Source organism: Sciurus carolinensis, chromosome 7, assembly GCF_902686445.1.
Source record: "Sciurus carolinensis chromosome 7, mSciCar1.2, whole genome shotgun sequence".
Lineage (NCBI taxonomy): Eukaryota > Metazoa > Chordata > Mammalia > Rodentia > Sciuridae > Sciurus > Sciurus carolinensis.
Genome location: NC_062219.1, coordinates 14,139,881 through 14,208,397, shown reverse-complemented (window position 1 = coordinate 14,208,397; position 68,517 = coordinate 14,139,881). Strand labels below are relative to the sequence as shown.

General features: G+C 36.0%; 2 protein-coding genes across 2 annotated transcripts in view; both read left to right on the top strand.

Moving 5' to 3' along the window:
* The first annotated feature begins 8,952 nt into the window (after positions 1 to 8,952).
* Positions 8,953 to 39,146, top strand: Myct1 (MYC target 1). The gene is given in 3 exon segments (XM_047558513.1): positions 8,953 to 9,052; positions 9,055 to 9,132; positions 36,608 to 39,146. Coding segments are annotated over 3 exon segments (690 nt in total). The 3' UTR covers positions 37,120 to 39,146.
* Positions 39,147 to 65,293: 26,147 nt separating this feature from the next.
* Positions 65,294 to 68,517, top strand: part of Vip (vasoactive intestinal peptide) — a 6,322-nt gene continuing 3,098 nt past the window's right edge. The window contains exons 1-3 of the mRNA XM_047559491.1: positions 65,294 to 65,400; positions 67,234 to 67,356; positions 68,440 to 68,517. The exon at positions 68,440 to 68,517 is cut by the window's right edge and continues 27 nt beyond it. Coding sequence (XP_047415447.1) covers positions 65,294 to 65,400; positions 67,234 to 67,356; positions 68,440 to 68,517 — 308 coding nt within the window. The remainder of the gene's footprint in view (positions 65,401 to 67,233; positions 67,357 to 68,439) is intronic.

Genomic DNA, 68,517 nt, shown 5'->3' with positions numbered 1-68,517 from the left:
TGAAGCAGAGGTCTTATAGTACACCTCAGACAGAGGGTCAGAGACTTTCCTTAGGCTAACCCCAGAAGAAGGCGAGAGTAATATTTGCAGGGTTTAAGGTTTGCTTTGGGGAAGGGGTTTCTAGCTTCCATGGCCTGCCTTGGAAAAGAGGAGTTTGCATTTCTGTGGCTTGTGCAGGAGGGCAGGGGAAGAGCACAGGAGGAAAATGTTCTTCTGAAGCCTTTGGCTTGGGATATCCGGAGTTTTATTTTCTGATCCTCAACTATATCCATCTCCCTCCACATACTTAACCACTGTCGACACTTTGATGCTTTCTTCTGTGCACTTTCATGTAGACCATCTAAACATTTATGTGTGCACACACTTTCAACCGTCTTTTTAAGCCAAGTTTAAATATTGCCACTTTGGTTTCATACAGTCTAATTTTTTCACCCAGGATATTATCCTATTTCATTTTGTATGGATTTATCTATCTTATAAGTAGTGTAGAATTTGACAGTATGTTTGTGCCTTCAGGATTTAACTGGTCCTTATTGGTGGATATTTAGATTAACTGGTCCTTATTGGTGGATATTTAGACTGCTTCCAAATTCCTGTTATTCAAAAAATTTATTTCACAAAATTTTGAATTTTGTGATTCCAACTTATGCTGCAGGAAACTAGATATAGTTCTGTAGAATAGACCCCTACAGAACAGTGTGTCAAGTACCTAGTCAGCCATAATAAAGAAGGAAATGCTGTCATTTAAGACAACGGGGATGAACTAAGTGAAATAAATCAGACCTGAAAGACAAATGGCTCATGATGTCACATTTCCATGGCATCTAAAATAGCCAGGCTCACAAAGTAAAGAGCAAAGTGATGGTTTCCAGAAGCAGGAGAGAGGGAGAAATGGCAGATGTTGGCCAAAGGATGCTTACTCTCTGTTATGCAACATGAATAGGTTCTGGATTGCTAATGGACAGCAATGTAACTATAGTTAACAAAACCACACCTTAAACTTGGAAATTACTAAAAGACTTTGAGTTCTACACACATACACACACACCAACAGAAAAAAATCATGACTGCATGAGCTTGATTTGCAGTGATCATTACATGTACATAATTTTAATTCACTAGTTTTATCTTATTAATTTAGAAGAAAAAAAAATCCCTTATATTGATGTTTGTCCTGAGGATGGCTGTCAGACCATGCTGTCAATAAAATTCAATCTAGAAAAGAAATTGTTCTGCAGGTTTTCCCACCTTTGTGTGACTCCAGGAGACCCAGGAGGAAGATATGGGTCCCCTGAGAATTCCTAATCAAAGGTTTGTGCTCACAGGTCTTAGGGGCCTTTGCCTGAGGCTGGTTCCATAGTGCCAGAAGATGTCTCAGTTTGAAGAGTTCAACTGAGTTAGCTGTGACAACATGCCTGGAGGAGTAAACTTCCTAACAGAGCGCACTTTAACCAAGGGTGCAAAGAGTTCCCAGAGATGAGAGTCTGAGAAACAAGAGCCTCCAATCAATAGCCATGACACTGAACTTGTCAACCTCTTGGAATAGATGAACATTGTAACAATGTTCTTCCAATACAGAATATCTTTCCATTTATTTGTATCTTCCTGAATTTCTTTCATCAATGTCTTATACATTTCATTATAAAAATCTGATTGTTTTTTTCCTAGCTATTTTATTCTTTTTGTTCCTATTGTAAGTGGGATTGTTTTCTTAATTTCTCCTTTTGATAGTTTTTTTTGTGCCTAGAAATGTCACATATTTTTGTATGTTGATTTTGTATCTTGCCACTTCATTTAATTTAAACACTCAAAGAAGAGTTATTACAATCCTTCTTAAATTCTTCCAAAAAAAAAAAAAAAACAGAAGAAGGAAGACTTTTCAATCCATTTTATGAGGCCAGCAACACCCTGATATCAAAGCTCAAGAAAGATAACATAAGGAAAGAAAACTACAGGTTAATATCCCACTTTGATTAACATAGACATAAAAATCCTCAATAAAATATTAGGAAATCAAATTCAACAATGCATTAAAAAATTACATAGTTATGACCAGGTGGAATTTGTTGTTAAGATGCAATCATAAGTGTTGGTTGAGAATGTGGGGAGAAAGGTACACTCATACATTGCTGGTGGGAGTGTAAATTGGTGCCACCACTCTGGAAAGCAGTATGGAGATTCCTCAGAAAACTTGAAATGGACCCACCATTTGACCCAGCTATCCCACTCCTCAGTTTATACCCAAAAGACTTAAAATCAGCATACTACAGTGATGCAGCTACATCAATGTTTACAGCAGCTCAATTCACAAAAACCAAACTGTGGAACCAATCTAGGTTTCCTTCAGCAGATGAATGGATGAAGAAAATGTGGTATATACTTAGCCTTAAAGAAGAATAAATTGATGGATGGCATTTGCAGGTAAGTGGATAGAGCTAGAGAATATCATGCTAAGTGAAATAAGCCAAACCCGAAAAACCAAAGGCTGAATGTTTTCTCTGATAAGCAGATGTTGATCCATAATGGGGGGGTGCATAGGGAAGAATGAAGGAACTTTGGATTGTGTGCAGGGGAGTGAGAGGAGGGGAGGGGTGAGGGGATGGGAAGGACAGTGGAATGAGAAGGACATTATTACCCTATATACATGTATGATTACCCTACCCATGTGACTCTGCACCATGTACAACCAGAGGAATGAGAAGTTGTGCTCCATTTGTGTTCAATGTGTCAAATGCATTCTATTGTCATGTATGACTAATTAAAACAAATTTAAAAAAATTAAGTTAGAGCACTAATCTCCAGAATCTATAAAGAACTCAAAAAACTCTACACCAAGAATGCAAATAATCCAATTGACAAATGGGCTAAGGAAATGAATAGACACTTCACAGAAGAAGATCTACAAGCAATCAACAAACATATGGAAAAATGTTCAACATCTCTAGTAATAAGAGAAATGCAAATCAAAACCACACTAAGATTCCATCTCACCCCAATTAGAATGGCGATTATCAAGAATACAAGCAACAATAGGTGTTGGCGAGGATGTGGGGAAAAAGGTACACTCTTACATTGCTGGTGGGGCTGCAAATTAGTGCAGCCACTCTGGAAAGCAGTGTGGAGACTCCTTAGAAAACTTGGAATGGGACCACCATTTGACCCAGCTATCCCACTCCTCGGCCTATACCCAAAGGACTTAAAATCAGCATATTACAGAGATACAGCCACATCAATGTTCATAGCTGCTCAGTTCAAAATAGCCAGATTGTGGAACCAACCTAGATGTCCTTCAATTGATGAATGGATAAAGAAAATGTGGTATATATATACAATGGAATATTACTCAGCCATAAAGAATGATAAAATTATGGCATTTGCAGGCAAATGGAGGAAACTGGAGAATATCATGCTAAGTGAGATAAGCCAATCTCAAAAAACCAATGGACGAATGATATCGCTAATAAGTGGATGATGACACATAATGGGGGGTGGGGGGGTTTAGTGTTAGGGTTAGAGTTAGGGTTAGGGAGGGGGGCAAGAATGGAGGAAGGAAGGACTGTATAGAGGGAAAAGAGGGGTGGGAGGGGTGGGGGGGAAGGGAAAAAAATAACAATGAATCAAACAACATTACCCTATTTAAATTTATGATTACACAAATGGTATGCCTTTATGACATGTACAAACAGAGAAACAACATGTATCCCATTTGTTTACAATAATAAAAAATAAATAAATAAATAAATAAATTAAAAAAAAAGAAAAAAAAATTAAGTTAGAACACAAATCGGCTCACATGAAACAAAATCTACTGAAAATTCTTTTAAAGTTGTATTCATATTTTTCAAAATCTTGTTGTTTGTCGTAAATATTGTTCCTGTTTTTAAAAAAGAATTATATACATATGATCAAGTGGAATATGTTGTTAAGATGCAAGAATGGTTGATGATCCCCAAAATCCAAAGGCCAAATGTTCTCTCTAATTTGTGGTTACTAGCTCACAATAAGGGGAGTTGAGGGATAGAAGTTCACAGGATTAGACAAAGGGGAATGGAAGGAAGGGAGAGGGTGGGAAAAGGAAAGACAGTGGAATGAATGGGACATAACTTTCCTAGGTTCATATGTGAATACACAACCAGCGTAACTATGTATGTATACTTTGTCAAAATACACTCTACTCTCATGTACACCTAAAAACAACAAATAAAAGAAAAAGGATGGTCGAACATGTAAACCAATGCAATAAATCACGTCCACAGAAAGAAGCATAAAAACTACGTGATTCCCTCATAAACATTGAAAAAATTCAATATCCATTTATGATTAAAAAAAAAAAAAAACAACAGCAACCTCTCAACAAAATGGGCACAGAAGGAACTTACCTTAGAGTCAAGGCTGTGTATGAAAACCCCACATCTAACATCACAATCCATGGGGGAAAACCAAAACAATTAGACAAGAAAGAGAAAGACAAAGCAGCCAAGTTAGAAAGAAGGAAGATCATCTTGGTTTCAAATAACGTGAGCAAATATGTAGAGACTCCTAAAAACTCAACCAAAACCCTGGCTCTAACTCCAAGCCTCTGACTGGCCCCAGCTCTGCTCCCCACAGTTAATTTCCGACAATGCTTCCCTTTAGTCCGATCATAGCTCACCCAGGTGCTCACAGGGGCATATTTACTGTGAGAAAGGAGCTCCCTGCCTGGAGAATCTATCTATCTATCTCTACTGACTGCAGTTTATGAAGTCCTGAAATGAGCAGTCCGACTTTCATAAAAGTAACTCCACCACTACTGTTTCGTCTTTCTTAATCTCATCATCCCCTAACTAAAATGAATGGATTTAAGGAGGAGAAAGACCAACTTTCATAGCATATCAACATAAAGAAAAAATGACTGAGTATGTTAAAATAATATCATTACTTTTATTTTATTCTTCAGGTTACTTTTAAAAACTTGAATTTTTTTCCAGTAGATTAAAAATTTTAATTTTTGCAGGTGGTTCTTACAAGTTCTAAGAGTACTCTCAGTTCAATGAAATAGTTTGGCTCAGTTTAATATGGGAGAAATAAAACCCATGATAGCTTTAAAAGATAAAGCTAAAGAAAGAAGTTCAAAGTCAATTACGAATTTTCTCTTAAATGTGATTGTGTTCTTTTGTATAATTCTGTTTTAACTCTGTATTGTTATAAGTCAAAATTTTAAAATATTGGAATGCCTATGAATTGAGTTTTAACTTATTTTTAAGTATAAAGTCACAGTTTTTTATTAACCTGGTTTGAATGCCCATGGTGCTTTTATCTTAAGATACCTTCCAAGAAGTACATTCTCTTACTTAATAAATGTGCATTCAGAGGCTATTGTGTTCCAGGTGCTATTTAGCTACTGGACACAAACACAAGCAAGATCAATGAAGTTCCTGTCTTGGTTCATCTTATGTTGCTATAACAAATCACCTGAGGCTAGATACTTGATAAAGAAAAGAGTTATATTTAGCTCCCAGTTCTGGAGACTCAAGAGTATGGCACTGCCATCTACTCAGCTCTGGTGAGGACCTCATGGCAGATGGTACCATAGTGTCAGGAGCACACATGGAACAAATTACATGGTGAGACAAGGGAGCAAGATGCTGGGGAGAGACCAGGTTTGCTCTTTTCCTATCCCATTCTCGTGAAAATGCACTCAGTCCTGTGAGATGTTACTTACACTGTGAGAGCAACAGTAGTACCTTTGGGGGTAGGGGCCCCATGTCCTGCTACCTCCCACTGAGCCCCACCTTTCCAGCTTCTACCACATGAGCACCACCACACCAAGGATTCATCCAGCTTCCAGCATGCAAAACTTTGAGGAACTCCCTGAAGTGATACCCAAACCATAGCAGTTTCCATGCTGAAGTTGAATTTCTGGTGGGAAAAATGTTATGGGGCGCAACTTAAGAACAGACTGATCACCACTGAGAAGTCCAAATTTGAGAGTCTTTATTAAGCCGGCTGGCCAACTGTCTCACACAATGCCCCAAAAAATGGCTATTGGGAGAACAGCCCCGACCACAGGGTTGTAGGAGTTCTTATACCAAAAATTACATTAATCATAAGTGTCTGTTGCTATGATTCAAAATTACACATTAACATCATGAGATCATCAACAGAGGGGAAAGTGGGTCAAAATGACCCTTACCTAGGTACAAACTAAAGAATGGTTGCTAACATCCACACAATCACCGTTCACATGGTACATTATTTAGGAGCAATAGGAATCAAAAGAGAGCGATTCTTTACTACATAGGAGTTGCCATTTTATATTATTAAACATGTCACACCAAGTAACTGATGATGGGCACAGAGGTAGGGTGTTCCCATGGGAGAAGCTTATTTCCTATATAACATGGAGTCTCAGAGCAGAATGGAGTCTGTTTAGTCATTTCCCTTGGAGTCTGGCCTAGAACATTCTCATGGAGTCAGATCTGTCAGCCCATCACAAAAAGATTCAAAGTATATTAATGCAATCTGACAACCCCCTCCAATTTATATGTTGAAATCCTCGCCCACCAAGGTCATGATATTAGAAGGAGGGGCCTCCAGTCATGGGTGAAGCCTTCATGCAGGGGATGAGTGCCCTTATAGGAGAGGCCAAGGTGACCCTGCAGCCCTTCCACAGCGTGAGGCTAGGGTGAGAAGGAGGCCTCTCTGAGGGCTGGGCCCTCTCAGACCCTGAATGTGCCAAAGCCCAGGATGGACCTCCCTGCCTCCTGATATGTGAGAAATAAATTTCTATTGTTCTAAAGCCACCCAGTAAATGGTCTTTTTTTTAGCAATGGGAAGACACTGAGACACATATCCAGGAACGTGGTGAGTGTTCTGAAGGAAACAGTAATGGAGGCTCAGGGGACAGAGCCGCTGAGGAGGAAGGCTTCTGACCAGCGGGTGAGTGAAGGCCTCTGAAGGAGGTGACTTCTGGACAGAGACCTGCATCAAGGGAGCAAGTCCTGTGAATATGGAGTGAAGAACAAACCCGCAAATGTACGGCTTCTGGAGAACTCGTGTCTGAGGACCAAACTATTAAAATAACCCACAGTAGAAAAGCAGACCTCACATTTTTTGTAAAGATAAAAATCAACTTCCTGTTATGGCATGACAAGTCATGGGATTTGAAAATCACATAGACATAAACACTCACTGCCCTGGATCTCTGCCAGGGAAAAATATGAATCCTCACCAAGCAAAGTGCACGCACAGATAAGAGCTAAGTCTATCAGCAAGCTTTTAACAAGCGAGAGAAACATTCTGGGTCACAAATGGACAGAAAACATCTTCTCTTCAGGGTTTTGGCTGGCTTCTGATTATCTGCAATAGTGAAAATTTATTGGTAGAAAATCTCTAGGTCTAAACATGAAACAATGAAAGGAAGTCTCAGCCTGCATCCCACCCCTGAGGCCAAATGAGCTCTTTCAGCCCAGAGGCCAAGGGAGACAAAGCCAGTAGCAGAGTCCTGAATTCCACTGAGAAATGCGGTCTGAAGAGCTCTTTATGAAGTTATCCACATTTAGGATTTATTAAAATTAGCAAATCTTAACAAAATAAGTATTTAAAAATATTTTCAGTAATTGAACAATCCTGCTTTATGTTTCTGGAGAGTAAAGAAGATAGTATTTCAATACTCTTATCCAGATTGTATTTTTCTTAGAAATAACATTTGCTTTCAATTTTCTATTTTTATGAGTTTGTCAATAATATCAAGAAGGGAATATAACTGTTGAAATATGAGCCATCTTTGTATTTTTTAATAATAGATTTTTAATTCATTGGATTATATGGTAATAATTATTTGCTCAGTGTATCCTACAAAATGTTTTGTTACTCTTTCAGATTGCTGATTGTGTATTTTTAAATTTCCAATAAATTTATAGGTAAGTGGATAAAAATTGAGAAAGTGAGTGGAAACAACCTCATTTTTGAAGAATTGGGATAACATAAATTAACACGTGTTTTTTTTCTGACTTTCTTAAAACTTTTCAGGAATATTTTAAAGACTTTGCAAAGATGATTATGCCTTCACACTAAACTACATTCTAGTGACTTAGGGTTAATGCAAGAGTCATGCAAGAGTTTGTGCTTGAGTTCCTCAAGGATTGAGAGAACCTGGTCAGTAGATGCATTTTAGTGCAGTTATTAAGTTCACTTTGGCACTGGTATTCTTGCTTCCAGTGGGTCCCCAGTGTCAGAGGATCCAGGTTAAAGCAGTAAACACTCATGGACAAAGACTTGAAATTTCCACTAACCTTCATCTACTGAAAGGGTTCGTGCAACTCTTTGTTATGTGGCTTTCTCGGGTCTCTCCCTGAGCATGAATCCTGGGATCGCTGTACTCCTGGCTGTAGCACTTAGCATTCTGTTGTAATTGAAAGTTTTCCACTTATGTTTCCTCTACCTGATTTTAAATGGACTCCTCCATTGTAGAAACTATCTTTTTTCATATTTAAGTACCAAAGGACTTTTCAAAATTATTATGCAAAGTAGGGGAAGAGCGAGGCTAAGAATTTTAAATAAGTAACAGATTTTAATAAACAAATGGTGTCAGGCAAACTTAATTGTACTTAAAAAGAAAATGCAATTCTAAATAGCTACCCTCCCACTCCTGTTCACTCTATGGCTTTGATCTTCCAACATTGGAAAGCAGTCAGTTTCTCAATCCTACATAACTTTAACAGAGACCACAGTAGCTGGGCTTTGGAGTCTTCCTCAGTATGTTAGCAGGGTGGGGGAACACCAAGATAAAGAGTCACTTGTCCCAAAGCAACTGAAGGTGACTGAGAGGAGGGTACTCAGTAACTCAGCTGAGGAAATGACGGAGAAGGAAATTGTTTTGTGTCTAGGGCAGTGTGTGGAATTCCAAGATAAGAAAAACAGTTGCTAATTTGAGTATAAAAGCAGGAAACATGATACACTTTATTTCCTTTTATGCAAACACTAGTATATGAGGGGTTGTGTGAAAATAATTTTTCTCTCGCTGAACCACAAAGACATAGACTCAAACAGCTTCTTTTGGACATACTGGCTTTTCCTTCTATCTTCTCTTTCTTGTGGATATTATGGCTAATAACACAAGTTTAGGGAGTCCATGGCCAGAAAACTTTTGGGGTAAGGTATTTTCTTCAAACATTTTTTTTAAATTTAAATTTAGACGCAGAGAAATGTAGTGCCTAGTTTATGACAACACTGGAAATTGCTGAGACATTTTGTTTACTGTAAACCGATTATGTCAAGTTTTCATAGATTTACTGCAAGAACTGTATTCATATAAAATGTCTGTGGAGTGAGTTACAGAGACATTAAAGAATCTGGACAACATGTATAGATTTTGGTTGAGGTTACAAAATGTAATTAGAAAACAATGAGAATTTGAAAATGAGGATGAAAAAGAAAAGAAATATCAGATGGAAGTAATTGCTGTTTGGAATATGACAGAATGGATTTTGTTGGAAAAATTGTTTATTACTTGTGTAAAGGTTGTGGATTATGTATTTTATTGAATGAAACCAAGATTTTCTACAGAGGTTTTTGTAACTTAAGTTGTCAATGTTATACCTTTTAATTTCCAAAGTGAATCTAAATAACAAGTCTATACTTGAATGAATTTAGAACATGACATATAAAATACAGAATTTTTTGCATATAATTATTTTATATGCAAATATTATATTGTATGATAAATTTATGATTTTAAATATAAATATACAATATCATTCCATATATGATACATGGAATATATGGAATAGTATATGGGAATAAGCTCATCTACATCATTCCAATGCTATCTCAGAGAAAAGAGGACCAATATCAAGGTGGTTTTTGGTTGAATTATGTCACTCTAAAGGTTTTTAGTGTTCCCTAATGCTGACCTTAGAGCAGGAGGGGCTGAAATCAAAACTACCTGTCACTACAGGTTCAGGGAAGAAAAGCTAGGAAATGAAATTGACCTGTGTCTTGGGTTCAGAGAAATTTAAAAATAAGGGGACAATTTCAGTTACATCCAAGAAAAAAGGATTTAAAGGAAAAAATTGAGTTTTTGAAAAGGTCTATAGCTCAATTCACATGCTCAGAACAAGTTTTTAATCCTCTCCAAAAAGTATTTCAGACTACTACTGTGATTTAAGGTGAGGCTTTGGGAACTGTCAGGTGAAAAGTGAATGACAGTATCTGACTATCCCTAGCTGTCAGGTCTAGTTGACTGTCATTACAGAGATTTGCACCAAGGGAATTAACTTTTCTATCAATAACCATTCATGTTTGCTTCAAGCCTAAAGAGAGATTTAATGATGAACATCTTGATAAAAGTAAATAATAAAATGAGGGAGAAGAAAATGAATTACCTGTGCATATTATAGAAAATGGCTTTAGTAATAGGTTATTCTAGGTAGATACCAAGAGACAGGAACCCTTTGAACTGTGGACTCCAATTAGATATTTGTGACACTGTTAATTGCTGTCCTCATTTACATAGAAAGCAAACATGCAAACCACAGGCTGAAAATAGCTAGAATGTGTCTAAACTAAACCCTTCAATACAAAAATGAGTAATTGTACAAATTATTCAAAAGTAAAGTAAATCATATTGCAAAAATTAATATATGAAATCCAGATCTATTTTTTCAAACCATAATTTAAGATTTACTTAAGGAAAATAATCCATTATCTATTGAATAAAACATGAATAATAATCATTAAGATAAACCTGAATTAATAAGAGAATGCTTAGTTGGAGTCCATCCCTTCATCTTAAAATTTGATATTTTTAATAAATAGATCTGTGCTTAAGAGGAAATGTCAAAGATATGTCCTAATATTCCTTTTTCTTGGCATGTGAATATAATGGAAAATACATGGAAAAAAGAAAATTGAGAAGAAGTGTTGCATTTGTAATTATTAAGATCCAATGGAAATATGGAAAATTGATATAATGTTTGATTACTTAGGGAAAATAGGTAAAAGATTACAGTATTATTTCTGGGATAAAAAGTATTAAGTATAAAATGCAAATATGAGCGCAAATATATAACATTAAAGCATTTTCTGAGTTACAAATGTCAATCTTATTTTCTTTTCTATTTTTTCCCCTAAATTGATACTGATTTTGGACATTGACTCCTTAAAAATATTATTTTACAATCTTGTAAGTACTGTGCATTGTAGTGCCTTGTTTATTGCTTCCAAAGATAGTTGTCTGCTTGGCACTCTGAATTCAGAAAACAAAGAGAAAACAGCTTAGAAAAGCATAATTATACACAGAACCATAAAAGTTTCCCATCCTTAACATGTTTAAGGCACCTAAGAAGTTGTCTTCCAAATATAACTTTCCTGGTTTACTTTAAGAAACATTAAAAAAAAGGCAACAAGATAATGATACCATAATATTACCAATAATGATGGCTTGCATTTTTGTAGATATTACCACCTAAACTTGCTGAGCACTGTGCAAACAGCAAAGTCATGAGTACGAGTCTTGGCAACAAAATTGGCCCGAGAGTGACAACCCACCTTGCAGTTTCCGCCTTTTCTTTCTTTACTGTGCTTCCCTTCTCCATAAACCTTCCTCCTAAAAGCAGCAGGAAATATGGCCCATGAAAGTTGGCTATACCCTGCTCTCATGAAATAGGAGACAAATGTCATCAAACACAGTTATTCTCTTAGTACTTAAGAGTCCCACACAAGACATAGCTTTGGCTGTACCTGCTATCTGGTCCTGCTTTTTGCGCAGAGCAGGGGATTGTTCCTCTTTAGCTAGCACTGGGAACAAACTTGGGGGATGGTATTGATACGTAGGAGTTTGCATTTATTCACCTGTTTTAATCCTCACCAAAAATGCCACGTTTCTTTCAAGACGTTTACATTCTTGGAGGTGATTATGTATGCAAATATGTATGCACATGATATAATGACATGTATATCATTTTATCATATATTATCTTTTTGATGGATAAAATGGCAATGGATATTTACAGGAGTTTAAAAATATATGGTGAAATGGTCCTAAATCCTTTTTATAAGGAAATAGGACATTAGTGGCTCCTGGAAAGGTAAGATTCAAATAGGGTGGTAATTCTAAGAGCATTCTGATCATTCCTTTTTCATTCATTCTCATTCAGCTCACACTCAGAAACACTGGCTGGCCATATCAGACAATGTGTTAGGAGTCAGTCACATAAATAAGGCATAGTTTGAGAAGTTCAGGGAGCTCAGGAATAATGTTATCAGTAAATCTGCAGGAGTAGAATCCTAAGGCATGTTTGTGAAGAAGTGAAGGACTGACTAGGATGGTCATCTTTGGAAATTACTGGAACATAGTTGAAAAACAGGTTGAAGGTAGATTTTAGTAAGATGTTGAATACCAGTGTAAAAGTTTGACCTGATCTAACCGCAATCACTTGCAACTTACTGGCTTCAAGTCTTCTCATGTTCCATCTCCCTAGGATTTTTCTCAAAGGTTGGAAAGAGAATGTGGGGGTGACAGAGATCATATTCTATATTTTATAACATACTAGAGGAAAAGGACCTTTGGTTCTTGATCAAGTTCTGGCCTCTGCTGACATCTACTGACAAGTGTTTCTCAACAGTTTTGGGGCATTGCTCTTTCCCTTGCTGCCTTCTCTGCTGAAGTTCTTACTGCAAAATCTGGCTCGCAGGATCTGTGCAACATTTGCTGACAGCTACAAATCCCTCGGGTCTCCTGGTCCTCTTTCAGGTGCTCTTCTCTCTGTCTCAATGGCACAGAGACAGGTTTTCAATTTTTAATATCGGGAGCCTGGCTTCCAGTTCTGTCCTCCAGAGAGTCCAGGCTTCTCAGAGGGACTTATTAGCTTCTCTAAGTGGTATCTATCTACTCCAGGAAACTGGAAATGGATCCTGAGTTCCCTGGGATTCCCTACACCAATCTGTAGCTCATCACAAGGAGGGAGGAGCACTAAGCCCCTTCTCTGAAACCCTCACTGGTCGTGTACTACATAATCTTTTTCTTTCTCTTTCTGAAACCCCTCTTTCACTGCTCATGAAAATTGACTCATAGGCCATGTTTTATTCTTCCTAACATTGTTTATAGGAAACAGGTATGTTCTTGAGTTCTTCAGGTTTTTAGCATTTTGGAGTTGAAACAAAAACTTTCCTCTCTCAAAATACCTAGTTATTGCAGTAAAAATGCTGGTTTTCAAAACTATGATTCTTTTCTCTATATTTCACAATTCATTTAGTAATTTTAAAGTGAAGCATTGACTTTTTCTTTGCTTGCTAGTGGTCTTAAACTTCTCTGAGGTAATTGAATGGAAAGAAGGACTGATAACCAATTTGGGGGAGTTAAGTATTGTCAAAGGGAGGAATCCTTGTCTAAGAACTGAAAATGTTATCCCTCAGCCTGTAGAGAAATCACACTTCAGGAATCTACCCTGTAGGTGGGAACAGGGTGTTCCCACAGCAGCGAGGGGACCAGGCTCTGGACTGAAGGAAGTCCTCTCCCAGTTAGCAAACAAATGGTGCACATTTCAAAATCACCTCAATTGAAATTGTGAACAGCTTTCAACAATTATGCATCATTAAAATGACACATTAACAATTATGAATATTAACAGCCTGTTAATTATTTCTTCATCTCAGTTACTTAGAAAGTTTGAAAAATGAGAGTTTACAAATGCTGGTCCTGAAAATGGTTGTGTCTAGATTATCTAGAAAGAATTATGATGACTTGTCTCTCACTGAGCTTAAGGAGCTGAGATTATGGTTCCATAGGTGTGAAGGAGCCTACGTACTCCCCTGTTTAGTGCATCTGAGGTTTCAGAATTCAGCACTGAAATTTCTGAGAATTGTCTTTTCTCCTTATCACCTTGCTAAATTTTGGTGTCCGTGTTACCCACCCTCATGAAGCAAGTTGGGAAGCAGTCCTAAGTTTTCTATTGTCTGGACAAGTTTTAGTAAGATTTTCATTGTTTATTTTTAAGTGTTTGAAAAAATCATCAGTACAATCACACTGCATTTTGGACCACATTAACAATAGTGACCACTCAGATGTCCATTGAGTCTTCTGTTTGTGATGGCAGCTAATGTTTTCTAGGAATTTGCCCATTTAAGTCAAATATTCAAATATTTTGTGTAAAACTTGTTTATGATATTCTCTCATGTTTTCCCAATACTTCATTATTAAAAGTTTAAACATACAAAAACATTTGAAAAACATTGCAGTGAGCTTATTGGTTCTGTGCCTGGCTTATTTCACTTGCCATAATATCCTCCAGATCCATCTATCTTGTTGCAAATGAGAGGAATTCCTCCTTTATTTTTTAAGATTAAATAATAATATTCGACCATTATAGGATATTCTTTTACATATATACACACACATATCACATGTTGCTTAACAGGGATACATTCTGAGAAATGCATTGTTGGGCAATTTTGTCATTGTGCAAACACCACAGAAGGTTCTTATACAAACAAAAATGGCTACACTATCACTAGGTGATATAACTTTATGGGACCATTGTCATATATTGAATTTATCATTGACCCAACATCATGTAGAAAAATGTATTTGTGTGTCTATATGTGTATGAATTCATGTGTCATGTTTTTTATCCATTAATTCAACCATGGACATGTAGGTTGATTCCGCACTTTGACTATTATGATAATGCTTCAGTGAACATGTGAGTACGGATATTTCTTAGAGATACTGATTTTATTTCCTTGAGATATATACCCAAAGGGATTGCCTGAATCATATAGTGATTCTACAATTAGTTTTGAAGAAATTCCATATGGTTTCCCTAATCGTTATACAAATTTACATTTCTTTTTTTATTCGTTCTTTTTAGACATACATGACAATAGTGTGTATTTTGACATATAATATATGCATGGAGTATAACTTATTCTAATTAGGAGTCCATTCTTGCAGTTGTACATGATGTGGAGTTTTATTGGCTGTGTATTCATATGTGAACATAGGAAAGTTATGACCAAATTATTCTACTGTCTTTCCTATTCTCATCCCCATTTCTGACAACATTGTGTAAAGCTTCCCTTTTCTCTACATCATCCTCACTAACATTTTCACCAACAGATTTTCTTGTACCTATTGACCATTTTTGTCTTCTTTGGGGAAATGTCTATTCAGATCCTTTGCCCATTTCTAAGTCATCATTTGTTTTCATGCCACTGAGTTGTATGAATTCTTTATATATTTTGTATAGTAATCCCTTACAGGATCTATGTTTTGCAAATACTTTTTTTTCCATTTCATAGGTTGTCTCTTCACTCTTGCTGTTTTTCCTTTGTTGCGCAGAAGCTTCATAGTTTGATGCAATCCCATTTGTCTGTTTTTGCTTCTATTACCTGTGCTTTTGATGTTATATAAAAAAAAATCATCGCACAGACCAATGTCAAGACACTTTGCCTATGTTTTCTTCTAGTAGTTTCATGGTTTTAGGCTTTACATTTAAATGTTTAGTCCACTTTGAGTTCATTTTTTGTATGTGGTATGAAGTAGGTCACCCCATTTCATCCTCCTGTGTGTGGGTATTTGGTTTTCCAATTATCTTTCTTGAAAAGATTGTCCTTTCCCCATTATGTGTTCTTGATATCATTGTCAAGTATCAGTTGACTATAAATTCATGGATTTATTCTGGGATCTCTATTCTGTTCACTAGTCTATATGTCTGTTTTTATCCTAGTATAACATATTGTTATATCCTATAGCATATTGTTATGATTACTTTAGCTTTGTAGTATATTTAGAAATCAAGTGGTGAAATATCTTCAACTTTGCTTCTCTTGCTCCTTTGTATATTCATACACAATTTGTTGTAGTTTGGATCTTAAATGTCCTCCAATGGCTTATGTTGTAAAAGCTTAGTTTCCAATCTGTGTTTTTGTTGGAAAGTGGTGGAACCTTTAAGAGGTGGGGCCTAGTGAGAGGTCTTTGGGTCATTAATGGATAACCTTGAAGGAAATTTTGGAAACCAGGTATCTTCTTTGTCTCTTCTTTCACTTCTTGGCCATGAGGTGAGCTACTTTTCCATACCAACAATTCCTGCTATGTTGTGCTGCCCTCTACTCCCACTAGAGATCTAAAAGCAATGGGTCTTCCCACTCATGCACTGAAACCTCCAAAACCATGAGGCAAAATAAAACTTTTCTCTTTATAAGTTGATTTGATCCAGGCACTTAATATAGTGATAAAAAACTAACACACAATGTAAAATAATTTGCAAAATGCCATAAGAGCCTGTGGATTGAATTGGTTGAATCTGTAAATAAATTTAAAGACAGTTGACTTCTTAACAATATTGAGTTTTACATTTCACAAAAATAACATATCTCTCCATTTATGTAGGCCTTGTTTAATTTCAGCAATATTTTTGAGGTTTGGGTGCAGAGATCTTACCTATCCTTTGTAAAAAAAGTATACCTAAGTGTTTTATGTTTAATGATGCTATTGCAGTGTTGTAATTATATTTGCCAATTACCTGCTATTATACAAAATATTTTAATATATTAGACTATTTTGCAATTTTGTTCAATGTAATTTATAGTTATATTTTAGAATGATTAGGATTTTCTACATAAAAAAGTAATAGATTTATTTATATTCTATATCAAATTCTTTATATCATAAAAATACATATGTAAAATATGCATAATTATAAATCCCATATGACAATATTTTAATTTTTTCTATAAATAGCAACATATATATGTATTATACATACTTAATATATATTAAAGATTTAAGGGGAAAAAGTCTTTTGAATATCCTGATACTGGTCCCAAAATTACTAATTTCTTTGAAGAGCCTGTTTTCACTTCTGTCATCTTACTCAGCCTGAGTTTTCTGTAGCATACCTGTTTGTGAGGTGTCTTGATGGACTTGAGTTCTTGCTGCCCTGAAGACTGTCCACCTCACTGTTACTCCTAAGGGATGTTATTGTGGGATAGAGAATTTGAAATTGGCCACTTTTTAATCACTTTAAAATATTGTTTTTTATTAGAGGTGTTTTATTAGAGGTGAGCCATTACTCAAATAATGATGTCACTAATATGGTATGTTATTATTATTTCCAAAGATTTTAAAAATATTTGATCTTGAGCTATTTGACTATGATGTGCATATGCTTCGTTCTTCATATATTTTTTCTGCCTGGTGTTATCAAAACTCTAAATCTGTAGATTATTTCTTTCACACATTTTGAAAAATTTCAGACTTATTTATTTGAAGATTTTTCAGGTTTGTTCTCTTTTCTCTATTTCTGAGATTATATTTTTATCTATATGTTAAATATTTTATATTGTTTTATAAATCCTAGAGGCTCTATTATTTTTTCCTGAGGTATTTTTTTTATCTATTCCTTAAGTTAGGTTATTTCTATGAATATACCTTTAACTTTATTGACTCTTTCTACTACCTTAATTTCAATGTTAAATTCATGGAGTGTTTTTTTTTTTTTTTTTTTTTTTTAGTTTGACATTTTTTTTAGTTCCAAAATATCCATTTGGTTCTTTCTTAGAGTTTCTATTTCTCTGCTGGGATTTCTTTCTCATTCTTTATGAGTGCTTTACTTTATATCACTGAATATAGATATATATGTTGTTTTAACATTGCTGATTCTAACAACTGAGTCTCTTCAAGTTTGTCTTTGTTGACTTTTCTATTGAGAGGGGGTTACATTTCACTGTTTCTTCATACATCAAATAATTTTATTTTGTATCCTGCACATTTTGAGTGGATTCTTTATTACCCTGTGAAATGTTTTTGTTTGTTTGTTTGTTTGTTTTCTAGGTTATTTCCGCAGGCAAATAACTCTGAGGAAATACGACTTCAAAAATCTTTTGCATAGCAGTTCAAATCTCAGCATTATGGTTTGGATGTTAAGTGTCCCCACAAAAGCTCATGTTAGATAATGCAGGAATGTTCAGAAATAAAATTATTATATTATGAGAGCTATAATCCAATTGGTGGATTAATTCATTTAATGGATTGATTATTTGAATGGATTAATGGGTAGTGACTATAGGCAGATGGGATGTGGCTGGATGAAGCACGTCACTGAGAAGTGCCATTGAGGATTATATATCTTGTCCCTAGTTTCTCATTCATTCCCTACCCACTCTTCTCCTGCATGTGTGTGTGTTGTGTGTGTGTGTTTCTGCCTGCCCTGAGTTGAATAGCTTTCCTCTACTATGCCCTTCCACCGTGATGTTTTGTCTCACCTCAGGCCCAGAGCAAAGAAGTCAACAAACTGTGGACTGAACCTCTAAAACCAAGAGCTTGAAATAAATTTTTTCTCCTATAAGTTGTTCTTGGTAGGTATTTTGGTCACAGTGGTGCAAAGCTGACTAATACACTCAGTTAAGTCTAGCTTGCCTGCTTTTTCTCTAGCTGAATTGTTTGCTATATGCCCTGAATATATGTGATTTAGGAGTCAGCCATAGCTTTGGGAAATATTTATCAATTACAATTTGGGGATCATTTTCTCTAAATTTCTTTTTCCCAAAATTTATTTCCCATTCTCATTTGGTCAGCTCTGATTAATAAAATCTCTGTCCTCTGTGTCTTAAGATCAGAAATAATGCAAATTTTCAGATGTGGTTCTACCTGCCCCCATAATTCAGCCTGAGCCTATTCTCAGGTTAGAAGCTTCAGCAGACAGAAAACTTGCCCAGAGCTTATTGATCTTTTTCTTCCACATATCCTCTCCTCAATAACAGAGGCAAACATTTGGTCATTCTTCAGTGTCTTTAGGTAGAGCTCTTTTTCTTGTCTTCAGTGTTTATAGTCATTATACTTGCAAGGGTCAGCTCCTAAAAGTTTCTTGGAATCCTATCTTTCTTGAATGATTCTGTTGCTTATGTCATCATTCCAATGTCACCAAAGTTTCATTCTAATATTGGTCTGTTTGTGTCTCTCCCCTTCCATCTGGTCATTCCTGTAGTAGTTTCTTAATTTTTTTTCGTGGAAATCACATTTTGTTTTGAAACATTTTTCTGCTTATCTTCTTATTTTGCTTCTTTAGATTCTGCTTTCTCATAATTGTCTACCATTCTCTACTTATATTTATATTCAATTTATTGATCTGTTGTTATCTCCTTTAACTGGATGCTTAAAACATTGATAGTATTACCTTTTTAATGATATAGCTCTAAAATTATAAATTTTCTTCTGAAAGTGGCTTTAGATACCTCTCAAATACTTTGATATTTCACATTTAAAGTATAATAGTTAATTATTTTCATCAGATATTTTTATATGACAATTTTCATAGATTACCCCAATTTTTAACTTATTGCATATTTTTAACATACTGATTCATGGTTATTTTAATCTTTGTGTCTGGGAATTCTACTTTATTTTTGAAGTACTGGGGATTGAACCCAGGGTCTCATATAAGCTAGGAAAGCTCTCTACTGTAAGGAAATCCCATGAAATCACGCAGGACCGGGAAATCACTTAAGGGAATTTATTAAGCAAACAGAGTGTCTCCCTGCAGGGTAAGGGAGAAAATGAGAGGAAAATAGAAAGGAAAGAGAAAGGGTGCTCGCTAGAGAGAGTGGAAAGTGAGGAGGAGGAAAAGCAAGTGTGTAGGAGAGAGAAGCAAGAAGGGAAAGATGGTGGTTGAATTCCACCAGGCTAACAGGGGACCAATATCAGAGAAGGATACTTGCAAGCTGAATGATGAGCCAATAGCTAGCTAGGATGTTCACAGATTGACAAGTGTTTGGGAGGCGGGGAAATGGCTGCACCAGAAAGGGTGGGGAGAGCAGCTTTGTACATTACATCTACCACTGCAATACATTCAATATTTTGATAACTGAATATTTTCCCATTATCATATCACTTTTTTGGTTTTTGTTCACTTGATTATGCTTCTTGGAAAGCATTTTAATATATAAATTATTTTCCCTCTGGCAGCTACTTACGGGAATTTCTTCTTAGTTTAATCTGGTACAAATGTATCTTTCTATCTTTGGTCTTCCTTTTCTTCTTCTCCTTCTCTACCTCCTCTTTCTTTTCCTCCTCCTCCTTCTTCTTTTTCTTCTTTTTATGGGTTTCCAATAGCATAGAGACATTAAAATACTATACATCTTTATTTTATGAAATCTTTATTTTATACAAATATTATGTACTTATTCTCAGTAGTTTGATTCAAGTTAGCCCATCATACACAGAAAGGGTTTTGTGCCACCTGTTCCTTTTGAATTTGCCCTCTACTCTTGCAATACTGGTCACTAATAATTATATTCAGAATATTGCTTGTTCCTTATGATATTGGTGAAAACTATTTTCAAATCCTCCAATACCTTGTTTATTTGCCTACCACCTGTACATAAAAGGACATCTCAAATTTTATTTCTTGGTACTCTGGCACGCAAGCAGATTCAGGGTCCAGACAGGGCAGCCAGAGACTTCCCCAAGTAGTCTGGACCCCTGCGGTGGGAGGTGCCGTTCAAGGCTAGCCTCTCGGAGCTGACCGCCCAGTGAGAGACTTTCTACATAGAACCAGCCACAAGCCCCCGAACCAACGGAGAGCCTCGATCCGCAAACAGCCTCTGGGATCAGGGCAGGGCAGCCAGACACCTCTTCAGGCGGCTCTGCCCACTCCGGCTGCAGGCTCTCTTCTCGGGGCGATCCAAGATGGCGGCCTAGAGGGAGACTGCACCCCCTGTCGCTCCAGAACCCAGGAGTTAAGAAGGGGAGGCATTGAGAGACTGGGACTGAAATAGAGCCACAGGTGAGTCTGCCCACTGGGTAAAGCTCGGCCCGGGTGGCAGGCCCAGATAGAGGTGGCTTATCGGAGCCAGGCAGGGCAGCTAGAGTCTTCCCAAGGTAGCCTTCCACACTCCGGCAGTGAGCTCCTCCCACACGGCCAGCTGCACGGTGCAGGCCCACAGTGAGAGCATTTCAGCACAGAGCCAGTTCCAAATCGTGGAACCAGTAGAGGGCTAGGGGCAGTTTTCTTCGGATACGCTGCTTTATCAGATTCCTCCAAGACATCAGGCTACTGAAGGCTGGGAGGTGATACACTGGAAATCTACAGGGACACTATAAGCCAATAGCGGAAAACTGCAATATCTCTGGGTCCCACTGACAACTGACCAATATGAGAAAACAAGGGAAGAAAATGTCCCAAACAAACCTAGATACTACATCAATAAAACCCAATGACAGCACAGCAGAAGAAATGTCAGAAAGGGAGTTCAGAATGTACGTAATTAAAACGATCAGGGAAGCAAATGAGGAGATGAAAGAGCAAATGCAGGCATTGAAGGAGGAGATGAAAGGGCAAATGCAGGCATTAAATGATCACACCAATCAACAGTTAAAAGACCAAATACGGGAAGCAAGAGATCATTTCAATAAAGAGTTAGAGATACTGAAAAAAAACCAAACTGAAATACTTGAAATGAAGGAAACAATAAACCAAGTTAAAAACTCCATAGAAAGCATAACCAATAGAATGGAGCACCTGGAAGACAGAACCTCAGACATTGAAGACAAATTATTTAATCTTGAAAGCAAAGTTGGCCAAACAGAAAAGATGGTAAGAAATCATGAACAGAATCTACAAGAATTATGGGATATCATGAAAAGGCCAAATTTAAGAATTATTGGGATTGAGGAAGGCTTAGAGAAACAAACCAAAGGAATGAACAACCTATTCAATGAAATAATATCAGAAAATTTCCCAAATCTGAAGAATGAAATGGAAAACCAAATACAAGAGGCTTATAGAACTCCAAACATACAAAATTACAACAGACCCACACCAAGGCACATTATTATGAAAATACCTAACATACAAAATAAAGACAGAATATTAAAGGCTGCGAGAGAAAAGAATCAAATTACATTCAGAGGGAAACCAATAAGAATATCAGCAGATTTTTCAATCCAGACCCTAAAAGCCAGAAGGGCCTGGAACAACATTTACCAAGCCCTGAAAGAAAATGGATGCCAACGAAGAATCTTATACCCAGCAAAACTTACCTTCAAATTTGACGATGAAATAAGATCCTTCCATGATAAACAAAAGCTAAAGGAATTTACAAAAAGAAAGCCAGCATTACAGAACATTCTCAGCAAAATATTCCATGAGGAAGAGATGAAAAACAACGATGCAAATCAGCAACAGGAAGCGCTAGCCTAAAGGAATAGCCAAATAAAGGAGAAACCAAATCATGCCAAAAACAAATATGAGTCAATTGACTGGGAATACAAATCATATCACAATAATAACCCTGAATGTTAATGGCCTGAATTCATCAATCAAAAGACACAGACTGGCAGATTGGATTAAAAAGAAAAATCCAACAATATGCTGCCTGCAAGAGACTCACCTCATAGAAAGAGACACCCATAGACTAAAGGTGAAAGGATGGGGAAAAACATACCATGCACACGGACACAGCAAAAAAGCTGGAGTATCCATCCTCATCTCAGATAATGTGGACTTCAAACCAAAACTAGTCAGAAGGGATAAAGAAGGACATTACATGCTGCTTAAGGGAAGCATAAATCAGCAAGACATAACAATCATAAATATCTATGCCCCGAACATTGGCTCATCCACGTACGTCAAACAAATCCTTCTCAATTACAGAAATCAAATAGACCACAACATAATCATACTAGGCGATTTTAACACACCTCTCTCACCACTGGATAGATCGTCCAAACAAAAATTGAATAAAGAAACTATAGATCTCAACAACACAATCAGCAATTTAGACTTAATGGACATATATAGAATATACCATCCAACAAAGAACGAATACACTTTCTTCTCAACAGCACATGGATCCTTCTCTAAAATAGACCATATTTTATGCCACAAAGCTACTGTTAGCAAATACAAGAAGATAGAGATACTACCTTGTACTCTATCAGATCATAATGGATTGAAATTAGAAATAAATGACAGAATAAAAAACAGAAACTTCTCCAATACTTGGAGACTAAATAATACACTATTATACGATGAATGGATAACAGAAGACATCAGGAGGGAAATAAAAAAATTCTTAGAAGTAAACGAGAACAAAGACACATCATATCAAAATCTCTGGGACACTATGAAAGCAGTACTTAGAGGAAGATTTATTTCATGGGGTGCATTCAAAAAAAGAAGTAGAAATCAACAAATAAACGACTTAACACTACAGCTCAAAGCGCTAGAAAAAGAAGAGCAGACCAATACCAAAAGTAGTAGAAGACAGGAAATAGTTAAAATCAGAGCCGAAATCAACGAAATCGAAACAAAAGAAACAATTGGAAAAATTAACAAATTAAATAATTGGTTCTTTGAAAAAATAAATAAAATTGATAAACCCTTAGCCACACTAACAAAGAGAAAGAGGGAGAAAACTCAAATTACTAAAATTCGGAACGAACAAGGAAACATCACAACAGACACGAGTGAAATACAAAACATAATTAGAAGCTATTTCGAAAATCTATACTCCAACAAAACAGAAAACCTCGAAGACATCAACAAATTTCTAGAGACATATGAATTACCTAAACTGAACGAGGAGGACATACACAACCTAAATAAACCAATTTCAAGCAATGAAATAGAAGAGGTCATCAAAAGCCTACCAACAAAGAAAAGTCCAGGACCAGATGGGTTCTCAGCCGAGTTCTACAAAACCTTTAAAGAAGAGCTCATTCCAATACTCCTCAAACTATTCTATGAAATAGAAGAGGAGGGAACCCTACCAAACTCGTTCTATGAAGCCAATATCACCCTGATACCTAAACCAGACAGAGACACATCGAGGAAGGAAAATTTCAGACCAATATCCTTAATGAACATCGATGCAAAAATTCTCAACAAAATTTTAGCAAATCGCATACAAATATATATTAAAAAGATAGTGCACCACGATCAAGTGGGTTTTATCCTAGGGATGCAAGGTTGGTTCAACATTCGGAAATCAATAAATGTCATTCACCATATCAACAGACTTAAAGTTAAGAATCACATGATTATTTCAATAGATGCAGAAAAAGCATTCGATAAAATACAGCATCCCTTCATGCTCAAAACACTAGAAAAAATTGGGGTAGTGGGAACATTCCTAAACATTATAAAGGCAATCTACGCTAAGCCCATGGCTAATATCATTCTAAATGGTGAAAAACTGAAAGCGTTCCCCCTAAAAACTGGAACAAGGCAGGGATGCCCTCTTTCACCACTTCTATTCAACATCGTCCTTGAGACTCTAGCCAGAGCAATCAGACAAACCAAAGAAATTAAAGGAATACGAATAGGAAAAGAAGAACTCAAACTATCCCTGTTCGCTGATGACATGATTATATATTTAGAGGAACCTGGAAATTCCACCAGAAAACTTTTAGAACTCATAAGTGAATTCAGTAAAGTAGCAGGTTACAAGATCAATGCTCATAAATCCAATGCATTTTTATACATAAGTGATGAATCTTCAGAAAGAGAAATTAGGAAAACTACCCCATTCACAATAGCATCGAAAATAATAAAATACTTGGGAATCAATCTCACAAAAGAGGTGAAAGACCTCTACAATGAGAACTACAGAACACTAAAGAAAGAAATTCAAGAAAACCTTAGAAGATGGAAAGATCTCCCATGTTCCTGGATAGGCAGAATTAATATCGTCAAAATGGCTATACTACCTAAAGTGCTATACAGATTCAATGCAATTCCAATTAAAATCCCACTGATGTACCTTGCAGAAATAGAGCAAGCAATTATGAAATTCATCTGGAAGAATAAAAAACCTAGAATAGCTAAAGCAATCCTCAGTAGCAAGAGCGAAGCAGGGGGTATTGCAATACCAGATCTTCAACTCTACTACAAAGCAATAGTAACAAAAACGGCATGGTATTGGTACCAAAATAGACAGGTAGATCAATGGTACAGAATAGAGGACATGGACACAAACCCAAATAAATACAATTTTCTCATACTAGACAAAGGTTCCAACAATATGCAATGGAGAAAAGATAGCCTCTTCAACAAATGGTGCTGGGAAAACTGGAAAACCATATGCAATAGAATGAAATTAAACCCCTATCTCTCACCCTACACAAAACTCAACTCAAAATGGATCAAGGACCTTGGAATCAGACCAGAGACCCTGCATCTTATAGAAGAAAAAGTAGGTACAAATCTTCAACTTGTTGGCTTAGGATCAGACTTCCTTAACAGGACTCCCATAGCACAAGAAATAAAAGCAAGAATCAACAACTGGGATAGATTCAAACTAAAAAGCTTTCTCTCAGCAAAGGAAACTATCAGAAATGTGAAGAGAGAGCCTACAGAGTGGGAGAATATTTTTGCCAACCATACCTCAGATAGAGCGCTAATTTCCAGAATCTATAAAGAACTCAAAAAACTCTACACGAAGAATACAAATAATCCAATCAACAAATGGGCTAAGGAAATGAACAGACACTTCACAGAAGAAGATGTACAAGTAATCAACAGATATATGAAAAAATGTTCAACATCCCTAGTAATAAGAGAAATGCAAATCAAAACTACCCTAAGATTTCATCTCACCCCAATTAGAATGGCGATTATCAAGAACACAAGCAACAATAGGTGTTGGCGAGGATGTGGTGAAAAAGGAACACTCATACATTGCTGGTGGGGTTGCAAATTAGTGCAGCCACTCTGGAAAGCAGTGTGGAGATTCCTCAGAAAGCTTGGAATGGAAACACCATTTGACCCAGCTATCCCACTCCTTGGTCTATACCCAAAGGACTTAAAATCAGCATACTACAGAGATACAGCCACATCAATGTTCATTGCTGCTCAATTCACCATAGCCAGATTGTGGAACCAACCTAGATGCCCTTCAGTTGATGAATGGATAAAGAAACTGTGGCATATTTATACAATGGAATATTACTCTGCAATGAAGAATGATAAAATTATGGCATTTGTAGGCAAATGGTCGAAATTGGAGAATATCATGCTAAGTGAGATAAGCCAATCTCAAAAAACCAAAGGATGAATGATCTCGCTGATAAGCGGATGAGGACATATAATGGGGGTGGGAGGGGTTAGCATTAGGTTTAGGGTTAGGTTTAGAGTTAGGCTAAGGAGAGCGGTAAGAATGAAGGAAAGAAGGACTGTGTAGAGGGAAAAGAGGGGTGGGAGGGGTGGGGGGGAAGGGAAAAAAAAAGAAACATCATTACCGTATGTAAACATAAAAAAAAAAAAAAAATTTATTTCTTTCACGAAATCTTTTGCTAACCACTCCAAATACTAGTTACCCTCCTATCTTTCAAATGTATTGATACATAAACCATAAGAGAGGTACATAATTATTATGGTCCAAAATAATTACATACCTCTCTTATGGTTTGAATATGTGGTGTCCTCCAAAATCTCATGTGTGAGACAATGCAAGAACTTAGACTGTGAAGTGTGACCTAATCAGTGTAATAAACCATTGATATGAATTAACTGGGTGGTAACTGTAGGCAGATATGGTGTGACTGGAGGAGATAGGTCACTGCAGGTGAGCCTTTGGAGTTTACATTTTGTCTCCAGTGAGTAGATCTCTCCCTCTCTCTCTCTCTCTATGCTTCCTATTGCCTTGTCCTGAGCACTTTTCCTTCACCATGCCCTTCTGTCCTGATGCTTTGCCTCACCTTGGGTACAGAGCTGGGGAGTCAGCTAACCATGGACTTAACTTCTAAAACCAAGAGCCAAAATAAACTTTTCCTCCTCTGTGTTGTTCTTGTCAGGTCTTTTGGGCAAAGCAATGAAAAATCTGACTAAAACAACCTGATTTACTTACTTTTTAAAAAATTTCCATTAATGGGGAAATATAAACGAAAATCAAGAACATCGATTTTTCATGAGATGGGATCAGATATACTTTCAGATAAGAGTGGACAAGGTAGACCTCAAAGAGAAGATTATATGTAAATGAGAAACCTGAAATTAACCACATGAAGAGCTAGGGAAGGGCTTTCAAGAACACATTACAACCAGTGCAAGGCCCTAACTCAGGAGCACATACCTTGTGTTTACGAAACAGCGAGGAAAGAAGAGTGGAATAAAGCTGAGTGACCCAGAGGAAAAGTAGAAGAGATGAACTCCAGTCATTGGGGGCAGGTGCTATCAAATAAGGATTTTTAGGCCAGTTTTAGCAGTTTTCTTTTGCTCTGGGAGAAGCGGAAGTCTTAGAACAAAAGTGATATGATTTGACTCACATTTTGAGAAGCTTGCTCCCTTTACTGTATGGAGAAAGAACTGTACCACTGGAGAGATGTCAAAGATGGACACAGAAAACCAGTATGGCCATGATTCAGGAGCACATGGTGGTCACTTGGACCAGAGGAGTAGCAGAGTAGACAGAAGATATGGAATTCTGAGCATTTCATAAAACTAAATCAAATAGGATTTTCCAGTGGAAGAGATGAACAGAAAATTCTTATTCTTTGTTTACCTTATAATTAATCAAACTTACATGCCCTAAATAGTATTCTCCTTTAAAAACTCCTTTCACCAAATGTCTCCCTGCTGTTGGAACCATCCTCCTATACGCTTTTACGATACCGTGAGCTTCATGGCACTTTGATCAAAGGTGAGCTTATGAGTCTCATAACTGCAAAGGGTTTTGACTGTTGTTTTAATCAATGTTCCATTCCATTGTCTCTGATAAATCACTTTCAGATGTTGGAATGATTCAACTCCAGGCCACTAGATGGTGGCCTCCACTAACTCTGAATAGCAATGGATGGACTTTGAAGTACTCATTTTATTAACTAAAAACCCATAATCAATTTTATAATCTTGCGATTGAATAGTACTTAGTAACTATTACTCGGTCAAGAAGGGAAAATAAGTTATGCCAGAATTCACTGAGAGCATTTTACATGCAAGACACTTACTCTTCGTACAGAAACAAAATTATAAAGTTTAATTTATCTGGTATATCTTAATAATGTCAGAGTTTTCTTTCTTGCTTTCTTTCTTTTTTTTTTTTTTTTGGCCTTTTGCCTTCAGAGGAGCAAAGTAATACAGGTAATAAGACCAAAGTTAGTGTTTGGTCTCATTAATATCATTATCTTGAAATTATAAGAAATTACATGATTCCTTTTTCTTTCCCTGAAGTTATTGAGAAATAAGAAGGCACATACTTTTCAAAGAAGCAGCATCTGTACCAATGACTTTATTTTGGAGGTACAGTTTATTCTATATTAGGTTTTTAGAAAAGCTCCTAAGGTCAAAACCTGCCAGAATGGATTTATGTGTATGAAAATGTTGAAGTTGTGTGATCAGTAGATGCATTTTCACAATATGTTGTCTGCGTTCTACAGCGTAGGTGGGTCAGAAAAAATCCATTAACTATAGTTAAATGAACAGATCCCTGGAACAGGCTGTATTTCAGTTATGACTTTTAACCTTGTTTTCTTACTGCTTTTCTGTATTTTAAACTTATTTTTGCAGTTTGGACTTAATGGAGTCTAACAAGATAGATAATCTTTTTGCCTTATATCTTAAGTAGTCTTCAAAATTCTTATGTCAACATTCTCATTTGTAACTGTGTAAAAAATTCTGCATGCAGAGAGAGGGTGTAAGACTCACTTTATAGGTTAGGAAGTAAAGTTCATGATGTGCATACTCCACTTGACAATTACTAAACAAATCCATAGACCAAAGGCAACATGTTTTCCTATCTAATTGTTATGGCTTCTGTAGCTTCATCTTATCCTACTTTACATTCATTCAAAATTCAAATTGCATATTTTAAATATGTATATATCATTTCCACGACTCTCATGTATATTTTAAATTTGTTTACTCTTTTCTGATGTCAATGTAACCTTGTAATCAATGGTATTTTTAGTTATTTCCCCACATCTTGAGCACAGAGAATAGAGTGTCACATATAAATATTATCAAGTCACAGATAATGATAATTTAAACAGATTGTTAAGTTGTTCTCCCGGAAATATGGCTCTAGTTTTAGTGTCAACAATAATGTTCCTTTTTACTCATAAAACTGAAATATTTCATAAGAAGGCTGGGGTGGCCCAACAAGTTCTTTTAGTGATTTTTCCCTTTGGCGTTTGGATGTTACCATTGTTTTATTACATCAGAAAAATAATATATTTTGGAAATAGTCAACATATATAAATATATTTCTCACTCAATGTATTTTTGTTATTTTTGCTAATTTTAGCAATTTAATATTTAAGAAATTACTTTCCCTTCATTGTATGTTTCAAAAGTTTCTAATTTTTTTTAACCTGATACCAACACTTGCTATAATTCCACTATTCATAGCATTTAAATCATGAATATTTTGTCAGAAGAATAGAGTTGAGAGTCACAGGGTTACACTGAGACTGTGTAACCGAGTTCCTGTAACCTTTAAATGCTGCTATTGGGTAACTGACTCTGTTTTCTCCTTTCATTTTCTGGTTTAACTTCATTTTGCTGAAATAAAGTTAATCTCTCTCTTTAATTCATCCATTGTGTCTCCTTCAATCCCAAACTATTTGGAATCTTCATTCAGACCCTATGTAGATCTTAAGAAGATCTAAATACAACAACAAGGGCATATATTTTGTGAATTTGAGTCTTAGTCTTCTCATTTTATATCACAAGACAGTGTAAATAATTGTCCTCTGGCAAGTGAATGGTGTTGATCAATTATTAAAATAAAATGTTAATTCCACCACATAAGCTTTCACTTTTGTTTCAATGCCTATAAAATGAGGAGAATGGACCAAGACATTTCAAGTAGTTTATCTTACCTAAAATACCATTTCTGTGAGTCCATATTTGAAGGTGATGATATTTAAGATCCTCCTCTGGAGGCTATTGATTCAGGAAACAGATCTGCAGAGCACACTGTGTGACTTGATTGCCATTTTCCCAAGAATGTTTTGTTCACCGAAGTCTCCCAGAGATTCTGACACTGAATTGATACAATCTTCAGGCATTTTATGTTCTTCATTTTCATTTTAGATTAATATTTTTATCTTATACTTTAGAAATAAAGAAGCAATTTAGCTACTAGTATCTCAGACTTACAGCCTCACTTGACCCCCTCATCCAGTACTTGACTATGGACTTGTTAAGTACGCCTTTCAAGAGCCTCAACCACTGATTACATGGGAATAACACTAGCATTTCCCTTTTGGGAAGCTTGAGCATTAGGTGATATGATACACTTAAAACAGTGCCTGCAACCTTTACATACTAGGCTGGGAATAGTTATTTCACAGAATAGATTTGAAGATTAAATTTGAAATTAAAGACCATGCTATTTAATAACATAATTAATTAAATCAAGCATTTTAAGTCCTTTGGGTATAAACCAAGGATTGAGATAGCTGGATCAAATGGTGGGTCCATTCTAAGCTTTCTGAAGTGATGCAGTTAAATCAATGTTCACAGCAGCTCAGTTCACAATAGCTAGATTGTGGAACCAACCTAGATGCCCTTCAATTGACGAATGGACAAAGAAACTGTGGTATATATACACAATGGAATATTACTCAGCCATAAAGAAGAATAAAATTATGGCATTTGCTGGTAAATGGATGAAGTTGGAAAATATCATGCTAAGTGAAATAGGCCAAGCCCAAAAAACCAAAGACTGAATGTTTTCTCTGATAAGTGCATGACAATATATAACGAGGGGGAGTGATGGGGGGAAGAGAAGAATGAAGGAACTTTGGATGGTGTAAAGGAAAAAGGGGTGGGAAGGGGTGGGGATGGAAAAACAGTAGAATGAAACACAGTATTACCATATATATATATATATATATATATATATATATATATATATAATTACATGAATGGCATGAATATACATTTTGTACAACCATAGAAATGAAAAGTTGTATCCCATTTGTGAAAAAAAAATAAGCATTATATTTATTCAAACAAACATTAATTTTTTAAAATCAAGATTCCAGTGAAACCTTTGTGGGTTTGAAATACTGGGACTTCACACTTAGAAGGAGCTAATGGTTTGCCTACTAGTCTCTCCACGTATTTCTTTACTTCCTGTTCAGAAGCAAAACATGCAGATGGACCATAGGACACCCCATTCATTCATTCCTAATGGGAAGAAGACAAAATTTCTGAGGAATTTTTTTCATACTCTTCAATTAAAATATATTTGATAATTAACTGATGGATTCTATGGGGGGTATAAACTTTTCTATGAATAAATAAACTTTTCTAAGGACAATTGATCACTTAATGGCATCAAATAACAAATTAAGTCAACTTTCTCTCACAAAAATAAACATTGTCAGAAACTCTCTGAAAAAAGGTAAAGCTAGTTACTTCTTAACTAAAGCACCATAGGCAGTAAAATACCTGCACTCATGTAGTTACTTGGAAGGAAAACAAAGGACTTGGTCATATGAAGTACTTGAAGAATTCTTGATTTTTGTTTAGTTCTTTTCTAGATCATTTCATTAAATTCAAGCAAGGACATTTTTCAGTGAAATACATAATTTACGTCATGATTACAAGTAACAAAAGACAAAGGAAATCTAGTATCAATTATTACAATACAATTAAAAGTTTGAGTAAATCTCTTTTCTCATAAACTATTATTATGTAAAATGATGCATTCATCCAAAGCATCATGAGGTGAGCAGATACTAAAGATTTTCTAAAACATTCTGATGTAATCTGTTTATTAAATTACTACTTAAAAATAATGATTCAGGATTTTTAGGAGCAAGAACCCCTAAGCCTCAGTTCACCACCACCTCAAAATGTCTTATTTCTAGTGTATGAGATAGTATCATGCTTCAGAATAATTTTTTCAGGAAATGTTTATTTCTAGGCTATATTTACTTTGATCTCTAATTCTCCATTTTACACTCTTACTTTTTTTTCTGAATACAGTTTAAAAATAATCTTTTGCCTCATCTCTTCAGTTTTATATAGAACTCAAATTGATACATAAAAACATGAGGATTGTACATATTAATGGAGACATATTAATGGAGCATTTTGTGATGATTCTATACATGCATACATGATGTAATGCTCTAATCAGGTTAAACATATGTGGTCCCTCAAAAATTCATCTTTTCAATGTGGTAAAAACTTTCAAAATCCTTTCTTCCCGTTTTTTGAGACGTATAGTACATAATCAGAGCTTCTTACTCTTGTCTAACTGTAATTTAGACCCATTTGTCAACCTCTCCCCAGTCCGCCTTCCCCTCCGGCATAGTTTTTACTTTCTCTTGACTTTGGGTCTCTTTTCGGAAATGCTCATTCATATCCTGTGTTGTCTTCCTTCATTCATACAACTGATTATTTATATTCCTTTGGATTTCATTGAGCTTTTTAAAAATTACTGTTTTGAACACATTTCATCTACTTTGATATCTTTGGAATCTGTTGCTATGGAATTATTAACTTTAGCAGGTATCATGATACCTTGTTTTTCTTGTTTATTTGTGCTTCTATGTTAAGATTTGTACATCTGTTGGGAAAGACATCTCTTCTTTCACCTAAGCCCTCTTAGGTGAGGGTTTGCTTAATAAGCAAACTTCTCCTGAAATTGTGTACTGGTGTGTTGGCTTGTTGGGTAGTGTTGAATTTGATTCCAACTGGATTTCATAGTTAGTATCCCTGTGGCTTCTTCTGCTGTGATTAGGGGATTTTGACATATATACCAAGTAGGAGACTGAAGAACTTGTTTCCTCTGTAAGACAAGCAAGAGTCAGGTCCCTCTAGTCTCTAGTAGTTCAGGCAGGTGGGGTATAGACAGCAGATTAAGAGGGGTGCACCCTCTGTGGTCACTCTTACAGTGGGGGATGTTCTAGTCAGTGTTGTGTCACGGTGATGCAAAGGAAAAATTTTTGGCTCACAGTTTCATAGGTTCATTCCCTGGGCCAACTCCACAGCACTGGACCAGAGCTCAAGGTGAGGCAGAACATCATGGCGGAAGGCATAGAGGAGGAAAGCAGCTCAGGACCTGGCGGCTAGGAAGCAGAGAGAAGTCCACCCACCAGGAACAAATATAAACCCCAAAGGCATGCTCCCAGTGACCTACTTTACCCAGTCATACTCTACCTGCTTACAATGACCCACAGTTAATCCATTCAAGTGGATTAATCACTAACTGGGTTACAACTCTCATAATACAATCATTTCACCTCTGGACATTTTTTCATTGTCACACACATAAGCTTTAAGGGGACTCCACATATTCAGACCATAACAGGGGGTTTCTTCAGGTACTGTTGATATTGGTTGTTACTTGAAAGTCATTCTAGTATTGACTTTTCCAATAGTTGTGAAGGGCTTGAAGCATTTGTCCTCTGTTTACACACTGGTGCAGAACTTGGTGTTTGACTGAGAGATGCAGGGATGGGGGAGCATTCCCCCGCCTCTGGCCCTGTGGCACACACTTCAAGTCTTGTCATCAATGTATGATCTGATGGGGGGGTGACCAATTAGAGACCCTTGACAGACGTGGTGTCCACAGCACTTGAGTTATTTCTCCCTGCTACTGCAGTATGGGAGTCCAGGAGTGGGCTCTCATAATCCCCCTAGCTGGGCTGCATTGGTTGGGGGAGTTGCCACTCCTTTTCTTTAAGTTAAAGTATTCTCCAAGGTGTGAGGGGGAGTAGGTCTTGGGTGGAGCAAGGTGCCGTTCCTCAACCCAGCTAGGAGTGTGTTCTTGGCAGAGCACCTGCCCAACATGGGCTAAGTCTCTGGCTTGACCCAGTGCTATGAAGAAAAAGAAAAACCAAAAACCACAATAAAATAAAACACCACCAACAGCCACTACACCAAAAATAGAGGAAAAATCAAGGAGACTAAATAAAAACTCAAAAAACAACAGAAATAGAATTTTGAGGAGGGAAAAAAGAAAGAAAAATAATTTAAAAATTTTAAAAGAAGAAGAAAGAAAGCAGGTGAAAAGTTTTTAAAACAGTCAATAAATGGTGAAAAGGGGAAGAAAAATGAAAGATACAACTTCCTGTGGCTCTTTTCCGTTATTTATTTTCTGGCTAACTTGAAGTTTGGATGTTCATAATTAGACTGAAATCATAAATCATATTGTATGATTTTATTTGTCTGTTTTGTTGTTTTCTACCTTTTTTTAAAAAAAAATGTTGGAAAATATGATTTTCATGGCTGTCATTGCCTTGGCAATTCAGAATTCCTAAAATTTCTTTTTAAGCAGAATTTTAGTTTTTGAATAAACTGTTTGAATTTTTGACTGATAGCTAAAGTTAGTTAGGAATCATACGAACTACCAATAAGGACCACCTTAATGTGGACTATATTTATTTGCTTTCTTTTTTTTTTTCTTCTTCTTCTATAAACCCTAAAAATGTGATTCAATGTTTTTTTGTTTATGAGAAAGATTTTGGGATAACAATTATAGGCCTAGAAAATCTGTCTTAAATAATCTTATAATTCTGAAATGATCATGCTGTTTTGAAGAACATATCATTTAGATGTGGTGTTAATCATTGGTTTAGAGGGCTTTGATTATAATTGTGAAGATAATCACAAGAGAAGATACCATGAACAATGTCTTTCCACACGACATGGATGTGTCAGCATATGGTAGAAAGTCACTAAAATTACCCTAAGATTAGGCAGAGTGATTATGCTCATGTATTTTTTAAGTCAACTTGCTATTTCTGTCTTCTGGATTTTCTATTTATTAGCATAGATTGCAATAATAACATGGAAAGAACTTTGGCAATCATAAAATCTAACTCCATCATTTAAAAAAAATACTGAAATCATGGAGTCTAAACAAATTCCCTACAAGTCACATGATGGGGTTAGATCTGAATTTGGAACCTTGTATTAGTGAGCTTTTGCTCTCTATAATCTACCCCAAATCATGGTGATCTAAAGCTCATAATTCTTTGGGTTGAAGATTTGGAATAAGATCAACTTGAGGATTTTCTGCTGATTTTCATGCTTAGTTGGTGAACTAACTCACAACTGATCACTCTAGAATTATCCCATTCACTTGTCAAAGACAGTAGGCTCTTGACCAGAGCAACACAGGAACCCAGGTCATGTTTTTCTGTCACCAGTGGGCCAGCTTGGCCTTATCCACATGTCCACAAGGGAAGAATTCTCAAGCATAGCAAGAAAGGAGGATGGAAGTCTCCTTCAGTTTAGGATTAAACTTGCGAGCCTTCAATTCTATTGTATTCTTTTGGTCAAATTGAGTCACATACCCAGCTTTGATTCAGAGGATGGGAAAATAGACTATCTCTTACTGGGAAAAACAGTAAAATACTTGTAACCCATGCCCAATCTTGTAGCCCAAATCAGTTAATTCCTAAACCACAGCTCTTTCAGCACAGAATCCCTAGATAAGCAATGCCTAGATTGTTTCCGTACTTAATAGTAACTCACTTTTGTCCAATAAATTTAGCAGCCGTCATCAAAGAGGCAATACTTAAAATAGATTAAAAGTTGTATCCAGATATGAAGAAAATCATGTGGAAAAGCACAGTGTTTTAGAGAGAAAGGCAAGCTTGGGGACAGTGAGAAAAAGATCATGGCTGGTGAACTAGATCAAGGGGGTGGAGGGTGGGGAAATATGGTCATTAGTGAGACTGGAGGGGTCTTCTAGCAGGAGGGGTTTTTCCACTTCAGGTAGGGGTTCAGATATTGTGTTTCATTCAACATGATTTTACCTAGCTTGCATGAGGCCCTGAGTTCCATCCCCAGACACACACACCCACTATACACACACACACACACACACACACACACACACACACGTTTTTACTTTGCAAGAAGCAGTAAGATAGCATTTCTATCTGGGAAAAGGAGCGACTTCTTTTTTTATTTATTTATTTATTTTTTGCCAGGACAGGACTTCTGAAAAAAAAAAAAATGCAAGTTCTGTGAATTGGAGGATCCAATTATGTATGTAGAGGGGATTGTGTGGACATTCAGGGTGCAGGAATTTCATAATCACAATAAGGACGTGATAGCAGCCTGACCTGGAATCCAGATGCTGCACAGTCATGTCATCATGGAGTCAGAGATCCATGAGCTGGTCTCCGAGTTCAGGAAATAAGACATCAATCAGTCAACTCTCCAGATGGTTCTGTCCCAGTACTTCCTGTCTCAGAATGAGCACAGGAAGTGAGGCATCGTGAAGAAGGCAGATGGGAGAAATGAATGTGATTGAGGAAAGCAGACGGGGGAAAAGGCATAGTGACCCGAAATTCTTTATCAGTTGGGCACACTGGTTACAATTGTAAATCAAAAGGAAATGATCTTTGAACAACATTTGCAAGTCTAAATAATTGATGAGCTGAAGGGTGGCCTTAGTGAAACGATTTTTATTTCATAAAGTTGACAAATGGCATAAGCAACCTGGAATGCTACAGCAAAGGATGCCATTTTTATCTTTCTGTTCCAAAGAATGGAAGCACCAGCTTGCATTTGTGGTACCGTGTAGCACCGTTTTTCTAATTGAAGTATGCTTCAAGTAATTGTTTCCCAGGGATTTACGGTTTATACTCTGCCCTGCGTTTTTAATTGAATACTTACTTAAAAATCAATTCAGCTATTTGTTTTCTTTGTTTCAGAGGACCTTATAATGTCCTTCACGGTATCCATGGCGATCGGGCTGGTCATTGGAGGATTTATCTGGGCACTGCTAGTTTGTTTGTCTCGAAGAAGAGCCAGCGCTCCCATCTCCCAGTGGAGTTCGGGCAGGCGATCGAGGTCCTCACACACCCACGGCCTCAACAGAACTGGGTTTTACCGCCACAGTGGCTGCGAGCGCAGAAGCAACCTCAGCCTGGCCAGTCTCACTTTCCAGCGACAAGCTTCCCTGGAGCTAGCCAATTCCTTCCCGAGAAAGTCGAGCTTCAGGGCTTCTACTTTCCATCCTTTCCTGCAGTGTCCACCGCTTCCTGTGCAAACTGAGAGTCAGCTGGTGACTCTGCCTTCTTCCAATGCATCCGCCCCTGTCAACACGGCCCACGGGCTGAGCCGACCAGACTTCCACTGGTCCAGCAGCAGCCTCCGGGTGGGCTTCTCCACCCCGCCGCCGCCTGCCTATGATTCCATCATAAAGGCATTTCCAGATTGCTGAGTAGGGTGCTCTCTTTCTTTTCCTTTTTCCTTTATAGTTTTTCCCTTTTTGTTTTTCTATTGAGAGGAAATCATAAATAGGCTAAACAGTTTTTTGAGGGCTTGGTCCAAATGACCAACGAGTTTCCAACTTGAATATGCTCACACAGGCTAGGCAATACAATGTAAAACACATTTTCTTTGGACACATTTTTTTCCATTTATTTCTTGCCAAAAAAAAAAATATTTTTCCCCAAATAGTTATATATTTATATACACTTGCATTTTATGTGAGGCCTATTAATTATAGTGATTCTAATCTGTGAATCCTCTATGATGTAATATATGTTTTAGATTAAAATAAAAACTTCAGAGATGTGTAGTTTGCAATCCTCATTCTCTTTCCCATAGGACTGTAAAGAGAAAAAGTCACTGTGTCACTGTTTTAAAAAAATCTTCCAGCCTAAGGATTTTAGTTTTACTTCCTTTAGGATGACAATTGGACCACAGAGTATTTTACAATCTTGGATTTTTTTATGCATTTACATGGGCACAAAATGGCAGAACATTGGAGACTCTTAAGTTCCTTGACTCCATTCATTTATAAGTGAGAGAATCAAAGAAAGTTGAATTCCGTTGGTGCTGTCAGATGCTCCAATTTTTGACACCCTTTCTTCCAAGCTATGGTGTTTATCTCCTCAATAATTATCATATTATTGAAGCAAAAATCCTTGACTTTTTTAAAATAAGGATTTAACTTCTTCACCATTGAAGTGATGTTGTTAGAGAAAGAACAACCACACATTCAATTAATTTGATCTAAAAGCAAACTGGATTTGGCATTGAGCTCACATTTACCTTAAGGGATTAATTTTCTTTCTCAGACTTGGATCTAGCAAGTGGAAAAGCACTTTATCTAGTGATCTTCTCTTGTAACTTTGCAGACAAGTAAGGATGAGTCACTGGGAGATAGTCCGTTATCAAAGGAGATGCTACAACCCTGGAAAATTCTTCTTCCTGGATTGGTTCTTAGTCATTAGGCATCAACTCCTGTTTGCTTCTCTATGAATTACAATCACATCTTCTCTGAAGAGTCTTTGTGGAAGGGTGTTCTTTAAGCCATGTGGTGTTCTTTAAGGAGTCCTTGTCTACAGTGTCCACCTGTGTCCAAGAAGGGATATCCTTAAATGTGGGCACCAGAGAGCTTCAGTGAACAGATGTCAGTGGCTGCCCTTTGCATGTAAGGACAGGAAATCACTGGAGTATCATTCAAAAACTTTGTGGTGCATTTCTGAATAAGAAAATTGTATGTAGGTATGTTGCTCTGGACTTTGGGACTTTTAATAAAGAAAATATACTCTCATTTTAGCTTTTGAAGCACAGTGGTTATAGCTAATTCATAGTGTCTAAACATAGCTTGAGAATGTAAAATGTTTTATATAGCAAAAGATTCCACATAGCATTTTTATTAATTTCATATAATTTTTATTATCCATTATTCCTCAAGGGAAAATTTTCTCCCTAATGTCTATAGAAAGATGCTCTCTAATTAAATATGCATACAAAGAAAGAAGGAAAGAAAGAAGGAAAGGGTAAAGAGAGAAAGAAGAAAGCAAAAAAAAGGATATTCAATTTCTTATAAATGGGTTTTTTAATATGGAAATATAGAAGTTGCAATACAGCCAAGTAAGATTTCAGGGGAACTTTATCTTAGTAACAAGTCTCTTTTAACTTTCAAGTCATTCTTAATGTTTAACAGGAAAAGTAAGCGAAGCATGTCTTTTTTTCTAGAATTTTTGTAGGGAATAAAATATCTGCTTAATATCTCTCAAGTGAGGGAAACCACAGCAGAAATCCTTTGGTGCATTTTAGTATCTGGCAGAATTATTGCCTGTTCCCCAGAATTAAAAAAAAAAAAGGGCATCTTACAAATATTGTGCATTGTATGAAATGTGAAATTAAAGCACAAACTGGAGATTTTTTAGTTGTATTTTTTATTTGAAATGTTTTGTTGATTATGAAATAAAGCTAAGCTGATTTTAATTTTGATCCACAGTTTATTAATGAAAACACGTCTATAAAATGAGAAGTAAGGAAATTATAAAATTAAATGAATCGGAAAGTCCTTTAGATAAAAAAAATATACTATGGTTTTGAACTTATTAAAAGTCATTGAATAAAATGTGTGATAGGGTCTTCTTCATAAGTGAGCAGACTGAGACACAATTCTTATATAAAAATGTACAATAGAAAAGTGTGACGTTGAATAAGTTTAACATGATTTTATAATGAGTTAATGTAGAGAAGAATTCATGAGTTTGTTTCAGAATTATTTGAAGTATGTTTATCAATCAATGAAATAGTAAAAGGAAATGTTTTAGGATAAAAGGAATTGAATGAATTACAAAGGAAAATATTAATAGCTATGTTATTTTAAACATTCTGAAATCTGTATATCAAAAGATGGATTTATTCAAAGTTTAAAAGGAAGATTAACAGAAGAAGAAAGGAAAAGACTTTTATTATAATTGTGGACAAAATTAGCCAGTATTTTTAAAGCCATGATTAGCTTACACGTGTACATAGAAAACACCCATTTCTAAATAGATGAATAAGAATCAGAACAGATAATTCACCCAAAAGAAATCTTAATTGATTAACAAGTGTTTGCTAAAATATTCAATGTTACTCCTGAGAAATGTGTTCATGTACATTTAAACAACACTCTAGCTTTTTTGTTGATCACATTATCTAATTATAAAGGAATGACTCTCCTCACTGCTGGCCTATGTTTCTGGGGGCAAGATACATCGGGACTGCCCTTTGGAAGACAGTTTGATAAGAGATATTAAGAGCCTTGTCTTGGTCAGACCATAAAGTCTCAACCTGCCTACTTGATATGAACGTAACAATGAATTTTTAGGGAGAACAATCCTGCTACACTGGCCATGTGTGATTGAACCAGTGCAATCCATAATAGGTGGTGAGCAACTGAGCAAGTTTAATCTGCCCTGCTTAGGGGTGAGAAGTTAGGATGAAGGGAGAGAGTGGGAGAACTGCCATCATGAGGGACTTCCAGGACAAGGAAGATACTAGAAAAGCAGAGACTTGTAGTAAGAAACCTGCGGGATCCTTTTAACAACTCCCATTACTAATTGTTTTACTAAGGAGAAGCAATCTTTTGAATATTAAGTTAATGTGGAATTTATAGTCAGCTTATGGTTTACTGAACAATGCAGGGACAAGTGTGAAGGCACTTGAAAGAATTTAACCTCTGCAGAAGGGGATATAGCTTAATGATAGAGCAGATGCCTATCATGTATGAGGCCTGAGGTTCGATCCTTCCAGAATCATGAAAAGGGGAAAGAAAGAGAGAGAAAAAAGAATAAATAAATAACACCTAAACTAGTGCAAGGAACAGGTGATGAAAGCAGAAATTTAGGCCCACACATTAGGAGAATTTTGACCCACAGAAGCAGGACCCCTATTAAGGACATTATCCTTTGGACAACATTTTTAAAATGTTATAAATCTCAATTTGGTGTGTAGAACTCACCTGGGCAGACAGTGCCATCTGGACAGGGCACCTGAGCTTCCAGGACCTCTATGAATCCCAGCCTCTCTTCATCCCTTTCAGGTGCCAGTTGGTTCACTGTTGAATAGGTAGCATTGACCAGATGCCTCAGCAACTCTGTGACTAGCACTGTGGGTAGAATCCCAATTCTGGTAGGATAATCAGATCACTCTGCAGAGAATGATGGATTTCTTTCATGGAATTACTTGACACTGGACCACCAGAATGGGGTTCACAGGCCGATTTGGGAGATCTTCATTAATGATAAGGAATTTTCATGTGCACCCAAAGGATAATAAGCAACTATATAAGTAGTTCTCTTCCCATTTAAAACATTCATGGAATGATCACTATATTTCGTATGTTCCCATGAATTTTTATAAAACTTTTAAAATTTTTTAAAAATATATTTTTAGTTGTAGATCAACACAATATCTTTATTTTTTTAATGTGGTGTTGAGGATTGAACCCAGTGCCTCACATGTGCAAGACAAGTGCTCTGCCACTGAGCTACAGCCCCAGCCCCAAATTTCATAAAACATTTTAACCATCTTTTTCTCATATAGGATAGTGCCCTGCAAATAGTGCTTGTCCAGGTCCTCACACACCCTGGGTGTGTCCCTGTGCTGAGATAATGTAGGGAGACAGGGTATTTGTCTGATCTGATTTGCAAAGCAAGCAGTTCATGCTTTGTTGTGCTAAAAATCATGTCGTCTCTGATCCATGTAGTACAGACATTATGTTTACTGAAGAGCTATGAATATTTTAGCTTTAGAGTAGTTCCAAGAGGTAAGACTATGCAGGAAGTAGAGATTTAGTTGAGTCATTCTTATGGGGAAAGTAAAATAGAAAGCAGTTCTGCAAGTGCACTAACACCTTGAAGGTGTGCTCTTGTCAGGTGTGCTATAGAAGGGGTGGACGCTATTCCACAATGCCTGACCAGGAGGCCATAGGACTGCAGGGTCAGCACCTGTCCCTGCAGCTGGAAATCCTTGCTGCTTGTAGCCTGCACTTTGAAAATATGGAAAAGCAATCACAGAAATGGAGTATCAGGGACGCTGGAGTATCAGCAACTGTATGATTATGCAGAGCCTTAACTGACAAGTTACACTTTATAGGTAAGCCTCTGCTAAGCTAAGACAGATTGTGGAAGGGTGAACGCTCAAGTTGGATTATTGGCTGTAGTGGGGCAGGAGGAACTAGGGCTGGCAACTCTGAAGTAACAGAAGGCAAGCCGTCGACGGGAACATGAGCGAAGCTAAGCTGGGTGTGAAGGGAGTAGGCTAGACGTTTGCTCAAAGATGAGGAGCAGTGGGAGGCAATTTGGATGAAATGAAGGACAAGTAATTGATGTTATTTACATAAAAGCTCATAAAATCAATGGGAAAAATCATTACAAGAGAGAAGCTAGAAAATTCACCAGTGAAGATGAACATAAAGAATCCTAAATAGAAAAAAAAAAGACTTTCTTGAAAATAAAGAAAAATAATCAGTGTAAAAACTCACAAAGAATAATAACAAGATGCAGTCAAATTTTGGTGATTGATCAGGGACATCAAGATCAATATGCACTTTCCAGCTCAGGGACAAAGTATGATTATCTGAACATTCGGTCTGGAGAGATGTTCACGTTTCAGAGCAATCCAGGATACAATTTCTCAAATTACCCTATGTATATATAAGTTTACGCAAATGGTGTGAACCTACATCGTGTGCAACAATAGAAACAAAAAAATGTACCACATTTGTGTACAATGAATTAAAAATGCAGTCTGTAAAAATAAAAAATAATTAAAAAGGGGAACTCCAACAACATATAAAAACCACACACACACACACACACACATTTTGTGAAGTTATAAGAATTGATTCACTCTGTTGCTAGGTGCAGATGTACTTCTGAAATTAAACTGCACTAATATTATTATCAGAACCTCCAATCATGGACTCCAGTGCCAAGTCTCTCCTCTATCTTTCTCTCCTCTGTATTACCTTCTTGCAACCTGTTATTTCTTCCTTTTTTTATAGTGTAAGAAGGCATTATGACCACATGCTAAGGAACACAATTGAGCTAGAAATTTCCAAAATTAATTATTGGATGGTGAAGGAAGAGGGTTATGGCAAGAACACAAAATTCCTGGTTTTGTCTGTCAAACCCCCTGTGTTTCTCAAAGCCACATTCCCATCCATGACTCCCCACACTTGCCTCTATGGCAGAATTATCAACTGAAATCTCATTGCATAGTCTAGAACAGGCATCTGACCAAGCAGACACAGTGGCTTCTGTGAAGTATGTTGGCACAGGGGTCTGGAGTGATTAAGGCCAATATTTTCCAGATGAATAAAACTGAAAGAAGTAAAATTTAAATACTCTTTCATCTGTTAAATGGAGAAAAAGAAATTAGGCTAACCCCTGAGAGAAGAAAAAAGACAAGTGTCTATCACCTTGAAATTCTAAGTCCCCATAATTCCTGAAGTCTTGTTACATCAGTCCTTCCTATGGCATGGGAAATCAAATCATCCTTGGAATCCACTAGATTTCTATTAGCTACTGGAATCCAATGGCTTCCTATCAATTCCCACTTTTATATAAAGAATGCCAGGTTGGATTATAATAACTTGCCCAAATGGCTTCTAACTAATACAGGGATTTACTATATACTGCTTCATTTCTAAAGAGGATAAACTGAGAAACCTGTGTATAAGCATATTATGAGAAATTATATTAGGAAATACCTATGAAATAAACTGTTTTAGGAGAATGGGCAATGTAGACAAATAAATCACAGAGCATAGAGCAAATGGTAGAAAATAAAAGTAGAAGTATAGTAAAAAGTAAAAGATGTCAGAATTAAAATAAATTACATTCTTCACAAAAATAATTATGAGGAGATACAAACACTCATACAAAACAATAGGTTTCTGTGTATCAAAAATGAAATTATGGCATTTGCTGGTAAAGGGAGGGAACTGGAGAATATCATGCTAAGTGAAACAAGCCAGACTTGGGAAGTCAAGGGTCAAATGTTTTCTCTTTCATATATGGAAGCTAGACTAAAATCAAGATAAAAAGATGAGGGTACTTCATGAAAATTGAGGGGAAATAAGTAGAATAGAGGAAGGAGGTTGAGAGGATAGGAGGGAGGAAGGACAGGAAAAGGGAGGAAAGGTGGAATGAAATTGACAAGATTATGCTACGTACATATACGAATGTATCACAGTGAATTCCATACTTATGTATATCTATGAATCATTAATTAAGAAAACTACGAATAAAAAGAATGAAGAGCAGTGGAGTAAAGGGAAAGAAACAGGGAGAAAGGGGGCTGGAAAGAGGAAGCACTGGAGACTGCAGTGGAGCAAAATATATCCTATGCCTGTATGATTATGTCAAAATGAGCCCCAATATTTTAACTATAATGCACTAACAAAAATATTTTTTAAAAAATTTCCAACTGTAAGCCTATCCTATCTTGCCTAAAATGAAGTGGCTCAAAGAGGTTGAAAGTAAAAGGATAAGCAAAGGTATATTAAAGTATACCTATGACTATCAGAAAAATTTGGTTTAGATGAAATATGAAACAGGACAAAGAATGTCACAGAACATGGCCCAATGAGGTAGTTAAGTAAGAACCTGAAGTGGTAAGGAGCAAGCACCAGAAATTTCTTTATAAAACTAACTGCAAACAGAGTGAGGGTTGCAAAAATAATACTTCAATAAATTTGGAAGATTTGCCTTTTGGTTAAGAAACCTCAATATTTTAAGATATTTTACACCTAAATTAATTTATAAAGTCTGTGTTATTTCAGCCATAATCTTGACATATAGGCTTTGTTTTGTTCTTGTATTTGCTTTTGCTTATCTTTTTGCTTAGATAAAGATAACAAGTCATGTGGAAATAAAAACTTGAGAAACAGTGTCATCAGAATTCTGAGAAAGAAGAATAAAGAGAAGGTCCTTGGTCTACTTACACATCAAAAAGTACTTAAAGCTAAAATAATAATTTTAAATCATGCAACCAAAAAAAGCAAAGTATTAATAAATGTTAGAATTAATGGAGTAGAATAAATAGTACAGGAATAGAACGAGACACATGTGAGGACTTAGTTATGATGAGGGTAGAATTATCAACAAATGAGAAAATCTCATTACTCCATTAATGTCTTGGGGAAAACTAGATAGCTACAGAGAAAAATAGTTTTCTCGCTCATCTCAGAATATTTTTAAATGAATGAGGAACATGAATACAAGACATGAAATAATAAAAGGCAACAGGTAAATATTTAAAAATATTTGCATGGGAAGCTTTCTCTAGGTAATGCTTTGGATGATATGATTGCAGATTTTTTCTTTTTAATTTTGAGTTTAGCTTTTTTTAAATGAGCAAATCCAAACTACTTTAAGCCTATATTTGAAAACAAGTTTACTGAAATTTAATTCTTATATACCAAATTACACACATGTTAAGTGTAGAGTTAAGTTTTGCTTTATGTACACACGGATGTTGCCATCTCCAAGATTAAGGTATATGGTATTTCCACCATAATAAACTCTTCCAGTCAGTCCCCACTTAGTCCCCTGAGGTGACATGAATCTGCTGTCTTCCATTATGGATTAACTTTACTTGTCCTGCAGTTTTGCACAAGTGAAATTGATTGTACAGTATGTAATATTTTGCATCTGTCTTCTTTCACTCAAGTAGTTTGAAATTCATTCAAACTACTTTGAATGAATTGCTCCATGTATCAATAATACATTTTTTGCTCCATGTATCAATAATTTTTCCCTCTTTACATCTGAATATACCATTAAATCTTATTGAAGGGATGCTACTACTTGTTTATTCATTAAACTATTGATGGAAATTTTCCCCCAGGTTTTTTTTTTTTTTTTTTGAGGAATAAAATTTCTACAAACATTGACATGGAAATCTTTGAATGGACCTGTGATTGGCATAACGACAGTCCCCCAAAATATCAGATTCTAATCTCTTAAATATATAAACGTAATTTTATTTGAAAAGTTGCCTTTGTAGATAAGGTTAAGAATTTGAAATGAAGATATTGTCCTGAATTTTCTGGGTCCCTAAGAGGAATGCATGATCTTGGCAGAACCTCGAGATCAGGTTGAGGTGAGACATCAGAGCCTTCTCAGATCCTTCCTGGCTGTGTGCATTTCTACATGCCCAGGAATATGTCAGAGCCTTTCAAAGTACCCTATGGACACTCCATTTCCCATATTTTTATTATGAATTTTTTGATCTGCCTCTCTTTACTCCAACAGGTATTTCTGCATTGGACAGCTGCAAAATTGAACAACTGCTGTTGATTATTTTCATCCAATGTCTTGGGGAAATTGAGTCTGGCACCCTGTGGGCTCTGAATGAGATTCTCTGAGGACTATTCCTGTGAATGGGGTTTTCAGTGAACTGGGTCAAATGGTGACTATTCTTGGGGCATGGGACTTTTGAAGACACTGAAACTATTTTCATGTCTTGGGTGACTGACAGGAAGTGGTAGCAAACCTACTGAATTTCAAAGCTACCAAGAGCTGATTAGAAGCTGGCAACAGGGAAGCCAAAATACCACAAAAGTTTCTGGTGTTTACTAATATTCAGGTATTTTTCTTGAATAAATATTTCTTGAGTTATTGCAAATTTGGGGTTAATTTCCAGAGGACTGAAAAATTGGTGATTTTTTTTTTCTTAGTGATCCCACTATTTCTTATGGAGGTGAAAATCTCCCCAGGTCTTTATTCCATCACTCTAGTGTTTCAGCTTACTGACATTTTGGTTTTCAGAGTCTTGCTCTTAAAAATCTACTAGAGCAAAGTATAGAGGTCCTAAGCTTAGAAACAGTCCATCAGTCCCTCACCAGAATAAGGTGGTTATTTCTCCTGACTCTGCTTTTCTTATGAGACTAAAAAACATGAAGGTCATTTTGTCAAGGTCATTCTCTGCTGGATTTTAAGAGCATACTCTTCCTAAGCCAGGAAATTCTTGTGAGATCAGGTTGTGAAGTTTCAACCAATGGTTAAAAGTTGCTGTATCATATCTCAATTCCAAACTCCAGGTCATCTTATTTCAAGGATTTTAGTATTCCAATACTTAAGAATATATCTGCACCTTCACTAAGTCCATTTCTTCTGGACAAAGTGTAGACTTTATGGTTCAAATCCCTTCCCATAAGATACTGCAGGGAGGAGATGCTCCTATGTGATGAACATCAAAGCCAAATGGGTGGCTGACAAAACTTCACCTTGGTGCGCCATTCTTATAGCTGGAGGAGATGATGTCCTAAGCAGTGCTGTGCTTGGGTAGCGACAGCAGAGGGGACCTGAGTGTAGTGACCTATTTGTCCCTCACCCTTCCTCTGTGTGTGTGCTTTCTCACAGGTTGCTCCTCACAGAAACTCTCATTAGAGGAGACACTTTGGTAACATTTCCACATGCTTTGACATTTTTTTTTTTTTGAGAAAAATTTTTCATTCTATTGGACTAAATTCCACCCCAAGGTATTTGCATACACGGTGTGGGTCTGGCCTTTGACGTTATCTTCCTGAATGATCTCTGATTGCTCACTCAGGCATATTGTAGACACACCGTCTGATTGAATCTTGTGCTATCTTTGCCAAATCAAATCTGTAAAGTTCACTTGCAATTTAATGTATTGTTTTTGAGTCATCTTGACATTTTGACTTCGTAAGTGTAAACCGAAAACTGCATTTACTGGAAATTTGTTTTTAAAAATAAAACAACATATGCCAGATCCCTGATCTACGGATGCTTTATGAAATTAGGCAATGCTTATGAGGTAATGCTGTTGAAAGAAAATTAAAAATAGGAAATTTATCTCTAATATTTCTGAGACACATGAAAGAACAAGACTGGGTCTGATACCAGAAGAAAACATACCAGGAAGGGTGTAAATAACTAGGGTAGTAGAGTCTAGTTTTAAAAGGGAAACAGAAGGGGAGCATCAAAGGTTAAGAAGGGTGCAAATGTTTAGCATTGTTGAAAGAACTTAAAGAGAAGCCTGTTTTTATTTCAAAGTTGTAAATACTGTAAATAGATAAAATTTTTGGTTAGTGAGCTTGTATGAAGAAATCAGCAGGTACTGGTAGGAATCAATAGCACCATTTGAATGTTTCATAGTAAGCGATGCCCTATTTTTGTAGTGATACTGAAAGGTGAAGTTTTCCTGGAGGATACTCTTTGTTAATGTCTTGTGAAGTCTCAAGTTAGCTCTTGCTGCTGGATGGATCACCATGTGCTCCATATATGATTCCTTCAAAATATCTGTGTTACTATTTAGCTATACCCATGTATGATGAAGTTTATCATAAGGAGAATACTGTGCGGGATAAGAATGCTGGTGATGCCCTCAGGGCAAGCTGTATGGCAGTGTGATTCAACTAGGCTGTCCCCGTCACCATGAAGTACAATCAACACCATCCATGAGAATCTTCCTGTGGAGGCAAACACCACATCGTTGAGGTGTGCAGCACTTCAGTGGTTTGGCAAGGAGGTTTCTGGGGGATCTTCAACAGACTTTCCAAACCATATTCAGAAGCCCATCGGGAGTTGATACAGCTTCAAAGAGAAATCCAGGAATCCTGTGTATTCCATCGATACTTTTCTCTGAGGAGGACAAAATTTGTAGTTTTCGTCAGAAGGAATTTTGCTTCAAAAAAAGTTGAGAGATGTGAAGAAACTGCACATCCATTGTGAATTTATTGTTTAAAAATGAATTTTCCTAAATGGGTATGATATCAGTTTTGAGTTTGTGCTTCCTGCCAAATGAAAAAAATTTTGTTATGTCACATTAAAGAATGCAAACATGTGCTCTAACTCCAACTCCTCTAACAAAGGTTGAGTGCTAATTTAGGGCTAATTGGTAGAGAAACCTGCTTCATTTATGCTTGGTGGTAAGCACAGGTTATATTCTTAAGAAAAAAATGGCTCTTCATAGGGAATAATTTAGTGTACGTTCCAAATGAAATCGCAAAACTTCAAGAGATTATATCATGTCATGTGTTGAGAACTTTAACATGAATATTTTTAATAAAACAGGTATTACCAAAAGCTATCTTGAACATTTGGAAAAAAAGAATTGAATAGCTAATCCACAGACTGTCTGTCTATGAGCAATACAATTTCCTGGAACAATATACTAAGATAAATTGCTTGCAAAATGTACCTTTTATAACTGAATGACATACCTTACTGAAAGGGGGTGTTAGCCATCAATAAATTAAAAGTTTTCTTTCTGGCGAAAGAAAGTTGAATCAGAAGTTCCTTCAGGCCTTGTCTAGATTGCGGATATAAAAATTTGTTTTGTGTTTTTGTTTAGGAATAAACTAAGATTTAATATGTATTTTGCATGTGAAGAAATATATTGGAGATCTATACCTACATTCACATCAATCTGTCTAGTTTCCAGAGAGATCGAATACTTGCTCTGAGGTCTTGCATTATATGGAAATGATAGGTTTAGGACCCACACCCAGGCAGTATAGCCCCCGGGCATACTCCACAGCCACCTAGCTGTCCTCCCTCACTGAGTAACAATGTGATCACAGGGTACACTTGGCTTGTAAAAGACGGCTGTTTCTCCACTGTCTGTGAAGGTGTTGGTCAAGGAATAATGTCCAATAATTTAATAAAGTACTATTAAATCATGAAAGCTAAAACTTTTGTGATAGAAAGAATATCTACCCCTATGAATTTCTACTATCAATAAGTGGTGCTCTGTCAGGATCATTGTAGAGAGTGTGTATTTTGTCCAGGGTTCACAGCTGAGAGAGAGAAGCCCAGAGCAGCCACAGGAAAACCAGCTTCCCTTTCTGTCAGCTATGGCTTCAGTGTAAGAAGTAACTGCTTCATTTTTACACAATTAAGAGATGCTGTGTAAATGGCTTTTTTTTTTTCTTCTTCTTTCAATTTCTCCAGCTAATTTGGACTGGTTATACCAGTTGACACGACAATTCTACTTTTATGAATTTATTCGAGTGAAGCGATTTAGGCAAAGCAAAAAACAGTATTTGTGAATATAATGAGTGTATCTTCATTTGTAACAGAACATAAGAAAGCATTAAAAAAAAACAGGTGTCTTGTATTAAGGTGAAAAAAGCACCTACATCAAAATCATAGAATATCATACATAATGTTATTAATAATTATAAATAATCTCTGAAGGCATGAAAAATACCTGACTAAATGTCACAAAAATAACTATATACGATTTTAAAAGATCCATTTCACCTATTATAATTTTAACAGCTAAAGTGTTTATACTTGTAAAAGTAAATGTGAAAAAGTAAAAATAGTCAGAGTAAATATTTTGTTATTCTTTCCTTAATATTGTGATTTATCTTTCCAATAAACATTTGAAAATTCCTTGATAAATTCCTGGGTTTTCGTGAGTCATTGATGAACTTCCTACCTTTCAAATACTGGTTCCTCCATTCATTACCGGAGTAATATTGTGTCAGTTAAATTAAGTTCATGTTCTTCCTCATCAAGATGGAGTTACTAACATTTTCATCATAGGATTGTTGGAGAAAATGAGAAAATGTAAATTAATCTTTAATAGTTTGCTAGTACATATTGTGTACTTAAAAAAAATACATCCAGATGTTGGCAAACTCCACTATTTGTTCATTGTTCAAAATTTCAGACTAATGTGTAAGATACTATCCTTTTTAATGATAAGAGAAAAAATGCAATTAATATGTCAGAAGAGTATTCAGTTCTGTTTTTAATAGAGAGTAAATAATGTATCATAGACTTCCAAATACCAAGTACAAGTTTGTTTTTCTAATTTTTAAGAAAAATATTTTCTAATAAAATCAGCCTAAATTCAATCATAACAATTTAAAAAATATAGAAAAGGAGAAAGAAGAGGAAATATTATCAATGGGTTCCCCTAAAGTGTCAATCACCTTGAAATTCTAAGTCCCTGTAATTCCTGAAGCCTTGTTATCCCTTTCTCCTTCCTATGGCATAATATTAAATCTCAATATTTTTAAGGATTTTTATATAGGTTAATATATCAGATTTCTGGTAAAGAATGAATAAAGAGAATAAAGAATAAAACACAGACAGAACAATAAAATAAACAGAAAAAGAAAAAAACTTTTGAAAAAGCAGATTATCTATCATTTTAATTTGTTTCTTTATTCTTCATAAATATGTGATAGGTGATTTCTACTGTATCTATTGATCACTTTAGTTTTGTGCATAAATTGTCTATTCATATACCTTGCTCACTTACTTTTAGGCACTTGATATTTATAACTAATTGTATAAATGCTTTAGGGTGGGAAATATTAACTTTTCAACAAATGTTCTTCAAGAATTTTCCATGTCTCTCCACTTAAATATTTTAGACAGAAGTTTTAGATGTATATGTGTTCAAATAAGCTGAATCTGTCTTTTTACTTTGTATTTCACTTCAAATTTTACATATTTTCGATGTTAGAATGATAAATATTCAAGTGTTTTAAAAATATCATTGTCATGATCCTTCATTTGTCTGTAACTTGTTATTTGGTGATTAAATCCATCTCCTACATGAGGAAGGTGTTGTTCTCACTTCTCAGTTCCTTTCTCTTCAGAATTAGTGATTCCCTTTAGAGTAAGAAGGAGAAATAACAAAGACTCCTAAAATGCTATAATTATTATTTCCCCTATTTAAAAAGCATGCTAAAGAAACTACTTAAATAAATTGAATAAAGCTCCAGAATGTCCTCATTTTCAGCTTAAATTTTTTTTTCTTAATGGATAAGTCAAAATCTCAGGCAAACTAACATAAGAGCCTTAAATAAGCAAAAACAGACATAATAGAAAATGAAAACCTAAATTAAAAAATAAAAAGGAATAAAATAATTCCAACTCTTCTGAACTAATGTATATAAGTATTAATTTAAAGTAAATGCCTAATTTTAATTTTAATTAAGTAATGCTTCATTTTAAAGTTGCACTGCTCCCAAGGAGACTTACAGTTCAGTTGTTTAATATGACTAAATGTTTCCCAGAGAAAATCAATTTGAGATTAAGGTGTAAGAACAAAAGGGAAAATGTTCTTTATGTTTGAAAAATAATATATTTAGGTAAAATTTTAAAGCATGGTTAGCCATATCTGATTAACAAGTATATTTCTTCTCTAACAATGACTTGAGGAATACAAAGCTAAATTTTGACATGTCGTTACAGCTAAATGCTACAAAGATAATACAAAAAAAAATGCTCTCTTTTCTAGAACTTTCTTTTCAGGTCAGTCATTTGCTCACCAATCCTTTATCCCATTTTCTCCCAAGAAGGAGACAAGTAAGCCAGAAATTATCTACAGTTTTCTGGCACTAACTTTAGACTATTGGATATGGTCTCTGTTGGTATAGCTTTTACTAATACATTGATATTTCTCTAGCACATGATTCTCCTTATTTAGTAATTATCTTGACTGGGCACAGTGGCACATGCCTGAATCTCAGCAACTTGGAAGGCTGAGATAGTAGGATCTTGAGTTCAAAGTGAGGCACTAAGCAACTCAGTGAGACCCTGTCTCTAAATAAAATACAAAATAGGACTGGAAATGTGGCTCAGTGGTCGAGTGCCCCTTATTTCAATCCCTAGTAGAAAATATCTTGACTTCTTTTATGTATTTAGTATAAGTATTTATCTTATTATTTGTTTATTATTTATCAAATCATTGACATTTTCTTGGTCCTGTACATGTTTTCTAGGATGGAGATAAAAATATTTGCAATCAAAAATTTTTAGAGCTTGCTAAGCTACCTTTTTCTCAATTTGTTTTCATAAAGCAAATGACTTCTCCATGTCCAGTGTACACTTGGCAACTTAAGAAGCCAGCAATTTCTTGAACAGCACTTGTGTTGAAAAGCACAAAGGGAAGTTCTGGGAAGACCCTGACCATTTCTTTCTTGCTATGGTAAACATATATGAGGAATGGATATGGAAAAGTTTGAAATAAATCTGCAAAGTCTATGCTCAATGTAAATCACTAGAAAGTTTCCCCAGTAGTGTGAAGTATTAGCCTGATGCTGCTTCAGAAGACAGAGAGGGAAGACAGATCCCAGGTCGAGCAAGGTTTTCAGTCAAGGAGAACAGGAGTTTTGATGTCTTATGATGTAATGTGCCCACTTAACCTAAGCAAAACTCTTAGCTTAAATAGATGCTTCTCTGTTTTTGAGTGAAGATTTTAACACTTGGAGTTTAAAACTTGATTTTTTACCCTTTAAAGACAGAAAAATTGCCTTTTGGGTTTTTTGTTTGTTTGTTTTGGTAAAAACACAATAGTCCTAATAAATTTTAAACCTGCTATTCCTTAGAAGAAGGTACAATTTTTAAAGCATCCAATTTCTAACTTTACTATCCATCAAAATTATTGAAACACTGTCTCTCCATACTACACCCAAGGGATTTATTATTTTCTCTTTTGGTTTTAGACAAGAATAGAATGGAAGATATTTCTGAAATACATTTTGTTACTCCATTATCCTTAGATGTACTTCATCCTCTGCTTTATAATTTTATGTATCCCCTAACAATGGTACATAGTAAATGCAGGTACTTTACGATTTAGAAAAGTAGATTGGAGAGAAAGAATTATCAATTATATTCCCCATGGATAACTCATATTATGGCATCAACGTGTATGTCTAAAGAGCTTTTATGTATATATAATATGCACCACCCCATGTATGATAAGTGCTAAAAGGCATTTTGTTAGATTTTTTTTAAAATTATTGTTAACATATCACTATTTTAATAAATATAACTGCAAGCATTAATGTACAAAATACTCTATTTATGCATATATCATAACAAATTTTACCAAACATAAGTACAGTAAAAACTGAGTATATACTCCATGGTAGATTCTGTGATGGATGATGGAGAAGGAGTGGGGACTAGCTTAGGCACGGTTCTTACTTTTTGGGAACTTATATTCTCCAGAGGGAGAGAGACTTATGTTTTTTCTATATTGCACTACCCAGACATTCCTTCATTCAGGAAATTAATTACACTCATAATTATTTAGGCTATAATTAATCAGGCTTCTAATCTAATCAGGTTAAATTTCTGAGTTAGTCATGGGCAAAAAGTCCAAATAAATATTTTTAACATTTGTAATATATTGCACATACTTCTCCAAATTGACCTCTAGAATATTTAAATAACATATGCTTCCATTTCTTAAACCTCCTTCAACAACAATTTTGTAAGTTTTACGTATGGGAAAGATAGAAAAAAATTTATTTCCATGCTTAAAATTTCCTGTTGAAGTATGCTTCTTGTTCGTTTTTAATTGGAATATTCATTTCTTTAAAAATGCAACATATATTAAATGTGACAACCTTTATATAGCCTAGAGATTTTCTCCATTTTATTTGTGTGTGTGTGTATGTGTTTGTGTACAGACTAACAGGCTCCATCCTGCCAGACACAGGACTGTTACCCAACAATCTTTGTAAAGTGGAAAGCTGGCAGTCTTATTTGGACAACGGGCTATCTTGGTCACTCTGGCTGTGTGTGTCAACACAGTTTCCTATACCTGTGCTACTCAGCTTTGACAGGTAATCATGCCCCTCATGTGGCTGGAGGGACCCATGGCTGTCTTGCTAGTACTCAGGTAAAACTGAGGATACACAGTTCTGCCTTTGTACTTCATCCTCCCAAAAGGTGAAATGAGGTCAAGAGGCCATTGGGTGGTCTGGTTTAGCCGTGCTAGATTTCCCCTTTAGAACTGGTGAAGTTGGTTTTTCTAACAAGGAGCGGATAGCCATTTCTCTCTACCTTTCCAAATGTGGAGAGGCTCTATGATGAAGACTGGGATCCTTGAGGAACAGGCTCCCAGGTGAAGATCTGAATGCAGGGAGTTTATTGGAAGGTGTACTGAGACCCAAAACCTGTGGGCAAGTGGAGAAAGCCAGACTGGGCTGGGAGGAGTTGAGCTGCAGTGTAATTTTAATGCTGAGGCTACAGGGAAATTTGGACCTAGGATGACTTTTCAGAGTTGTCCAAACTGAGGTAAGTGATACTTACATTGACAAGTCATTGCAAATGGGTCACTTGCATGGGAAGGGGACATGGACTTGAACAAGGTGACTCTCAGTAGGCAAGGGGAATTCCCAGGTGTCAGACAATGCTGGCATAAGTTGCCAACACCCCCAATACCTGGATGCTTCAGTGATGAAGTGGTAGGGAATCTGGGCAGCACACAACAGCGTTCACTACACTCTACTCCTATGCCCATGTAATGTGTTCTAGAAGCAGGTTTTCAGGACCCCGGTAAGTTCTTCTCTTAAGTAAAATTATAAAACGATAATGGAAAAAAAAATAAAAGAAATCCTGCTATATTGTCTGTGGTTTGTAATCCACGATTAAACTCACACTCATGTTCTCTGCTCCTGCCCATCCTGGGTTCTCCTTGCTCTCAAATGGCACACCTGATGTATTCTGTAGCATACCTGGTAGGGAGACAGACCTTCATCCTTCAGATATCTGAGTCCCTGGACCCCATTCCCTTCCCGGGATGTGACTGCTATATTTGTTCACTTACTATATAAACTAGAAAATGGCGCACCCAACGATAGAATGACTTGACTTTGAATGTGACTCTTGTGCGGTCCCCAAATGGGATCTTTTCTTGTCTAGTGAAACAAGACCTCTAAATGCACAGGTCGAGATTTGCAGGGATGGGAACCCCTAATTCTTCAAGTGAGTCACTGAGAACCATGGTAAACAGGGTCATTCTTACTTCAGCTTTTGAGTTCAAGTATAGTGTCTACTGACTGGCAGCTTCTGAGAGGTGCGTTATGTATTTGTATCAGTGGATCCAAGTTATGTGCCATTTGTGTGCTTCCATTGCTGTAACAGGACCCCCTTGGCCCCTCAAAGGATCCACTTTTGATAGCTCAAGCATTCTATAAATGTTAGAGCAGCTTGAAGTTCAACCATCAGTATGGGGGCAAGTCATATCTGAAATATGTGTCAATTTCATTCAAGATAAACTTCTACCCCTTCCACCGAATTTTCCAAAAGTTATTTCATTTGGTTTTCTAATCTTGTTAGTTTTCCTCTGTTATTGCTTTTTCTTCATTTAGGTTTTTGTCTCTCTGTTATTAGTTTTGTCTCTTCTTACCCAATCTTTGACAATGAGTTAACTTTAAAAAAAAATTAATCACTAGTTAAACTCAAAATCAAAATTGCTTAATTAATACTTAATTAATCCATTAATTAATGGATTTGAGGATAGGAAATAAGTGTTGGACATTGGACCAAGAAAATTAAAACATAAATAACAACAAAAATTTCTAAAGTCCAAATCACATAGTGTCGAACTCAGTACAATTTCAGTCTCATCCATTCACTTATTTAAAATAGTTACTAAACAGTTATTATGTATCAGGCACCGTATTTATGAAGTTAAATTTGTTTGGAAGTGTAGGGAATGTAACACTTTGTAATAATCCAGCATGCTGTGTGTTAGGCTGGTAAAATATAAGGTTAAATGGAAGCCCAAATACTGGTCATCTAGCCCAGATTTAAAGAGGGAATGGGTTGAGCTCTCTAAAAATATCTGTAAGCTGAGACCTAAAGGTTAAAAAGAGAGTGTAGTGGTTATCATTGAAAAAGGAAGTGAATATGTGTAAAACCAGAGGCAGGAGAGAATATGGTACTTCCAAGGATCCAAAAGTTATTCATGGTGGCTGAAGATAGATGGTGGGGTGGGGGGACCGAACGATGCTCCTGATGGAGCAACAGGAATCAGGCTTGCAAGCCTATTACTGGGAAGGACTTTAGTGTAAGAGCAATGGAGAACCATACAAAGGCTTTGAACACAGGAGTGATACAGTGACATGATCAGAGACCTTTCTTGGGTAGATCACTTTGGTAGCATCATGGAGAAGAACTTGGAAGAAAAACAACAGGAGGCAGTCTGTGAGACCACAGTGGAGTCTGCATAAATCATAGGAAAGGAACCAAGTTGACTTGACCTTCTTGAGGGAATCCTCAGTTCTGTCCCCCAAAGAACTAGGAATCCCACATTCACTTAGATCTTCTCGAGTGGTAAGAACTGCTGTGCGCATGAATGTAATTGTTAAAAGGTCACGTATCCATTTCTAGAACCTCAGTTGACTCCGGAAGTATCAATTCTCATTCCCTCCTCAAGAAAAATGCCGAGAACAGTCCTTCTTGTGAAAGGAAAGAAAGAAGAATCACTGTGTGCTTTTTCTATGTAATTAGGCTCAGGACTGTTTTTCTGGGGGGAAAATTGTCTTTCCTCTTTCTCAGCATGCTGGTCCTTTGAGACACCTTAAAGGCCTTAGAGACAGATGGAGTCTCAGGTGGACCTAGGAAGCTATTCTGTGTCCTGATACCTCTCAATCATAGTTCATCTGAATTATGATTTTGAGTAAGAACTATTTCCAAACAAATATAAATTATTGAACTCAAGAGTCTATTACCATCATAAATACCCATTAGTCAAATGCCCATGGTAAATTCAGATGCTGGAGCAGAAAGGTGGTCACACACTCTCCTCCTTTCTTCTTGTCCCTTTTGTTAACACTCCATTCTATGAGTTGCCAGTTAGCTGGTTTCACAATTCATTTGGAGGAGGAAAAGAAGGGTCTCTGAGATCTGTTCTCCAAAGCTACGTGACTCTTAGATCTGGAATTGCCATAATTTCCCAGAACAAAGTGACAGAACTAAATTATCTTAAAATTTTCTAGCTGGAAATTATGGTTTTATGAGTCAGAAATGAAAGTATCAGTCTTCCAGACTGGGAAGCACATTGAAAATGACTACAGATACAGGATATTAGAATGATGATTAAGAAAAAAATAGGTGATCAGATAGCCACAGCTCTTGCGTCCTAGACAGTGAGGTTGTCTTCCCTGAGGGCCAGGCACCAGGAGCCCTGGAGAGGAAGGGGCCATGTTTCCTTTAGGTCTCCTTCCCAAGGCTACTCCCCACAAAGACCCCAGTCAGCTTCAGGTTCTGGTGTCTGGCTTCCGGCAGCACATTGACCTTCTTCCAGATAGATGATGGTGGTGGATCCTGTCTCTTTTCTTGAAGGCAGTTGAGCAGCACTGAGGGTCTGAATGGGCTTCCAATTTATTTGTGTTTTAGCCATAATCTTAAAAACTCTTTTGCTCACCAATTCAAAAGAATTTCTTGGGACTCTAGTGAACTTCATTCAAGCTTCCACAATGATTATTTTAAGGATTCTCCCAAGTCAAATGAAAAAATTCTAAATTTTAAAAATGAGATAACTTTCTAAAAGCCGTGGAATCCTAAAGTTGAATGTCTCCAGATACTCTTAGAAGAGCGAGGTTGGGTGCAGGAAGGGGAGGACACCAGAAAGGATACAGATGACTTTTTATAAAGGTTAATTGTGGAGAGTTTAATAAAGATGTTAGAACCAATGATGTAGCAAAAGGCTCATGGATGATCCTCAGCAGGAAGTTGTTAGTACCTCAAGGGCTACAGGGCAAAGCTTTCCCTGCAGAAGCTGGGTCTTCTTGGAGATGAATATAGTCACTTTCAAACCATGACCCAGGAGAAGTAAATACCTAGAACTTTCTTGACTTTTCTTTTTTATTCCTTTGATTTCCTGCCAGTACCTATCTTTGGCTAAGCCTAAATAGCAACCAGAGGACCCCAGGGTATGGGTGTTTCAGTCCTTAGAGGTCAGTCCCCAGGGAAGAAGAAGCAGACTAGAAAAGAACAGAGAGCTGACAACTGGGAAGGCAATCGGTGGCATCAAATCTGTCCTGAGAGACTCAAAAGTCAGATATACACAGAGTTCATATAGGGACGAGCAAAAGGAAAGGAACAGGTTAATAACATGAGATCCAAGGAATGAACTGGGGAAGACTGAGGTGCGGAGCCAGATGTCAAAGCCAGGGACCAGCGAGAATAACTGAAGAAAAAAAAGGAGGAGGACACATTGTCACCAGTGACAAAGGCAGACACTGTCCTGCCTCTGTCCTCTACCCTAGGATGAAGCTCAGGGTTACCAGGCTTATGCCTCAGGGTCTCTTTTAAACTGGTTTTGTCACAAAGTACGACACGGGGTCCCGGACAGGCTCCTCCAAGTCAAACTATGATCATATAAAAGTCAAAATTGTTTGTAAAGTAATAGTGATTATTAATTTTCCCAGGTCACATAGTATGATGTGCCAAAAAAAGTCCAAAGCATTCTCCCTAATTTCTATTTCCTCCATTCCATAGCAACTGTAATTCTAATCATTTTGGGGTAAAAGCTATAATCTTCATACTTAAAGATCTACCACACTGAATTTCCTTCCCTCTTTTATTCATCAGAATAGCATCTAAGTTTCTGAGAGTAGACAGAACAATGTGAATTCTAGGAGGCTGCCTAGGTTCTGTGCCTGGCTGTGATCCAATAAAAAAAACGCAGTTATGGCTGGTCCCTGGGGGTCACTTACACCGATTCTTGTTAAAGTTTTTCAAGACCTGAACATTAGTAGCCCCTTTCCATTCCTGGATGGCATTTGGTGTCTTCCTAAGCAAGGTATGGGGACTTTCTTTGTAATGCAGGTTAGTCTACTTTTGCCTATACCATTGCTGAGAGTGTTTCTCTATGCTTTGCTGGGTCTGGTGATAATCAGATGTGAAATAAAGTCATGCCAACTTATATTGCCCAGTTCTTAATCTTAACAGAGCATATCTGTCACATATTTTGATTTGAAGCAAGAAATTTCAAAAATGAATAATTTTCTGTGAAATTCTCAGCATTAGTTAAGTGGGATGGGTAATGGTGTTTTGGAGTTAAGGGAGAAGTTATCCTCAACCATATCAGTTGGATCATTAGATGTCCAAATACTTCATATTCATTAAAATAATTTTAGACTACAGCATTAATTCTAATAAGTAACTTTAATGAGAAAATTGACCTTGGTTATAACATTGTTTTCAGCAAATCAAATAAACAATGTAAGAACTGCAAAAATAAATCCAAATTTTTTAAGTTAGAGAACAAAAAGTCTACGGGACTATAACCAGTGCAGAGCTTTTTATTACTGTAAGAAATATCTGTGATTATCAACTTATAAAAAGAAGCAATTTAGTTTGGCTCACTGTTTTTTGTTGTCCATGTTTGGTTGTCCTCAGTGCTTTTGGACCTGCAGCAAGGCTGTACATAATGGCAGCAGCACATCCTGGCAGCCATCTGTATGTGGAACAAAACCACTTACCTCCTGGCAGGGATGCAAAGGAGCAGAAGAGGAGGGGTCCGCAATCTCATTCTCCCTTCAAAGGGCATGCTTCCAACCACTGGAAGACCTCCCACTAAGCCCCACCTCTTAAAGCTTCTACCACCTCCCAATAGCACTACAGGCTGGGACCAACCCTTTAACACGTGGCCTTTGGGAGAACATTCCAGATATAAACTTCAGGAAGTACATTGTGGTTCTCTACAGTCACCATTGTGTGCACTAATACACCAGAACTTCCTTCTCATAACCAGCCATACCTTCACAGCCATTAACAAACCTTTCCTTGGTTTTACTCAGTCCTTCCATCCTCAGCTTCTGATAACCACCGTTCTATTCTCAATTTCTATAAGATCAACTCTTTAAGATTTCACATGAGTGAGATCATGCGGGACTTATCTTTCTATGCCTGACTTATTTCATTTAGCATAAAGATCTCTAGTTCCATCCATATTGCCGTAATTGACAATTAAAAAAAGAAGCCTAGAAAAAAAATGAATGTTTTCATTATAAAAAATAAATGTTTGAGGAGATTAGTTTACCCTGATTTGAATGATACACAATATATACAAATATCAAAATGTCGCAATGGTATAATTTTTATGTATCAAAACTAAAAAGAATCAAATGTATTATACATATCACTTTCACATACAAAGTACAAATAGACACTGTTAAGTATTTATTTTCAATTTCTATTAACAGACTAGGCAAATGTTACATATATAATATACATGTATACTTTTAAAGTATAATGTGTAGCAGACATAAAAACATGTATATTACATATGTATACATATTACATATATATACATAATACACAATAGTATATTAGATATTAGATACAAAATGTTTGTGTGTGCATACATATATATGTGATTTATTCATTTCCTAATACAATTTAGTTATTGAAATCTATAGGACTTATGAATATTAGTATAAAATATCTTCCAAAACAGGAGGTTCTAGACCAGGAATTGACAAATCTCTTTTATGAAGGACCAGAGTAAACATTTCAAGATTTTTCATGTGTACAGATTTTGTTGCAAGTATTCAATTTTGGTGTTGCAGCACAGAAGCAGTCATAGAGTACATATATATGAGAATTTTCTATGTTTCAATAAAACTTCATTATGGGAACCAACATTTAAATGTCATATAATTTTGTAAGTTACAAAATAATCTTTTATTATTTTAATCATTTAAAAATATAAATACCATGCTTAGCTTGAGAGGTGTAGAAGCAGAGAATGAGCCTGTTTGGCTCAAAGCCAGGAGACTGCAGACCTCTGATATAACCTTCCCCTCTCAGGGTCACCATGACTGACAAGGGCAGGTCTGGGGGCCCCGGTGAGTTAGGGTGAGCTAGGGAGCCAACCCTGTAACTCCCAGAGGCAGAAGAGCACAGTTGAGGCAGACCATGCCTCCTGGCAATAAGGCACTTCTGGTAGGTCTTTGCACTAAAGAAACAATGGTAAATCTGAATGTCGGCCTAAGTTTAAAAATCCTTTCCTTTTACCTCCCTACATCCAAGATAGTTCAGTTTAAAATATCTGTGCTCTGTCTCTGCTTTTGGTTCTGTTGATTGAAAAAAGGGGAGAGGTGATACCAATATTTTTATGAACTTTCTATTTCCTTATCTGACCAGTTAGCATCAAAAATGCTGATAGCAACAATTAAAGAACATCACCCATTCTTAAAGGGAAGAATGCTCAACAAGATCAGAAGCTCTGACTTCCAATCCCATGTTTATTTTTAGCAGCATAAGTGACTTGCAAAAATTACTTAAACTCTCTGAACATCAGCTTCCTTATTTGTAAAAGAAGGATTTTGAAGATTTGATTTACCTGCACATATGAATGAGAATTCCCCTGGTCAAAAATATTACTCAACTGAGAAGTTTTAACATATGTAACAAATTTTGCTAGAGATATGGAGAAATTATAGGAAGACGTGTCCAAGTAGGGGGAAAGTACATTTAAACAGTAAATTCTCAGTTGCATTTATTCAGTTTTGATAACACAGTGTTTAGGATAAATTTCAACCACATTCCTTTTTCTTTTATTTATTTTTCTGGAAGCATTACCCAATGAGCTGGTTAAAGGACTTATGGTTTACATTCCATTTCCTTGAAAGAAGGAAACAGAAACACATTTTGATAAAATCTGGAAATTAAGACTTCTAACCTGCAGATGGTGCTATGATCCCATTATGAAATGTTTCCGCTTTCTCATTTAAATTCAGAAGAAAAATGCAGTTCTTTGATTTGGTTTATTTTTATTCAAAGGTAAGAAAATTGACTTATTTCTCTTTTCTTTTGTGTTCTATTATTATATTGGGAGAGGAGAAACTGTCTTTACTAGTGGAAAAATCTCCTTTACTTAGTCTTCATCAAAGCTAAGTGCTTGCTTAGACCAAATAAGTCAACTTTTATGTCTTTTTTTTTTTCTGCTTATCACTCAGCATTGAATTGTCTGTGGTTCTTAATCAATTTAGTTTACTGTTGCTGGCCTTAAATAAAATTGCTTCACTGAGAATTGGGTGACGAAGAGCTAAAGATAAAAAAATTCCATATGAGAGTCATTTCAACCTCTACTTTGTAATAATCAGTTAAAAAAAGATTTCCTGGAATTAAGCCACAGGAACTCTGGTTTAAGTCAAAGCTGTCAACTGAGAAACAAATTTCCAGACATTTTGAAATTTAATTCATTTAATTTTTCTTGTAAGTGAATTAGAAATATGATTAAGCATAGCAAGATATTCTTTTACTGGATCAGTCTGACTTTGAATGCAGCAGATACTAAAATCTTAAAGTAAAAGAAAGAAAGAGGGTTTTAGAGCTATTTTTCCCTTGAGGAATCTACAAATAAAAATGTAAGAGAATATACACACTAGATATTTTTTAAAAGTAAATGGAAAGAGCATTTTAATGTTGTCATTCATAAAGTTGTTCATGTTGCCACATTTTGACCTTAAAACCTGACTGACTGTATTACTTGAATGACTATTTTGAGTTAAAAATCCACTAACAAAAATTAAATATTAGTCAATGCACTCTATAAATGCATGCTAAGTGATTATCTGAAACCACCTATAGAGTGATTGAGTCAGAAATATTCAGAAATTGACATGGATACATGTATTGAGAGTGGGGATAGAAAATAAAATAACTTTTCATATTATAAGGACTTAGAAAATTATGAGGATCACTTTTTAAAAGAAAGAAATATTTAATTCCCTGAGGTCTATAGTCTGGCAATATTTTTTTTGATCATTTGAAACAGTGTGTATGAACATACACCAAGTGTTATGACATTTATACAAAATGTAAAATAGTAATATTGCTACTACTTTGTGAAATGGTGTGCATATTATACCATCTTAGAGACTTTCTGAAACTTTTTTCCTAGGATTACTTTAAAAATAAATGAAGTATAATGAGAGACAGGTGAAAAAATCATTTCTGGTTGCTTTTAGAATCAGGATACATTTCAAAAAGTAATAAATCAGTACCTACATGAATAGCATAAAAAGGCATTTGAACAATTGATGCTTTGCAAAACAGGAATTAAACACAAGCATGAAGAATATAAGTGTTGTTTTGCTTTTTGCATTATTTCTTCATGAAGTTCTTGATTTTTGGAGGCATCTCAGTGGATCTGTCTATCAGGCTAAAATCATTCTCATAATTCCAACTAATTAAAGATTAAAACATTTCACATTAAGCTTGATACTTTTTGTTTAAAAAATATGCTTCCTCTTTATAACTTATGTCTTGAAGTTACTCACTATAAATTTATATAAATCAGACATAATGGCAATTGAATAAGAACTTCAAGCCCGTGGGAGCACTTCTGTGACGTCTTTCAGAAAGGTTTGTGATTTGCTCAGCCCTAAGCCTAAGCCCTATAAAATGACCGACTTTGAATGCTGGTCAGAGTGCAGAGCAGTAGCTGGCAGGAACAGCCAGCACCCGACCAGTGCTGAAGGCACAGAGCTGGTGAGGTGAGGTCTGTCTAGGCGCCCAGGACTTCAGCACCTCAGACAGCTCCAGCAATCCCCAGAACACAGAGCTCCTGAGGAGTACTCTTCAGCAGGGTAGGTAGACACTTTACCTTTCTCCTTTTTCCTTCCTATCTTTGAAACTTTTCTCAGGCTATACTGAAGTTTTCTTCTCTTGAAGAGAATTTTACAGTGTTCTTCCTTGGCAACTGCAAAAAAGACAAGTTTCTCAACTTACCTGGTAAGCACAGAAGTATTTCAATTTTTCTTGTATGAATAGATTTTCAGAGTCCTTTTGTTTGAAAAATAATTTACCTGGCTTATCCTTTTAGTAAATATGATTTTTTGAGAAAAATTCATCCAAGTAGGTTCTGTTTGCATCTGTACAGATATTTGACTGAAAGGCTCAGTGAATACAATTTTTTTTTTTTTTTTTTGTAGTTTTCGACTTGATTTTAGGGTGGTGTTCTTTCTCTTTTACAAGTTGATTAAGTGAACCTAAAAACCATTTATTTTATTTTCCTTTTCATTTTAAGTTTAAGTGCTGTGATTTTTACAGTCAGAAAGAGAAAGAGATCTTGAACATCTAAATATTTATCTAGAAACTATGTAGAAGTAAAATGTGAGTCAAGTACATGAAAAAAGATTTTGTTGTTTTTTTTCATTTGGTCAGAATTTATTTCAATGATAATATGCTTTTCAATGATTTGGGTGGGTTCTTAATTTTAATTCTTAATTGAGTTAAGTTTTTCAAAGTCAGGCCTCAGGAAGTAAGTATACAGTGATATCTACAATTAAGAGAGTAAAAATGTATATATAAAATCTTTTCATACTGCCAGGTATGTATACATTATATTAATATATATGCAGACAAAAATATACAAACATGTGTGTATGTAATTTTCATGGTAGAATTATTATTAAGCAGGTGATACCCTAGTTTTATGTCAGATACTAAAAGCCTAAAGTGAAACAAATGCTCAATTTCCTGAAGCTGTTAACTTTATCAGAAAAGATACTAAAGTCAGGGCTACAACTCTATTGTAAAAATATTGTCCCCAGGGTTTTTTCCAGCACAATAGAAATGTGGCATTCAGTATATTCTTCACCCAACTATGTGCCTGGCAAGTGGTAGGGAGCCTACACACAGGATCCTAATTTTTATTCAAACATAGTCACCAAAAGATATATTCTTGATTTAAAAGGTCATCATATTGCTGATTAACTCTTTCTTGAAGATGGAATAACAGAGCAAGAGCCTTTACAAATACCGCTAGATCCTTAGAATTACCTTTGTGGTGACGAGAGTGGGGCAGAAAGCTGATGTGATTCTCTCTTCAGAGGCACAGAGATGGAAGCCAGAAGCAAGCCCCAGCTCCTCCTGCTCCTGACGCTTTCCAGTGTACTCTTCTCACAAAATTCTGCATGGCCTCTTTTTGGACCATCTTCTGCTCTGAGGTAAGTTAGAAGTTCACTTTTAATTGAGATGGGCAAGCATTCTTTTATCTAAATGAGAATTTCCTATGTTATTTTGGATAGTCCCATGTTTTAAATTGCATATCATTTATTTAAAACTTCTGATTGATGTCTTGAGCAAGTTCTTTTTCAACATCAAGTCCACAAGGTCATTCTGAATCCTGGAGCTCACCTCTAGGGCCTGAGAAAGCATCAGTGACTAGTTCTACATATGGCATGCATCACATTTTCAAATGGGGTGGGAGGGGGATTTGACTTTCATTCAGAACCAGCATTAGATAAGTAAGAAGCTTTTCTGCCTGTCAGCTCAGTGCAGTTCAGTTTCTGGTGGAAAAATAGTTGTTTAGTTGTCAACCTCATTGTAGTTCATTTCCAAGATCAATCAGTAAACAATGATAAGATTAGTGGTTTATTAGTGAAATATGTATAAAATCATGTTGCACAGAAATCTACCTAGGCAGAATCATTTTTTCAAGTTAAAAATTATGAGGGAGTTGTTCTACTGAGGTGTACTCCCCTACAATGTACTTGCTTTAAACTAAAATCTTTAATTTGTTTGATATGTTGTGTTCCTTCTTTCACATTTATAAAGCATGCCACAAGTCATATTTGCCACTTTACCTGAAATAAAATAGATTTATGTTAAAAAAGTAAATAGTGAATTAAACTTTCATTAACCTGATATTTCCTTCCTGTTTATAGGAATCATTATATCTAAAGGCCAAATAATAGTTTCTTTGCTTATTTGTCCATTCCTGTCTTTGCTTCAGGTATACTTGTCCTCAATAGAGTGAATTATTTCTCAGCTATTAGTGCTCTCTGGTAAATTTGTTTAAAGTCATCTCTTATATTGCTTTGATGATGAAATAGGATGGTTCTGTCTGAATGGTTAGATCACTATAGATGGACAATCACATTGATTGTTGGGTTTCAGACCCACAGAGGACGACTTATTACTGACTACCAGCTGCTTCATCAGCAGAAGAAATGAAAGTGCCCTGGAGCAGACTCTTTCCTTGGAGGTTTACCCTAATGATAGAAGTACACACATACACAATTTTAATAGTGTACTGTTGTTAAAAATGTGCGTGTATTCACAAATATGGTCCAATTCTGTATATAGTCAAGATAATTCTTAGTCTTGCAGTAAAGCATCATATATCCCTTACTAAAATTGTGTTAATATATAAGATTAGAAACCAGAAGACCCCACAAAAGTCTTTGAATTTGAATGACAATTCATAAATGAAGAAATTCTTTGGGCTTGATCAATACAGAGAAATATAACATGCTAAGATAAATCTCTGAAACAAAGTCAAGGGACCCAGGGAGAGAAGAACAGTGAATACTCATCTCTTGAGAGGTATTTGAAGCAATTTGCTGCTAAATATCATCAAATACATAAATCTCTATCAGTTTTAATACTGATTATTAAATTTCCAAGTTTCTGTTTTGTATAAATTATGCCTACCTGCTATATTTGGCTTTGCAAAGTGAAGATACACTTGCTGTAGTGAAGTAGAAGATGGTCTGTACTTTACTTAATCCTCTGATAGGATTGAACTAAGTTTTATGTTTGGTATATCTAGCTTTAAAAAGTTGAATGGCATTTATTTTGTGGGAAAATGAATATATTTTTTATTCATACTTCTCATTAACCACATCAAATTATCAAGTCAAATTATCCTGTGCTTTCATTGTGAATCAATAATATTTCCCAAGATTCTGAGTCTCTTTTTCAAATGGTTGCAAAATCATGAGCACTGTCTTCTGAGAAAGGAAGGTCTTACACTTATGGCGTGCTTTCCCTCACAGGTTGGACGACAGAACGCCACTGGAAGGAGCGAATGAGCATGACCAAGTTTCATTGAAGGCAGACACTGACATCTTACAGAACGCGTTAGCTGAAAATGACACACCCTTCTATGATGTATCCAGGTGACTTCCATTTCTATTGATTCATTGTATGTAGAAAATATAGTTTAGAAATATAAATGTTCTAGTTTTATCTCACTGTGAAGCTATTTCTGTCTAATACTGGAGGTTTTCAAATGCCACTCATTCAGCCTGATTTAGAGCAGCTCCAGCAGCTGAACATGATTTCCCTGTAGAAAGACTGCAAAAAGTTTGGGTGAACACAACACTCTGCATTCTGTGTATCTAATTTCAAAAACCACAGATTCGACCCATCCTGGTAAAACCATGGCAACTTAAGATTCCATGAGGAAGGCGGTGCTATGGAAAGAGGTTCATCTCACCTAAGGAAGAACATCTAGCAGTGCTGTTCATTCATAGAACTGCCTGTCTAACTTTCAGTATAAACCAGGTAGCTCCATACCGAAGACAAAGGATGAGAGGTTATTCATTTATAAGGAAAAGTTGGTTAATAAGCCCCCAAATCCTCTCTACCTTAAGAGATTGTGTTTCCAAATATTTTGGCAGAGGAAATAGCAAATGATATCTTTGTGACTTCGCCAAAATCAACATATTTTCCCATCACAGTTATCTTTATTTGGGGTAGCAGAACAAAGCACTATAATGTAGAAACTATGCTTTTCATATCAGCATTTCTTAGAAAGACATTCATTTTAAAGCTTTTATCAGGAAGAAATCTACTTTTATTTTTTATTATTTATTTATTTATTTGGGGAGGCAAGGAAATATTTTATAATTACACTCACTTTTATAGCAAGAATATAGGGTAGCATTTTGTATTCTGAATGATACTCAGGTAGAAATCTACTTTTAAAACAGTTCATTTTTTAAAATTTCCAATCTTGGGTTACATATATAACCTGACATTTGCCCATTTTATTTATATATATATATATATATATATATATATATATATATATATATGAATGAATGATTAGAACATACCTTTCCTTAATATTTCCTTCTGGACTTAAGCTTTGATAACAACTTTTATAATAAACTGATAAGGTTGTTATTTAATGAGCTCAAATAATATTCTTGATAAATATTTATGCATCAATAACTGTCCTTTCCTCCTTGTTTTAGAAATGCCAGACATGCTGATGGAGTTTTCACCAGTGACTACAGTAGGCTCTTGGGTCAACTTTCTGCCAAAAAATACCT